This window comes from Fundulus heteroclitus, chromosome 18, assembly GCF_011125445.2.
Source record: "Fundulus heteroclitus isolate FHET01 chromosome 18, MU-UCD_Fhet_4.1, whole genome shotgun sequence".
Classification (NCBI taxonomy): domain Eukaryota; kingdom Metazoa; phylum Chordata; class Actinopteri; order Cyprinodontiformes; family Fundulidae; genus Fundulus; species Fundulus heteroclitus.
In genome coordinates, this window is record NC_046378.1 from 37,396,598 (window position 1) to 37,468,280 (window position 71,683).

General features: G+C 41.7%; 3 protein-coding genes across 7 annotated transcripts in view; 2 read left to right on the top strand and 1 right to left on the bottom strand.

Moving 5' to 3' along the window:
- Positions 1–767: 767 nt before the first annotated feature.
- Positions 768–42,024, bottom strand: eml2 (EMAP like 2). Of its 4 annotated transcripts, none has more exons than XM_036149665.1 (22): positions 41,754–42,024; positions 29,096–29,323; positions 28,060–28,177; positions 27,040–27,141; positions 18,006–18,034; positions 16,966–17,095; positions 16,616–16,765; positions 14,834–14,903; positions 13,219–13,329; positions 13,025–13,120; positions 12,783–12,917; positions 10,949–11,048; positions 10,712–10,866; positions 9,765–9,890; positions 9,445–9,576; positions 9,285–9,352; positions 6,877–6,965; positions 6,698–6,795; positions 6,505–6,592; positions 6,185–6,280; positions 4,439–4,569; positions 768–2,304 (listed from the first exon to the last, which is right to left on the bottom strand). In XM_036149665.1, exons 1-22 carry the CDS (start codon positions 41,824–41,826, stop codon positions 2,179–2,181), a joined length of 2,451 nt encoding a protein of 816 aa, XP_036005558.1. In that variant the 5' UTR covers positions 41,827–42,024; the 3' UTR covers positions 768–2,178. The 4 variants fall into 4 exon arrangements, with proteins under 4 accessions (XP_036005558.1, XP_036005560.1, XP_036005559.1 ...); XM_036149667.1 differs by lacking the exon at positions 41,754–42,024 and adding an exon at positions 34,757–34,970; XM_036149666.1 differs by lacking the exon at positions 41,754–42,024 and adding an exon at positions 34,737–34,970.
- A 3,236-nt stretch (positions 42,025–45,260) lies between these two features.
- rhbdd1 (rhomboid domain containing 1) lies at positions 45,261–52,753 on the top strand. Of its 2 annotated transcripts, XM_036149985.1 has the most exons (9): positions 45,261–45,358; positions 45,471–45,559; positions 47,629–47,789; positions 47,952–48,231; positions 48,643–48,775; positions 50,542–50,630; positions 51,397–51,462; positions 51,636–51,779; positions 51,870–52,753. In XM_036149985.1, the coding sequence occupies exons 3-9, from the start codon at positions 47,637–47,639 to the stop codon at positions 51,974–51,976; spliced, it is 972 nt and encodes a 323-aa protein (XP_036005878.1). In that variant the 5' UTR covers positions 45,261–45,358; positions 45,471–45,559; positions 47,629–47,636; the 3' UTR covers positions 51,977–52,753. The 2 variants fall into 2 exon arrangements, with proteins under 2 accessions (XP_036005878.1, XP_021177137.2); XM_021321462.2 differs by having other exon boundaries at positions 45,306–45,559.
- Positions 52,754–67,333: 14,580 nt separating this feature from the next.
- galnt17 (polypeptide N-acetylgalactosaminyltransferase 17) overlaps positions 67,334–71,683 on the top strand; it is a 42,650-nt gene continuing 38,300 nt past the window's right edge. The window contains exons 1-2 of the mRNA XM_012872500.3: positions 67,334–68,444; positions 70,209–70,392. Coding sequence (XP_012727954.1) covers positions 68,204–68,444; positions 70,209–70,392 — 425 coding nt within the window. The 5' untranslated portion in view covers positions 67,334–68,203. The remainder of the gene's footprint in view (positions 68,445–70,208; positions 70,393–71,683) is intronic.

The window sequence follows — 71,683 nt, forward strand, 5'->3', positions numbered from 1 at the left end:
ACAATTTAACTTCCAACATTCCTTCTCCTCCCAGAGGTGACCGGACAGATGAGCTGCTGTTCAGTTTTTTATTGATCTTTTTTTCTCCATTTCATGTCGGTTATTTTGCCAAACACGACGCTTTATACAAGCAGGCGATCCCAGTAAAATGCTGACAGGTGAATGCGCATTAATATATATATAAAAAAAAAAAAAAAAAAAAGACTCAAATCTCAGTAAGATAACTCAAAACATTTTCATGCTGTGTGAAAGCTAATAAACATTGCTAGATTTTATCATCACCTTAAGATTTATTTACCGTATTTTTCGGGCCATAAGGCGCACCATCAATTTTTGAGAAGATTTAAGGATTTTAAATATGGTATTTATTTATTTTTTCAAAATGAAACAAACAGGGCGTGCTCCGATGGTGTAGGGGCAGTGAGCACAGGCCAGGTACGGAGGCCCCGACGCCGCTGACCCGGGTTCGAGTCCGGCCTGAGGTCCTTTACCGTATGTTTTCCCCTCTCCTGTCCGCTTACTTTGACAAAATGAGCCACTGCTGCCACAAAAACCCAGAGAAGAAAGGAAGAAACAAGCTGCTGGATCTTTAAATCACTCGTGGTCGTCAGTTTCCTCGCACAGACCCAACTTTGAAACACATCCAGACATTTTCAGTAGGGTTAAGGTTGGGGCTTTAGGGCAAGTGGAAAAAAAAAAATGTCACAACTAAAAGATTAAAACAGTTTCTTTCAAAGTATTAAAACAGTGATGGAATCAAATTAGGATGAATATTTTTTCCCCCATTTTATTAATTTTTCATTTTACAGTGTAAAAGAAAATTCTACACAGCATTTGGATAAGAAAAAAAAATGTATTAAAAGAAAAAAAAAGAAAGAAGGCAAAGCACAGCAGTCTACATTAAATTTCTGTCCACAGCTAGAAGTGCCACAATTATATTAACATCCATTATTGTTAGCGCTATATATTAAAATAACACGGCCACTCCAATCTACTGTGGAATATAGAAGTTTACAGACATTAAGAGCATCTACAGCAGGAGGCAGCCTCAGTCATGCTCATTCTCTTACACTACAGCGCCACCTAGTGCCTTCTCAGCACAGTTACAGCAGTACAATCAAAAACAGCAGCGTGGGGAGCAGGGGCAGACATGAACACAGACACTTTGTACCGCTCGCCATCTCCAGAAGCTACACGTGAACACTTAGGAACAAACTGCGACTCAACGGACCTTGGGAATCACGCTGAAAGGAAAAGTGGAAGAGAAATAGGGGACATCTTCGCTATGCCCAGAGGGGAACTCCAGCTGTTTTTTTTTGGGGTCAGGCACCATCTCTGGGTCGGCCGGTTCCTCCAAACACGCACCAGCCTCTCCAGCTTTGGAAATTGAAACTTTGATAAAGTTACATTCTACGTTGCTAAATCCCTGCAGGAGTATGTTTCAAGTTTAAAGGTGAAATTGTAGTTTGTAGTTTAAAGGAGAGACCCGTGCATGCTCAGAACAACATGCTGCATTTGGACATAGAACCCTAGCAGCAGCGTGTTTTGACCCGGTCATTCATTCATATAAGCTCCTCTTCTACAAAGCAAGCTGAAGATCTGTAGATATTTAGGAGAATGGGAGTCTTATGAGGTTTTTGCATCGCACTTTATTCAGTACGATGCACAAACCTCATAGGACGCTGACTTCATTCGTCACTGAATAAACAGGAACCAGCGTCATAATATCTAACCCAAGAGTGAGTGCAACCCAAATCTGAACTGTGCAACGTGCATTCAGACCTGCTTTGTAATAAAGGAGCCAAATTCAGCCCAAAAAGTGTGTCTTATATAAAAAACAGGAGGAGTTCCTGTTAAAGGGGGTTGAAATGAACACAGCTCAGGAAGTACCAGCGCTAAGAGTCACAGCTTCGTCATGTGCAGCCAGCCGGGAACCAACTAATGTTACATTTCTTCATCACAACAACTCGTTTTCTCTTCCATCACCTTTCTCTATTTATTACTCGAGATCATCGCGTTCTGCGGGTCGGTCCAGATGTTTCTCAGATTCCAGTAGGCACGGAGGGGTGCTGCCACCTGCTGGCAGGGAAGGGTAATCTGATAAAGAGGTGAGCAAGGGGACGGACATGGGGTGGAGAGAGGGGGTGTAACGGGAGATGTGATGAGGAAGAGCGGCGCCTAGGCAACGACCCACTGCAGGATGCTGGTGTCTTTCCCGCCGGTGGAGATCAGGTGACTATCGTCGTGCAGGAAGGCAACGTTGGTCACGTGACTGCTGTGGCCGCCGTATTCGTGACTCTGAGCCTGTTTGGGGGAGAAAAAAAATTCATAATTGAATCTTTTATTCTTTATAATCCAAAAATGGATGCATTTCTGCCATCAACGTTTCGCTAGAGTTTTCTTAATGTTTCAGTACCAAAACAGCAAAAATGGGCCTTCTGAAGAGATGTCAGAGTTTTCTCCAGCTTTGTGGAGCATAGAGTAACGCAGCAGTGCAGCTCCACGCTGCCTGTCAGCTGGCTAAAGTAAGACGGATTTATCTTGTTTTACAATATTTCTCGGGGTGAGAAACATGAACAGACATGCTTTGGAAACTAAAGCAGCAGCACTCATCCCTCCTATTAAAGGCCCACTGTTATTTTAAAACTACGGCAAACTGTTTATGAGCAGCTGACTGCTGGCTGCAGCTGAGCAGACAGCCTGACTAATTACCAAGATAGCCATTTTTTATTATCCATTTTATAGTAGTTATAGTATTTTTTATTTTTTTTTTAGTTGGCTAGTCATTTTCAAGTTGATTTTTCAGGAATTCTTTTAGCTTGCTTTTTGAAAGTGTTCAAAATAGGGTTGTCAGTAAATTTCAAACTTGATATCGATCCCCTGGAAAATATTCAACACCATTTTCAATATCACGGGGATAAAAAAAAAGGGCAAATAATTAAAGGCATAAAAATTTTTTAGTAACATGAAAAACTCAAATTTTATTTATATAGCTACAATTCACGACATCTTAAGGCTCTTTACATGGAACATGTTTTAAATAAGTGTGCAAAAAAATGCTAAATAAATTACCCTAATATAGCATAGCTAGTAGCATGCTAGCCACAGCTAATCACACATTATTGATGCAGACCACCGATCACGCAAACATCAGTTATACAGTATTAAATTATAAATTATAAAACATAACTTTAATTTATTAACCTGTTGAACTCATCATGAAGGTTAGAGTCCCTGAGATGTTGAACCAAGTTCGTTGTGCTGCTTGGCTTTGTTTCCACCACTTTAAATTACTATTTGCCCACAGGCTTGTCGAGATCTTTGGGTTGTCCTTCTTCATTTGCAAATATATTTAGTATCGATACGCTGCCAAATTAGTGTTGTATCGAGATACAGCATTTGATTATCGATACTTTTCAGAGTATCGATACCTAGTTCGAAAATCATTGAAGCTCTAGTTACCAGAGTTTTGTTTTCCTTTATTTTACTGGAACAAAAGTGTTAAATTGACTTTCTTCTTACTAAACTAATATTCATAAGTATGCTTCGATTAGTGAAATGTTAAAAAATACTTTTGGTGATTTTTTTTTTAACACAATAAACATGTTTTTGTTTATTGTCCAAAACAGATGAGTGTTTATAGCAAACTATACAGCTTTAAAACATTTTCTGACTCGGGTCAAAAAAGCTAGTGGGAATCATTTTGCTATTAGGCTTTTTGGTTCAACGTACCGTATTTTTCTAACCATAAGGCGCATCAAATATTCTTCACAAGTGTGTAATATCATTCCTCCACGTCCACAGCTCTCTGTCCGTCTCTGTCAGGAGGACAGAGTAGCTGGACTACACTGCCCTGTTTCTAACATAAGGTCAAAATAAACTTTTATATTGAATTAACATACTAGGCTTATTGTTGCTAGTGCATACTCCAGGCTGCCTTACATAGATGCACTTCTAGTTTAGACATTACAGTCAGGCAGTCTTGTAGACAGCTCAGGGGTCCTATCAGGTAGTGACACAGTGTACCGTAATGCTCCTAATATCCATTGAGCGGAGCAGCTTCGTTACTAATTTGCACATTTTAAACAGATTTTTGAGCACATTGTACCATTGTAATTATATATAAAAGGCACGCCATCAATTTTTTTATGTTTATAGTCCAAAAATCTTCGGATGTTTATAGTCCGAAAATTACGGTAAGCTTATACAATAAACTAAAAGCACAAGTTGTGAACTTTAAAGGTCAGGGTTTAATCTAGCACTCCAACATTTTGGAGGCATTTTATTTTAAGCCATCACTGTGTTTATTCCCTACTAATTCACTTTAAAAAGGCATTTATGGTAAAAGTTTTAATCGTTTTTAAAAAATACTGAAGCCGAAACGTCAGACGTTGTGCAGAATAACCCTGCAGGCGGGAAGACAGCGAATGTGACTGACCCTTGGTTGGGAGCAGGGGAAGGAGAACAAGTGCACTTTGCCAAAGTCATCAGCAGAGGCCAGCAGGGATCCATCATGTGACCTGCACACGGCGTTGATGTCTGTGCCGTCTGCTCCATCTGGCCAAATTCCTGGGAGACAAAGAGAACCAGGATGACAGCGGGAGAGTCAGTGGGATGCAAATATTGATATTCACATCACGTTCCCTTTTCAGCCGGGAGGAACTCTGTGGGCGTTCGTCAGAAAAGACACATTCCATCTTTGAAACAGTTCCAGCTAAAGGCTGGACATGCATCTGGTTTTTGTTGCCGTGTAGTGCTACTGCTCAGGGACATTTCACACAGTAGCTCCACAATCTAGTCTGGGCACTAGCAGCACTACATGTGATCTCTTTCCATAAAAAGGGACTGGCAACGACACACACAGCAAAAATCATGTTTTTTCTATCAATCAATCATTTTTGAATAGTCCTTTCCAGAAAAACAATAATGAACAAAGTACTCAATGAAATCAATATACAACGACAAAAACCACACAGGGAGACAATAGAAAACATAACAGGAAGTTACAAACAAGGTACATACAACCAGAAGTATATGCCGAATGCAAACAAGGCAAATTTTCCGCATTGATCACCTGTCATTGGTTGCTTAAAATTTCACCTCCCTCTCTGGCAAACGATTGGTGCTGAGAACGCGTTGAAAACACTCTAGTTCACTTCACCTTGTCAAATAGGAGGAGCATCTATCCTCCCGTCTGTTCAACTCACAGTGGTGGACACGGATTTTACCAAGCGAGTAACGGTGTTGTATGTAACGTAGAAAGCTGAACAAAATGGTGTCGGTGACCCTGGGTCCACCAGATGCTCCAGAGTCACTCACGGTTCGGCGAGTTCCACCATCTGTAGCTGCGTCTGGATGATGGCTGATGTAGGCTACTCCCTTCTGTCCTGTAAGAGGACCTGTTGCCTCACGCCAGGGGACGGATTAAGCAATGTTTATTTGACTCTCTTTACTATAATTACAATTATCCCACCGATTTCTTTTTCAGCTTTTGCAACCCAGGCGTTGAAAATACAAAACTGGTGTGCATAGAGAGCAGTAAGAGACATTCAGACCAGCCAGATGTATTACTGCCATAAACGATGTGAATGCATGACACCTAAAATGTGGTGTCCAACCAATGAAGCAGACCTTTGTGATTGTGATATCACAAACACAGATCTCTAATAATAATAATAATAATAATAATAATAATAATAATAATACTGGAAATGTATGTTGGAAATTGTAAAAAAAAAAAAAAAAAGGGGGATGCATGGCAAGACTCTAACCTACAAAGCTGTTATGCATGAATGTTAAAATATTATTTTTCACCAGTGAAGCCTTTCAAGAATACAAGCAGTCTGGAGAAACCAGAACTGCCACAAAGTACTGATTGAATCTTTTGGGTCATGAGGTTTTCTTCAGAACAGTCATGGCAGAATTTCTTCTCAGTTATTTTGGTATATTTTAGATAGCTAAAATCTTTGTCTTTAAATAAATGTGTTGTCCGTCATGGCCATGATTTTTTTCCTTTGCATAAAATAATAATAATAATTAAAAAAAAAAACATCCTCCAATAACAGAGTAGATTCCGTCTTTTTTGCCAGATAGGCAACCTGTGAGTTCAAAGCCGTCATATTTTTGATCAGCAGGGTGATAAACTTCTAGTTAATGTAATAAAGTTAATTTTTTAAGCACCTACCAAAGGTATTGAAGCTCAGAGTGCAGGTAGAAGTGGCCCACTCCAGGTTGCGCATGGTGTCCATGTTGGTCATGTGTTTACCGCTGGATGCCTCCCCTGTAAATGAGGAAAAAAGAAACTTAATTTCTAATAAATCAGCGCAGCTGATGAGAAATCGATTTAATCGATTAATTCAAATTGACAATTTTTTAAGACGGAATTTTTTGAAAAATCTGGATTTTATTTAGCCAATGAACTCATTGGCTTTAATGTAACAATGTTGCTGATTTAGGATGAAACGGTTGTACTGAGAGTCAGACAGAAAAACAGGAGAGACGTACAGAAGAGGATCTCGTAGTCTCCCGAGTTGGTGACCAGATACTGGCTGTCTTTAGACCAGTCCAGATGAGTGACGAAGCTGGAGTGACCCTGAAGAATGACAAGCCCAAATAAGTCGTTAGTATAAAAGAAAAACATTTTCAGCAGCTAGAAAAAAATAGCAATTGTTGAAGAAGAGATCCCAGATAGCCTTACGGTGCATTTGCCCACGCGGCTGTACTTCTTGCCATTCTCGCTCACAGCATAGATGTAGACAAAGTTGTCATGGGAAGCAACAGCCAGGAAGTTACCATCTACAAACACAGACAGTTCAATGTGCGGCCTGTAGGGGAGCCAGTGAGTCATGGGCAGCGTGTGCACATCTGGGCATTTACCTGGAGAGTACTTGACGTTTGAAATGATCTCATTGCCATCTGTGTGCATAGAAACTAGATCCCGAGTGTCGGTGTCCAGCACCAACCACCTGAAACGAGACGATGTCTTTTATTTGTAAAGCTCATGGAGACAGAATCCTCCACACTTACTCACTCCTCCAGGTACGTTTGTAAAAACAATAAAATTAATACTTCTTTTATTGTTTTAGCATAATCAATCTTTTAAACAAAGTGAACCCTAAGTTCTCATCAAAATCACACCTAAATCAATTATTAATAACCCTAAAATTTATAATAGACATTACTTTTAGTAATCCATAACTTCCAGTTTCCCCGAGTCTAAATATGACACTAGGGCTGGACGATAATTCAACAACGATATCAATAGACATGTGGTTCAATAGATAAAAGGGGTCAATAAAAAGTTAGATAAAACAGTTTTTCTTCCTTTTGCATTCTAACCTATCATGTAGGTTAATAATAGTCACTGCATCCTCCCAACCAATCATAAACCCAGACAAGAGAGCACCTGCTTTTCTTTTTTTAAGACTTACAGTTTTGGTAAAAAGTTGGCTGAATAAAGGGTTGTGTGTGAATTCAGCGTTCTTTAAAGACATAAAATGACCAGGGCTGCACTTAAAATATATGTTTGGAATTTTTTGATAATCATCAATATCGATCGACATTATTCTTATTTTATCAATTTGCTTTTTTGTCTATATCGTCCAGCCCTATATGATGCTATAGCCACTTTCTTTTAGCCACTGTTCAAAATTGGAAAGATAAGAGAACATGCCATTTGAGTAAGGCTGCTGTGCTTTACTCTTCTTAAAAAAAGGAAACTGATGACAACGAAGAGCTACAATCCTAAACTTACTAAATCTACATCAGGAGAAATGGCTTAAAAATTTAAAAACCCCTGAACTGTGACAAAGAATGGACAGATGAACGCTCGTCCTTATTTCCCCTGTTTCACAGTGAAGACGATTGTGAGTGAAGAGGAAAAAAACCGTCATCACAGCTCACTGTTTGAGAACTGGGAGGCATCTGGGGGCCAACAAGTCTCCAAAAACAACCATTAGCTGCATCTACAGTCCAACCGGTTGTTTGGGAGGCATAGCAGAAAAAAAAACTCTCTAAGCTCTACTGGGAGTTAGTTGGGACAGTTTGTTTTGGTTGGATAAAACTGAATTTTCAGCAACAAAACCTCCAAGTGTCTGCGACACAAAACCAAACATGAATACATGGAAAAAGCGTCACATGAAGCCTTAAGCACAGCGTAAGGCCTGTGAGGCCGTGGCCCTGCTTCCACTTTCCAAAGTCCATGTGAACTTTGTCAGAGTGCAGAAAACCATCTGAACGACAGGAAGCTCCCACACAAACAAATCCGACAGCCTCTGGCCACAAATAACTGGACAATATTCCAATTCATAAAGCCAGATTATTAAATGAATCCCCAGACACAAAGCTAACGTCATTCAGAAGTGGAGCCCCCTGCTGTCTGACGTCGGTGTAAAGCTGCTGGGTCTAAGGCTACGTTCACACTGCAGCCTGAAGTGACCCAATTCTGATTTTTCTGCCCATATGCGACCTGGATCTGATCTTTTCATGACAGTCTGAACAACACAGATCGGATTTTTTCAAATGCGACTCAGGGCGCTTGGATATGTGGTCCTGAGTCCGATACGTATCTGATCTTTTCCAATGCGACCTGTGTCTATACGGCCATGTCGCATTCATCCGACCTGTACGTCACTGATACTCGACAAACGTCACTAATGGTGGACCTGGCTATGCCAAAGAGGTTGGCTAAAAAAATAAAAATAAAAAAATAAAGAGGTTGACTATTGTGTGGTAACAAGCACCTGTTGCAAGTCCATACAGCCCCACGGCAACGCGTTTACTCGCTGCTATGGCCGCCGAAGATGTGCGTTTTTACGTGAGAGCGCTAAAGAGATCCGTTCAGACGCACATAAAGGTCGCCTTTGTCATTCTAAAATTATGAATGAAGTCTAGATCAGTAAAGCCGCTCACGTCACTAAAATTTGGCTCTCTTCCTTTTCGATCTTCTTAAAAAGATTGCGTCGGTAATGTGCTGCTCCGGTTGGAGAATAATGTAAAGAATGCAAGATATGCTGCAGCATTACAATCCATGTTTACTTCCACAAACAATGAGCACGCTTTGCTATGTATGATGTCATCGCGTCCTCTACTGCGCATGCGGGACACGCGGGGCGTATGAATGCAGTTCACACAGGAGATCACATACAAGTCGCATATAGTTGGAAATGTGAACGGACACGCAAAAAAAAAAAAATCTGATTTCACAAAAAAAAAAAAAAAAAAAATCGGAATTGAGCATCAAGGCCTGCAGCGTGAACGTATAGCCAAACAGGCGATGGACCAACCTTCCAGTCATGGTGCCCACAGCCAGAACGGCCCCGCTGGGATGGAAACCGGCAGACCTTCCCTGATCCTGAAGACAATCAGCAATTTGCTTTTTTAGATTTAGTTTGATTTTTTTTCCTTTTGTTGACGTTCATGTCGTTATTCTTTTGTTCCCGTCACCTCGATGGTCTTGCTCCAGAGGGGCTGGTGAGTGTTGGTGTCCCAGAGGTGGACCTGCTTGTCCTGAGAGCAGGTGACGAACTGCTCCATGGAGGGATGGACGTCCAGACCCCACAGCTCATCCGTGTGACCCTGTACACACACACACACACACACACACACACACACACACACACACACACACACACACACACACACACACACACACACACACACACACACACACACACACACACACACACACACGTCAGCTTTAACACACCCAGGACTGGAACATCGGGAGGACAGCGGTAAACAAATACGCTTCCCTGTGCTTCTACCTGCACTATAGGGGTCAAGGTATCAGGGAAGGCTCCTCTGATGATGGCGTTCTTGGTGGTTCCAATGAAGAGTTCCCCTGGTTTACCTTCAGCCAGAGCCCGGACCGGGCCCAGAGGTTCCCCAACCTGGACGGAGAGAGAGAGAGAGAGAGAGAGAGAGAGCAGGGAGCTTGAAACGATGCTTCAATTAAAGTCATCCTGTCAGTTTATAGGGAACGTAGGATCAGCAAACAGGCTTTAATCACTGGACCTGCAGAGAGAAGGATGAGAGGGATGGAGGGACAGAAAGAAGAGATGGATGTAGCTAGGACAGAGGGAAGGTAGCTAGGACAGAGGGAAGGTAGCTAGGACAGAGGGACGAACGGATGGATGGTCAAACACCAGGAGGCAAGGACACAAGAATATGACAAAATGCACAGACAGACGAAAAAAAAGGAACAAAAAGGACACCAAGAATCAAGAAAGGAGAGAAATAGGGAAATATGAGAGCAAGAAAGGAAGATAACAAGAAACCAGAGATAACATTTAGACAATGGGATATGGAACAAAGCCTGGAAATACAAATATTTGTCTACATTCATACCTTTGACCATTTCATGATTCAATTCAATCCTGATTTTTTCAGCCACAATTCGATTAAAACTAGATTTTTTTGGGCACTGCCGACCTTTCTGATGAGTTAATTATTTTTACTTTAGAACTTACCTTTAAATTAGCTTTTTATTGATATTTGAATTATTAGTTTATGTGTTACACACCCAAATTTCCCCATGACGGGACAATAAAGGTTTTTCTATTCTATTATTTTTTCCAGACTGTAGTATATAAACCATCATTAAGTGAATTATTTAGTAAACAAACAAGAAACCAGACAAAAAAAATATATTTTCTTTTCTTCTCGTTATGTTGCTGTTAACGAGAACACTGCAGGGCAGCGACCCTCCTACCTCCATCTCGGCCTGTTTCCTGTAGTTGTGGTCCCACAGCACCACCTTGCGGTCCTTCCCTCCTCCAGACACCATGGTGCCATCCTTCAGGACACAAACGGAGAAAATGCCACCTTCGTGGGCACCCGAGACCACCTGGCTGATGCGGTGACCGCCTGGCAGAACACAGAGGAGACCAGACATGTTGGAGGTGCCGACATTTATGGAGCGGCATCGAGCGCCTGGGTCAGACGCTACCTTTGGCCCAGATGTAGATGTTCCCACTGGAGTCTCCTGTGATGGCATCTCCGTTTTCAGCAAAAGCCACACACAGCACGTACTTTGGTTTCTCATGTTTCTACAGAAACGCATTCAAAAGGTTCACAAGTTTCAGATTTTTTAGATGCATCCTTTTCACAGTTTTCTGCTGAAAATGTTAATCCTAAATGCAGAACGAAGCACATAAACCACATGCTGGTGAAGATTCTCAGTCATCCAGGTCATGGTCATTCCAAAAAAAGTAAAAAACAAAGCAACTGGACTTGTTTTCTGTAGTTGAAGACGTTTCGCTTCCTCTCCAGGAAACTTTCTCAATTCAAAAAGTCTGGAGTAATGATGAGTACCAAGCTTGGTATTCATCATTACTCCAGACTTTTTGAATGGAGAAAGTTTCCTGGAGAGGAAGCGAAACGTCTTCAACTACAGAAAACAAGTCCAGTTGCTTTGTTTTTTACTTTTTTTGGAATCACATAAACCATAAACCGAGACACAGCAGAAGTCTTTTACGCCGATACTTTATTTTAACTACCGTTATAAAATGGCACCATCCCTATAATTTTACCAAAAACACATACTAATTACAGACAAACCCTGTTTCAAAGACAATGGCATTCAAACTTCACCACCGGTTTTCCTTCTTTCCATTTTAAAAATAATTTTACTTTAAACCTGAATAATGTTGGGATTAACTGCAAGTATGGACTTAAAGTAATCTCTTATTTTTTACAAAATGCTTTTTCAGAGTTAAATTATGAATGTTTCTATCCCAGCCAGAGTCCAAAAAGATTGAAGGCAAAGAGGCCTTTCAACCTCAAATACTTGGATATTAATAACAAAACTACCAGCAGACCAATGCAGAAAGTTTTGGCCCGCTGGGACAAGGGTTGGTTCTCTCCGGCCAAAAAAAAAAAAAGATTGTTATTTTGATTAGAGTGAGCATAAGTCATTTTCAACATGCTATTAGTCAATTTAATCTTTTGGGAGATATCTAATTTCCTATCAGAACAAATTTCTAGGCTGAATGTGATATTTTAAATCCGAATCTGTTAGGGGTATGAATAATTTTGAGCTCCACTGTAGTTCCCTTGATTTCAAACAACTTCTGAATACAGTTTGGAATGAGATCGTTGTCTGCTTTGCATTTTATCATTGAAGCATTTACAACGCTCTGCAAAAGTATTCCTTTAAAATCAAGATTAAAACACATTTGTTTAGGATTGACTTTGACTGTTCTAGTTAAACTGTTTTACCGAAACATCATTAGTTTAAGTTTGTAGTCCAACTGTTTTTTTAAAACCATTATTATTTGCTTATAGTTTCCATTTTGCCATGTTTTATTGTGTTTTTGTCCTCCTACATTTTTTCAGTTTTTTTTTTGTACTTGCTTTTATTTTCCTATCTTTTAATCGTTTAAAGCACTTTGCACTGTTCTTGTACTGAAATGTGCTATACAAATAAACCTACCTTGCTTTAAATTTTATGTTGTTGATCAGTTTTTAGAGCTTTCACTCTCCCATATTTCTGGTGTCTTATACAAAATGTTATTATTTTTTTGTTTAATTTTGCTATAATTCCTGTAATTTATTTACATAATTCCTTTAAACTCTTCGTTCTCTTTTCTACTCCACTCAGAAGCTGTTCCAAACTGTCACCAGAGCCACATCATCTTAAATCACCAGCAAACAAAGTACATTTTAGACTCTTTTAGATGTTACACATTTTGTTTTAAAGGTTTTGAACCCATCAGAGGAAAGCTCGAGGCTCAAAGCTTTTCTTTTCCTTTTTAAATCTGGGATCTTTGAAGTGATTCTACCTCAAACAGTCCTTGTCTCTTGCTGAGCGTGTTGCCCTCCATGGTCCAGAAGTTGATGTGGGATTTTCCACAGGTGACGATCAGGTTCGTGTCCATGGGATGAAACACAGCAGCCAGCACAGAATCATTGGAGCACTGCAGCAGCAACATTTATTTAGCATTATTCTGGCCCATTTGAGTCTTTATTACAGTCAAACATCAAGATAAAATGATGAAATATTGGACAAAATGAGCAGGTTTACCTTAACTTCAGCCAGCTGTTTCTCTTTCTGCCAGTTCCAGACTGACAGGATGTGATCGTTGGCGTCATCCACGGCACACAGGAAGGAACCACCGTTCTGAAGGCAGAAAGCAGAAGTTAAGTCTTCGACAGAAATAAATAAAATAACAGTTATACCTCATTTCCAGCTGCTGCAGGGGACCAGATGCAGCTCACCGACTTGGAGAAGGAGACGCAGGTGACCGCTCTGTCGAACACCCCCATCCCGATCACGTGGAGCGTGTTGAGGCTCACCGAGTCCCAGACGCGAACGTGAGGAGCGAGCAGCTGAACAGGCAGGAGACGGAGAGGAGAACCCGTGAATAAAAGAGCAACGTGTGTGGAGCAGCAGAATTAAAGGACACACGCAGAAACAAAAAAGGTTCTGCACCAAAGTAAAACGCTTCTGAACCAAAGAAGAACGCTTCTGAACCAACGAAAAACGCTTCTGAACCAAAGGAAAACGCTTCTGCACCAAAGGAAAACGCTTCTGAACCAAAGGAAAGCGCTTCTGCACCAAAGAAAAATGCTTCTGCACCAAAGAAAAACGCTTCTGAACCAAAGAAAAACGCTTCTGCACCAAAGAAAAACGCTTCTGCACCAAAGAAAAACGCTTCTGCACCAAAGGAAAACGCTTCTGAACCAAAGAAAAACACTTCTGCACCAAAGAAAAACGCTTCTGCACCAAAGAAAAACGCTTCTGCACCAAAGAAAAACGCTTCTGCACCAAAGAAAAACGCTTCTGCACCAAAGGAAAACGCTTCTGAACCAAAGAAAAACACTTCTGCACCAAAGAAAAACGCTTCTGCACCAAAGAAAAACGCTTCTGAACCAAAGGAAAACGCTTCTGCACCAAAGAAAAACGCTTCTGCACCAAAGAAAAACGCTTCTGCACCAAAGAAAAACACAAAACAAAGTAATAAGAAAGAGAAATAACTCAATTAGTTGTTCAGAACTGCAGAGAAAACCTATAGGATCAAATGGAAAAGCTCATCTCTCCATTTTTAGCTCTTCCTCAGCGTTACATCAAGTCTGCATTGACCTGCATTGACCTGATTGGGTGGAGGGAAGTCAAACCGTTCTCGGATTGCTTTTTTTAAAATTTGATAGGAAGTGCAAAAACACAGAAATCACTTCCATCCAACTGATCTTTATAAATACATTTTAAACTTTATACAATATTGCTTTATAGTGTCATGTGACCAAAATCCCAACAAGGGACAAGGAGAAAAATAAGTAAATTAGGCTGCAAATGTTCAAGTATTATGTTTCTGTTGAAACTCAATGGTCGTGTCTGTAGAAATAAACAAAATGAAGACAAATGTGCCACTGATCTTATAAGTTCCACCCAAATACAAAAATAAAACGGTCATCATTTAATTTGTCTCCTCGTAAAATATAAGTTGAGATTTTCTTTGCGTCAACAAATGCATCCTGAGCATAACAGGTTTGCTTTGTGAGCCGTTGTGTCGGGATGAATACCGACGGCGCTCTCTCAGGGGAGTCCAAACGATCATCTAAAATAAAATACTGATAATATTAAAGGAGAAGCGCTCCAAACACTGGCTTTATAAATGAACGCTGGTCCAGGATTCCTGGTGTTCTCTGCTCACAGCACTTAACAGATTTGTTGCCAAGATCTTCGAAAGTCTTGCCAAGACGTGGAAAAAAAAGGAAGAAATAAAAAAAGGATAAACAGAAGTAAATTGTTACTCATACAGCTTCTAATATCTCTATTCTGGTTAATAAAAAACACCCAGAGGAGAAGCTTAAAGTGGGAGAGTCACTGCACCTTTCCATCCTTGGAGTTTCCAGCCACCTGACCCGTTGCGATGGTCACCATGTCAGGATGAACACTCAGGCTGAGAAGATCAAATGTGAACAAACGTCATTCATGTGCTCCACAAAAACACTGCCAGTGCTAATTCAAACATCTAAAGCGATGTAAATTGACAAATGTTAAAAAAAAGGCATCACTTTATGAACATGGACTCATCGGCCGCCACCTTTAGATGACTTTCTCTGCAACTATTTTCATTATGGGGATTTTTATGTTGGTGAAATAAGAATAACGGCGATTCCTTTGTTGGCAGGAAACGGAGGGATTCAAACGGACAGCGTGGGGGAGGAAACGGAGATCGTTTCCTCCCCAGAGTTTTATAACCCATAAACTCTGCACGACATTCGCATATTTGCACATTTTGCATCATTGCATCTCCATCTAGCATTACAAATGCTGCCGAACTCTTTTTAAATGCATTCTTGCACAAATGCCCTTTGCAAAATCAAATTCTGTACATACAAATGTTTTTTTTTAAAATACTCACCTGTGCACTGTGACTTCTCCTGCATTGTTTAAATTTCAATTGCTTTACTTTTAAATTCAGTGCTGCACCTTATACTGTATTTTAAATCTACTGTAAATTACAAGCTGTATTCTTGCACAAATGCAAGAATAATTTAATTTTAACTGCAATTTGCAAGCTATATGCAACAAAATTTCGTTCTGTACGCACTCTGTGCATACAAAATGACAAATAAAGTTGTCTAAGTCTAAGTCTAAGTCTAAGTCTTCGTTTTCCCAGCATGCCCCAGGAGGGGTTCGGTGTTTACATGAATCTGGCTCCACGCAGAGAGCTCAATCAGAAAGCCAGCTGGTGCCAGCTAATTAGATCATAGTTTTAATTAAACACAGACACTTCCACAAACCCCTTTACTGAAACTGAAGACTAAGCAACGGAGTCAGGAAGGAAACTTTTGTGTGTGCGTTAATACGGTAAACCGCCCAGAGGGGATCATTTCTAAGTCTGCGCATTTTCAGGAGAATCCGCATGAAAACATCAGGAAGCAGACGTCTGCTTTGAATACAGCCTTACACTACCCGACAACTTACAGCGCTCGTTTACTCAGCTACTGGTCAGAACTTTTTTTTTTTTAAATATATAAAAAAAAAAATATTTCTCTAAATATCTTTAAAGGAAATGGCAATAAAAGTAAGTCTGAGAACAATTACAGGAGCGATAAAACCCCAAAAAGTTCATTCCCAAAACACGCAAAACATAAAGATCTGAAAAAGGTGAATCTGTTCCAGAAAATGTGTGAATTTAAAATCGGAAGTTCTGCAAACAAAAAACAAGCCGAGTTAAGTTTGATGATGAAGCAGAAGATCCCAGAGCTCCGACTGGAAGCTTTCAGTCTGATCCAGGCTGGCATCAACAGGAAATCTGGGGAAATGAAGCAGCGGCGGCTTTTCATGAAGGCTCTTAACGGTAACGGCAGGCCATTAACGAGTTTTTAAATGGGATTTATAATTTAACAGGAAGTCTGCATAAAAAGGGGAAATTAGTTAATTAGATCCGTCATTGTGGTTCTGACAAAGTCTCTGAAGTTCTTTAAACCACCCAAGTTTTTCTTTTTTTTAGAAAACTAATTCAGCTGCTTGATTTTCCTGCATGCCCCCCCACCCCACCACCCACACTGAAGAAACGGAGTCAGAAACCAGGTGTTGGGCTTCACTCCATGGCTGGAGGATTCTGGGACAGTCGGAGAAGAAGGTGAAGTCTCGTCTCCTCACCATTTGACGTCGTCGTTGTGGCCCAGGTAATGTCTCTGCTGCTGCTCCTCTGTGTTGTACAGCACCACCACCGAGGCGTTGAAGTACACGATCTCCCCGGTGGGCAGCAGGTAGAGGTTGGAGCGGCAGTCGCGGCCGCGGTAGCCGTACCTGGCCCAGGGTTCAGTTAGGGAAGACGGCTGAAGCTGGTGAGGAGCGGCCAGAGCGAGAACTTTACAGCCTTGATGTTTAATAAAAAGCTGTAGAACATGTTGATAGAAAAAAAAGAAAATGATTTCTCATCCATTCATTTGGCCCTGAATGAATAAAGAAGTTCTCTCTCTCCATCTCTGCCTCCCATCAAAGGATACACCCATTGCAGCTTCAGCTTTTTGTCCGGGAGCGCCACCTTCTGGTCCAGGCTGTAGCTCTCCCGCTGCTGGTCTGGGGCGTGCATGGTGACGGGACGACCTCGGAGGAACATCCTCACGTATCCGTCCTCTGGAGCAGAAAACAGAGAATAAAATCACAGAGCGGATCAGTGGTTCTGATGAGCGAAACGCAGGGACATGCAGGTCGAGCCTAAAAAAAAAAAGCCGCGTGGCGTTCAGGAAAATGAGAGAAACTTTAATCTGTTGCTACATTTAGAAAGTTTTCAATTGAATCTAAAAAGCCTGACAGTATTTCACATCAGCTAAGTGAAACAAGCAGCTAAATTCTGAACAGATAAACTAAATCTTAGTTTTACCGCTTAAGTAACAGCATAACGTTGATGTTACAAGCAGGATTAGAAAGAAGCAAACCTCGGCAAGTCGTCTGCAGTGTTTAAAACTGCTGACATTAGATTTTCTGTCAGCATCTGTAATCTTTTAAAGACAATTTGTGTTGCCGTGCTTGGCAGCTTATGCAGATTCATTGCCATCCCCATGCTTTTTCTAATTTTGTCCTGTGACAACCACAGATGTCATCATATTTCTAAAAAAGGGATCTTGAGCAATAAACCAAAATAAATTAGTGCATGATACTGAAAAAGGAACAATAAGGAGACAGTCCACATATTTGCCATGATTTTTTTTTTCAGATATGGATTGAAGAAAGCTGTTTGGAGCTCTGGATATCATTTTATACCCTAACTCTGCTTACACCGTCACCACATCTGTGTTTCTTTGTTATTGTTCTGACAAATTTTGATGCAAACTGGTGGTGCTGGATTTTCTTTAGGGGTCTTACATTAAATGGAGTGGAATACAAATTATTTCTATTGGTAAAAAATAAATAAACAAAGTCCTTTTCTTTCCACTTTCCATTTATCTAACACCTTCTGTTGGTCTATCATATAAAAAAAAAGATTCAAGTTTGAAGTTGTGATGTGAAAAAAAAGTTAATTATTTTAAAAAAGAGGTTGTTTTACCTGCATTGTAGGTGCATTCTTTGGATTTGCTGAAAAAAAGACAGAAAAAAAAGATCAATCATCTGTGTATCGTTTACTGATCAGCAGCATTAGATGGTTTTCCATTCTGAAAGGAAAAAACAGCAGACATGAAGCCAGAGAGACCATCAACCATCCGTAGAGTAAATGCAGCAAGCAGTGCCCATATTTCCCCACCCTTTGACTTTGTGTCCCTCCATAACCCTCCTCCTACCTCCGGGCTTCGACTCTCATCACTTAATTTGACTAGACAGCAAATGGAAACATCCGAGTCAGCAGAAACACAGCGTGGACCACAGCTTTTATCTGCACAGGATTAGCTGCAGAACTCATGAAGTAACAACAAGCCGTTCATTAAATAAAAAAAGTTTCATCCCTCTAACATGGTGGAAAGCGTTGTGGACATTGATTCCATCTGGAAACCCGTCTCATTTGATGATAAAAACCAGGCGACAGATTACTCCGGGCCTTTAAAGCATAAAATAGCAGCGCTGCTCCTCCTCCACCTGCCTGCTAAGCACTGCCACTCAGCTGCGTGAAAGGTAGCTACTAAAATTTCCCTCTTTTGCAAAAACAGTCAGTCTTTTGTGACGTAAAATATTTCCAAAGACTCTGTTAAAACTAAATATAGTCACAACAACGCTAATTTAACACTAGCAGGTAACGAGCTTTAAGTAGCAGGTTTTCTGGCCACCTGTCCAGGTAGACTAACCAGGTAATATCATTACTTTAAGACAATTGCTGCAACCAGAAGCAAAGGTTTTCCTGCACATGAAGTACTTACAATAAATAGGTGTTTTTATTTTGTGCAGTTGTCTGTGCATCCAAAAATAAGACAACTGTGATAATAAACATACCTGTTAACGTTAGATTGTTTTTGCACAACCAGGAACAATTGTAGGCTTTCGGTATCATGTCAACGTAATTAGATGATGTTATTTACTTTTGTTAAAGGTTCTTGTATCACACTCATACCAGCCCATATGCTTTTTGGATTATAATCTCTAATCTTATACTAATGTAACTACGGTTCTATTCTGTTCATCATCCTCTGCTCTTTGCATGCAGCTGATTCAAACATTTGCACACTCATGGTTTATTTTTTTTGTATATAAAGGACGCATGTTTGTTTATTGCTGGTATGCCCTCAGATTTCCTCTCAGGTCTTTTCTCTATACTTTTTTTTTTCTTTTGCATTGTTACTCTTCCTATTTATTGGTATTCAGAGTTTAGAACAGAATTTCATTGCGCTGGAAACATGTTTCTGTCAAGTGTGAAACTTGAATAAACTGCGTTGAAGACGCAAAACAAACAGTCTGTTAATATTGAAACTGACAGACATGATGAAACGGATCAGGGAGCAACAACAGAGACGAGGACTGAGTCCATGTTTCAGATTTAAGGGCAAGAACTTCCATTACTACATGTGTTTTATTTTCTTTGATGAACAGGAAAAGACTAACAAGTTTTGCACAGCTTTGTGGCTGTTAAAAAAAAAGAGACAAAGTACAGAGATCCTATTGTAGCCATGAATACAGAGGATTACACGCAGTGAGGGCCCAAATGTTCAGGGAAAGCCAGACAGTCCAACAGATTCAATGTGATGCAGGATGACAGCGAAGTTCTGCACGCTTCTGCAAGAAAATACAGTAATTCGGCCTCTGCTGAAGCTCGTAATCCCACCTCTGCTGCCCCTGAGTCAGCTGTCATTCAGCCAATCAGAACTGCAGTTTGAGCACTTCGGTGGTTGCTGACCAGCAAAGCCCAACCTGTCAGGGTGCCATCAGCCAATCAGCTGACATGCTGGACGTCGCTGCAGCGACAGAAAATGTGATGACGCACAGACCATCATCATCATCATCATCATCATCATCATCATCCAGATAAGTTCTGGTAAGATGCGTGCAGATCAAACAGGACGGGTAAAAGGCAAAAAGACGACTGATGAGTCAGAGAAGGAGATCTGAGCCTGTAGGTGTTTCAGGAGGACAAAGCGTCTTCAGAAGATTAAAGGCCAGGCTGCTCACACAACAGACGTCTGATCTGTCCCTGGTCAGGCGGGGGCCAGCAGGCCCGGTGTCGGCTCTTTTAACTAACCACATAAAGGCCCGTTTGTTTTCTGCACTCTGCATGTGGGTCTGCCAGGCAGACGAGGCGCGGCGCGGCTGCAGCCAATCAAAGCGCAGCGCTGACCTGGGATCAGTAATTAGAGCAGGGTTTTGCTGGGTAACTGCCGACCAAAACGGGGTAAATGCCTCCACATCTAAAACCTTTTCATAGTGGGCGACAGTCTCCTGGTTTCCAGGGGGAGGAATGCACAAACAGAACGTTCATTACCATGCAGAACATTTTCTGCCCGGCTGCCTGCGCTCTGAAAACGCAGAGACGGGACGGACGAGCAGCAAAGAGCCATCATGCCAGAATCTGGTAAATACCCCGCTTATGATCTCTTTGAATTACGCGTTTCTGAGGAATATTTACCCCAGACAAACAGCAGAGCTCGAGCACAAACAAAGGGTCTATTGACAAAAGGTTCACACACAGACACCAACAATAAGGGAAGGAATCACCCTTTGATGCAATCTGCTGTACTCTGAAACAACATTTCTCCGGTAGCTGTTTGTTTTTTTTCCACCACGGGATAAATATTAGGTAGTTTCATCGTTTAATCAATGGGATGTTAAATAGCTTTAAAACTTTAAAACTCCAGCTCATTTAAAACAAGGGCTTGTCAGAATTTCCTTTCAGACGTTGGTAACGTTGATGTTTACTCTACCTAGAATGACATCCGAGACGATGAAAGGTTCTTTTCACCAGCAGGAACTGACTCAGAAATACCTGTAATACTTAAGTCGAATCGTTGTTTATTGAACCCGTAGCCTAAATATTTAGAAAAATGGCTGTACATTTGTTTTCAGCATACTGAGCTGTGCTAAGTTAAAATCAGAGACATTTCGATCGAGTTCAGAGTGATACGAATCTGAATCAATTGTGACCAACCGTTTATGGATGCTCTAAAAAGAAAAAAAAAAAAAAAAATCAACCTGAATGCTACATATTGACACTCCAAATAACATAAGTAGCCACCAACATTAAAATAATTTGACTAAACATGTGCAGCCTGCATGGTGGGACAGTTGATAGCACTGCTGCCTTACAACAACAAAGTTCTGCATTCAGATCCTGGCCTGGTGTCTTTAAACATTGATGTTCTCTGTAAATGTGAGCGCTCTCTCTGGGTACTCAGTTTAAAAACATGGCTATTAGGTTAACTGTGAGCCTGTGTTTGTTTGTTTTGTCCAGCGTCTCTCTGTGTCGCCCTGTAATGGATTGGCTACGGGTCCAGTCGGTACCTCACCTCTGGCCCAATGACTGCTAGAGATGACCCTACATAGATAGATATAGAAAATGGATGGATGGATGGACAATGTGAGTTCTCAATAACTTAGAATCTCAACAGCACAGAAAAAAAACTGCATTCATGTTCATCTACAAGCTAAAAAGTGACCATAAGTGTTTAAATGACTAAATTACTAAAATATGTAACACAAGGTAAATATAAAAACACTAAATAGCGGGTGACCTACTGTTTCTTCTATTTTACAATAGTTTCATACAGCGGATATGTCTGTACTTTTTACACCAGTTCAATATTGACACTGGGAAAAGAGGCGTACATATATTTTGGGCTCTAGAGTAGAGAGGTTATCATTTCCCTTTTGGTTTTCAAGTACAGATAACGCTTTTGAGGATTTACAGCAGGGGGCTTCAATTCCAGGCCTCGAGGTCCAGTGTACCAAAACTCACGTTAATCAAATGTAAAACATTTATGAAAATAAAATAACTTATTAGTTATGACAAAAACACATAGCGGACAGCAGTCAGCAACTCCAAAACTGAATAATAATAATAAAAAACTTTATGAAGACCAAGATTTGCTAGCCAAGATCTGCACAGCCCTTTGTGCCGTTTGGTTTAATCAAGTATTTAAATAGATTGCCATACCACCTGTTGTATTCCTGCTATAAAACTGTCAGGTGATTTCAGTGTTCAGCCCCGCAGCAAGAAGCAATAAAGTGGTGGCACCAGGAGCAGAAAAACCAGTTCACAGTGTCGTCGTCCCAAAATTTGTGCCAAAATTTAGAATCCAAAAGGAGAACTGATCCATTTCAACTCAAGCTTGTTTCAGCTGTTTGGAGCTCAGTGCTCGGCTCAAATTAAAAAGAGGTGCTCTTTGTTGATAACCATTCACAAATGAGACCTGATCCCAGCTCAGTAAGAATAATTCATGAGATCTTATGTGACTTTGGCTTTTCCTGGGCGCTCTGTTTTTACATGCAACAACAATATTAGTAGTTCTAGCTCCAAATTAGCAGACAAACATTTTCCCTACACTCCACTTCATAGGATGATCTTTTCCTCATGAGCTTACTCAAACTAAAAGACTTAAAAAAAATAAATTAAAAAAAAGCCTCAAGTAGCTGGGAGAAGGCCCTGCAGTAAAACCAGCGAGGAGGAAATGGCCGTTCCTCTCTCACTAATGGTTTGTGGCCTCCTTTAACCGTGGGATGAGTGGGAGCGGTCAAGTACGCATCCATCTGCTGATCCATTAGGACTTAAGTGCTGCGGCAGAAGACGGAAGTTTATAAACCCTTTTCTGCAATATTTCACTCAGATAGTCCAAATCATACAGAATTAGAATACAGTTTCATTCCCTCTGAAGAGAAATCAGATCATTTAGACAACGTTGATCTTTACAAAGTGCCTCTGGTGCTTTAAAACAAACACCTTTGTGGGGGAACTCTTGGAGTTAAAGTATTCATAACTGTATTTAGTAATAAATGAAGCCAAAAATGTGCCTTTAATCGATTGCTGGTGTTGCAGAAGGCTCCCGTTTAATCAGCACGGTCGCCGCATGTCAAGCAGGAAGTCTAATCAATGTTATGAGTTTGACACGAGCAGCTTCACTAATTATAAGCGCCTGCCGGCCTGTGGGGACCGAGCTGCAGCCAAACTCCCTCTGCAGCATTTTGACTTCCCGTTGATCTGCAAAGTTAATTATTGATGGCAGTTGATGCAAACACATCCACAGCAGGTGATGGCCGCGGCAGGTGGTAACAGGTGGCAACATTGGCGTTGTCTTCAGAACAAAGAAGAAGCTGCGTCCCTTCTGCAGGTTGGACATAATAACCTGCTGACTGACAGATCCGCTGAGCTTTCCGTGCCCTGACTCCTGTCACGTCCACCTTCCTCATCTGCTTGTTCTTCTAATAACGGCAGACATCCAGCAGGTCTGTTTGCTTACAGCAGCATAAAAGCCCCACCAGCTAATGAAACACAGCAGACTGATGCATTGCACAATGCTTTTTTAAGCTAGGAGATAACCAAACTAGTCTCTCTCTTAGGAGGCAAAAAAAAAAAACATCCTAATTGACACAGATCAACAATTCTACACTGCAAAACGGAAACTAAAAGTAGGTAAAAATTTCTTGAAATAAGTATATTTTTCCTTGATTTGAGCAGGTATGTAAGACTATTTGCCAATGGAATAAGATTTATGCACTTAAAATAAGAACAATTCATCTCCATCATCTTATTTCAAGTGCAGGGTATCTAATTATCTTATTTTAGGGGTAAAATATACTCATCCCACTGGCAAATAGTCTTATTTACATGCTCAAATCAAGGAAAAGTATACTAATATTAAGAACATTTTACTTACTTTTAGTTTTTTTTTTTTTGCAGTGTAACAAGAAAGTTGTAAATTGGCCGCCCAGGTTGACATAATCTGGCCAGAGCCCAGCAACACATCAGCCTCTTGCTTGGTTTGTATTATGTCACTATGCTGCTGCTGCTGCCCCTCCCCACAGCTCTGTAGAGGGAGAAACTAACCACATCCATTCGCTCGCGTGACAACAGTTTCACAAAACGAAAAGCTAAAAAAAAAAAAAACTTCCTCTGACTGTCCTGAGCTCCAAAGCTAAACGTTTCCAGGGCGATTAAAGCACTAATGTGTTCCAGCAGCCATTCTGTCACTCAGCAATCCCTCCACATTTAGTCAAAAACCCTGTGAAGGCACACCAGGGTGGAGCAGAAACAGCAATAGGTGCTCTCTGCCTGCAGATCCCAGCAGATCTCTGAGGAGTGGAGGTTGGTTTGTGGAGCAGGTATTTACCTGGTGGATCGCTTCATGTCTGCAGCCTTTTCCGTTAGAGCCAACACTTCACAGCAGTCAGAGCAGTCCTGTTCAACGGCCACACCACAACACAGACTTCCTCCTTTGCTCTGCAAACTTTTAGCTCAGCCTAAAGCCTCCTGGCAGCCAATCAGAGGGCAGCTTCTAACCCAGAGCCAGCCCTTCTACCCAGTAACCACACCTCGTTACCAAGAAGGGCCGGAAATTTGACCCGTGGGCAGAAACTGGCAGGAGGAGACTGGGTGACAAGGAAAAGAGCTGCTGAAAATGTACAGGAGGCACCAGAAGTTATACTTCATCCATCCATCTATTTTCTACTTGTTCTACATAAAGAGCAAAACATTAGTTTTGATTCAATTGTTGTTTGAGAAAATAGATTAAACTTTTCAGATCTGTTTAGTTCTTTTGATTCCTGCAGGTATTAAACATATAATCAAATAGCTTTGTAATCACCTGCCCTATCAAATAAGCTCTATTGAACAAGTAATCTCTCTCTCTCTCTCTCTCTCTCTCTCCCTCTCTCCTCTTCGCTCTCTCTCGCGCTCTCGATAGCTAGATATATATATATATTATATATATATATATATAGATATATATATATATATATATATATATATATATATATATATATAGCCAAAAAAAAAAATTGTCATCATATTTATTTTTTACCTGCTACACCAAATGTGAGCATGCAATATTTTTATCAAACAAATTAGTTACATTTTCAGTATTAATGGGATGTTCAAATCATTGATCAGCCCCATCTGCATTTGACTAAAACTCGTTAGATATATGTGGTCCTACTGTGAAACTCAATTAACAACCCCACATTTTACAAAGAATAATACTTTGTGTGTCGTACCTAACATTTTCAAAAATAAGAAGATTTCATTGTCTGTAATCATTTTGCCATAATTAGAAAAATACCTCCATCTGCATCAACCACTTGTGGTGGGCCATATCATTCTTAAAGGGCAACTCACCCCCAAATCAACTATTGTTTTTGCCAAAAACACAGTTAACATGGTTGTCTTATTGTACTGTTTATATATCCTGGTCATTATTTTGACTAATTAGTGGATATTTGTTGAAATCCTGATTTTGTGTCTAAAATTGTCAGTGTGGCGCCAGCTAGGGTTAAACGGTGGTCTTGCATTGAATTTCGAACCCGTATTGTTATTGGTTAAATTTTTGTGGCAAAATTTGGAGAAACTAATGTCAGTAGCTCTGCAGCTGTGGCATAGGGCAAGTGATTTTACCATTTAATCAGTATAAAGATTAATTATTCGTTATTACCATTAAAGACATCGATAATGTAATTTTAACTAGCCGTAATGTCACTGTGACTAGTACGAATTTTGATTCAAGATAAGATACCTGCAACATAAGCAAAATTATGTTGCAGATATCAGTAATTACTGTCCAGTCTTGTGATTAAATGTTACTCCTCTTGCCATAAAGCTGTCTCACAGGCAGACCGCTGGAATATGCTTTTACACGGGGTTGAGTTACACTTTAAATTGTAGTCGAGGGGCCGCACAATATCAGTTCAGGGGCCACAAATGCAGTTTTAATCACAAATGAATCTGGACAAGGCTGCTGAATTTGCACAAATGTGCCAAAATTATCCATTTTAGGTTCACTGCCCTCAAATTTAGGTAATTTTGGTTTTATTTTCAACAACTCCTCCACAGAGGAGTTGTTGTTCTGAACAATGTCCGGTTCTGTGGCAGTAAAACAGACCCAAGTCATCCGCCACTGTTTGACAGTCTTTGTGCGGTATTTGTGCAGATATGCCGTGCTTCCTTGTGGTATTTTCAGATAAAACCTTCACAAACTTGGTGTCATGTTCAACCCTTCTAAACAAGCAATGCTTGTTCAGTGTTTTTCTAGTCGTCCTGTCATGAACTTTAACCTTTAAGAAGCTCACACGTTCTGTACAATCACATAATTATTGTCATTTTTCCTATTTCTCTCACATTGTCAGAGCTTGCTGAGATATCCACTTCTGGGAAGATGTGAAGCTTTTCTAAATATTTTCCACTAGTGAATAGTCTCTTAGTGTCAATAAATAGACTTAACTCCTCCCCTGTTGGTCAGCAGCAACATTTGTTTGTCATTACTGTGTTCCTTCTTCCCTAGCATTGTATTAACAACAACTATGTGCTCCCATTGACTGTACACAAAATGTTAGAAATGTTCTTTTTACGATGAAGATTTTAAGATTCGTGGGCAGGAGCAGATGGTCTTTTTAGCCATAAACTTTCATTTAAATTAAAATTACTTGTTGATAAAGAAATATGAAGATGTGGAACTTTATTGATCCCATGGGAACAAATGAATACTTTTTTATTAAAAGAATCCTTGGAATATCATGGATCATGGATCATGGACTTGCTGGGAGACAAACATTGGACAGGCTTCTGGTTTATTCAGCCGATGCCTAAAATGATCAATTTAGTTTTTCTCTCTCTTTAAATGTTCATTCCTGACTGACATGCAGTCATGGCTGCTAGCAGATAAACAGAAGAAATAACAGACTTTCATTAAATGAGCCTGAATGACCATCTGAGTCCTTTACAAGACTTAGAGGATAAAACAATTTATTGAGCTTCTTCAATTAAAAAAAATTACATTATGTTAGTAGTTTTCTTTTTATATATATATATATATATATATATATATATATATATATATATATATATATATAAAAATAAACCAAATAAGCTCCATTTTTTCCACCTGTCCAATATGCCATGGAACTGGTGGTTGAAGACGCAGAAATAAAGTTTTTACTCGATTCTCTCCAGCAGAAGTTACCTTTTTCCACCGGAGGAGCTGCTGGAGGAGGTGGTTCGGCTCCGGCTCTCTGCTGCCATCTCTCTGCGAATCAGGGTTAGTCTTTCTGTGGACATGCTCTTCCTGGAGGGGGAAAGAAGAAATAAAGAGATCTGAACATCCCGAACATTAATGTCATTGTGCAGTTTAGGGATGCTTCAAGGTGATGGCAAATCTGATGAAACTGGAAATAAATGTTACTGATCATATTTATCCCAAAACGTTAAGTTTTGATTTGAGACAAAAAAAACTCCAAAAAACAAATAGGTATCTGAAGTTAAATTATTAGAAAAATGAATAAACATTTAATGTACTTGAGCTGAATCAAAGTGACGATTAGAGTTTGATCACCTTTTAACAAAATGCAATTTGCTACATTGAATATAATTATAAAAACGTGTTTTGGCCTCTGTATATGTCATTCAAAAGGTCTAATATATTTACACACACATAATATTTAAATTTAAAAAGAAAACGTTGATATGTTAAAAATCATACTTGAACTCCCACAGATTTTATGTCAAAGTTTTAAACTTTTTCAGACAGTCTAAAGAAGTAGGGAAGGAAGGAACAAACAAACAAACAAACAAAGGATAGAAGGAAGGAAAGGTCAAGGAAGGAAGTGCAAAGGAAGGAGGGTAGGGAAGAAAGGAAAGGAGGAAAAGAAGGAAGGAAAGAAGAAACCAACAAATGAAGGAAAGAAGGAAGATCAAAGAAAGTCCTGTAAAAAGAGTGAAGGAGGAACTAAATGAAAGAACAAACAAAGGAAAGAAGGAAGGAAAGACCAAGGAAGGAAGGGCAAAGGAAGGAAAGAGCAAACAAGTTAAGGAAAAAAGGCCACAGGAAGGAAGGAAGGAAGGAAGGAAGGAAGGAAGGAAGGAAGGAAGGAAGGAAGGAAGGAAGGAAGGAAGGAAGGAAGGAAGGAAGGAAGGAAGGAAGGAAGGAAACCCAATACCTTATAAACCATCTAGCTTTGCCAGAGTTTTCACTTCCTCCTCCTACCTCTTAATAGACTGCAGCACCTCTTTCTTCGGCGATGACGGCGAGGAAAGGAGGCGCTTCTGCTGAACGTAGCCGTTACTCAGAGGTCTGGAGGGAAGAGCCTGCAGGAGCTGACGCACTGCAATTGTTGAAAACCTTATCAGTGCATCTTAAAGATACTGAAATACCTCAGAAAACAGATAATTTAGCTTCACAAGTGACAGATTATATAGAATGTATGCAGAAAAACTGAATGCATAAAATAAATCAAGCAACTAGGGTTGGATTTAATTGTTTTTTTTTTTTCTTTTTTAAAGGAGCAATAAGTGATTTTTCACCACTAGGTGGAGCTTGTCTGTTGACAAAAACAATGTGCATGAACAAGAGACTGGAGAACAACACAGATAGACGGTGTTTTCCATCATACCATATTCTATCTAAAGACACACATTTAGTTCTTCACAAAACTACTTTTAGTTCTTTCTATCAGAAATAATGAAATTTCACTCATTACTCATTTAAGGGGGGGGTTGAAAAATGAGCCAGAAGAAACAAAGTGGCAGCCATAACGACTGTGATTGAGTCTGTACATTGTTCATTTAAAATATTCTTAAGTATCGGAAACGCAGCGTCACCCTATAGAAAAAGACAGGCGCTAATCATGTTTAGTGTTGCTTCTACTTCTGAGATACAGTTAAGCCCAAAAATCTTCAGAACATGCCAAGAAAGGTAACCCCTGTAGGTAAGATATTGACTGCACATACAAACCCAAAAGAGCCCAAATTAAATAAAGGCCCCTAATTTAAACATTTTACTTAATTTTGCATTTTAAATAACCTTCTTTGTTACTAAATTCTTGTTTTTATTAAATTGTGTGCACAACGCACAGCAGTTGACATAGTTGATGATGTCATAGTAGTCCAGTTAGATTCTAGTAGTTATTGGGTTGTCTTCTCTTACAGTATTTTTAAACCTTTTGTTAACTTGCTGAAACTTTACCCGCAAGATCAAATCTAATTAATTAGGAACAAGGTTAGACACAAGCAAAGGTTTTTACCCTTGGTAGGAGGCGCTGAGGCGGCAGGAGCCAGCGGCCTCCTCCCAGCGTGAGCGCCCCCTGCAGGCGTCCCCTGGCTCTGCTCCTCACAGTAACCCAGCCGACGCAGAGCATCCGCCAGAGCCGCCTTCAGCAGCTGGATCTCATCCTCCTGCAGCTGCAGCCTCTGCTCCAGGTGGGAAACTCTGTCCTCCATGTCCATGTTGCTGCTGGCCGACACCGTGTCATCTGGACAGAGGGTCGGGTTGTTAGCTCAGAGAATAAACACCAGGAAATGTAAGGCCGGCCAAACCGACTCAGAAACATCTCGTATTAAGGTTTAATTTAAAGTGGCCGGGGGGGGTGGGGGGGGGGGGGGAGGAATCTTCAATCATAAGAGCAAAAACTAAGATATTTAGTTATTAAATGTTTTTGCTGAGTCATCCTTTCTGGCTGCAGCTTCATCAGTCAACTGTCAGCGGTTTCTACAGACGAACAGAACGCAGGCGAATCCCAGCCAGTTTGACGTATTAAGAGTCTGCAGCAGAGATAACGAAGCAAAGGTAAACCAACACCAGCGTAAACGGACAGGTTGGAGGAAGAGGAACTGGAAAACGATCTGAGTCAAAGCTGCGGATAGATAAAGCTTTGTTAGCTTCATTATAGCTTCGTAGATTTAGATTTCTAAAGTCAACCAGTTTTACTGTGAGAAGAATTTTGCAATCCAGACTATATACTCTTTGTACCTTTGTTACTGCAGGTTGATTAGGAAGGAAGAAGAGAAAAAGGCCCTCAGCACTACTTCCTCAGCAGGTACCATTAGGGCTTTTCTACATTCCTTCTTCATACCTGGAGTAGACATTCTCCCTGGTTACCTTTGTGATGGTGGACAAGGAAGACCTTAACCTGATGTCCCTCCCAAACACCCTTTCTGCTTGGAGATACCATCTAATCCTTGTTCTAGAGATGCCTCTCCTGGCTGCTGCAGGTCTCCAACGGTGAGCGTAGAAGGATGTTATCACCTCCCTTATCATCCTCCTCACTCTGCATGGAGGAAAATTTTACTATGCCTTTGTCCAGCTGAGTGGCCAGAGGCTATGAGATCCCAATCCAATTCAACTTTACTTGCAGAGTACTTAAAGCACCACACGCGACCAAAGTGCTCTACATATTAAGACACCATAATTAATTAACGAAGAAACTTAAAACAGGGGTAAGAGCGATCATACAAAGCGGGTAAAATGGCATAAAGTATAAAAATCTGCATCTCAAGTGGTGCCGAAGGACAGAAAAAAAGAGATGTGTTCTAAAAAGAGATTTAAGAACAGAGGAGGATGGAAGGATTTTAAAATGAATGCTAAAATTTACCAGCAGCCAGTGGGGAGCAGCTAAAACGGGCGTGATGTGCTCATATCTACTGGTGCGAGTTGAAAGACGCGCTGCCATGTTTTGTACCTCCAGAAGAACCAGTAATAAAGCATAAAGCAGGAATATATGCAGGAATCAAGGTGAGTTGGCCTTGGTCCCACGACTGGGAAACAGACATTCTGACACAAAAGGCTTGAGCTGCATTTCTTAAACTTAACCATAATTACAGAATTAAGGAAGGTTATGCTTAACGTTGACTATAACAGCCTAAAATTTGCCACTTTTACTGTAAAGCGAGTCCAACATAACCATCTGAACCACGGCAGGCAGCGCTGAAGCCCGTTCAGATTATCCAAGGCAAACTGACCCGTAGAGATTATTCATCTGACCCATATGGACAGATTACACCCTGGTACAAACCCAAAAACATGCTTTATATTACATACCGTATAACAGGAAGGCGGACACAACACTGTCCACACGACAGTACAGAGAATTCAGACTGCAAAAACTATCATAAATATAGATTTCTTTTATAATATTTCTGCATTTACTTCTCAGTTATCAAACATTACTATAAAATCTGTTTTATTTTATTTTCCAGTCGATAACTATTCTTTCTTTTTTTTGTTTTTTTGTTTCACACAAATTTGATCTGAGACTTTAACATTTGTTAACCTGAAACCCTTAATAGTTTTGTCTTAAAATACTCTCTTTTCTATCCTGAGACAAAATCTGTCTGGATTTAAATGCAACCCATTATAGCTTTAGCTGGTAATCCTGTTCAGAAACACTTTGTTGTACTGGGTGAAATGGTCCTTCCATCCTGAGAGTAGTAAATACATTACATATTCAGAAAAAGGAGGTTAAAAAATGTAGATCTCTGAGAGCTGCAGGCATGTAAAAACTGACCAATCCTGTCATCCGTCCAAATAGAGAGAACCAATCAGATTCATGTCCCGTCACACATGCCAATATTTCTGACGTGCCCACGTTACACCAGTGTCCGTGCTCGTTCCTTCATAGTCTCTGCGCATGCACACTTCTAGTGTTTATGTATCCGCTTAGCTTAGCGGTTAGCTTAGCGGTTAGCTTCAGTGTTAGGCGTTTTTTGTAGCTCCGCTGCTCTCACCGTAGACTTTGAGAGTCACAAGAAGCGAACTGCGTTCATGTTTATGAGAAGAAGAGGAAGGCCTCAGTAGAAAGAAATAAGACCTGAGTGGATTTGGGAGATTATTTCACGCGACCTCCTTGAGTAGCGGAAGAGCAGGTAAGACGGTTTTGTTCATGTGCAGTTATTTAAAAAGGGACTTGGCCGTTTTTTATTTACATTTCCAGAAAAATCGCCGACTCTACCATGTCCACATATTAACAAGCAGATGTACCATAAAGGTTTTTAAGGAAAACATCTGATGACATATGTTAAAACGTTTGAATAAATACCAACTATAATACATACAAAACCTACAAAATGCCTTTGATACAGTATACTGTAAAATTTAACCCAAAAATCTAAAAAAAAAAAAATTTGGCTTAAAGGAAACTTCATCATTGGTTTCATTCATATTTCCTATAAAAAATAAAGAGCAATGTAACCCTATAAGTTTATAGGTTTACAAAGCAAACCACAGGACTTCCAGAACAACGTCCTGTGGACAGATAAGACCGAGTTTGACGTAATGCACATGGATTATTAAGCAAACAACATATCAGCACAAGCAACTGCTAACTTCTCTGCAGCACAACGTTGGAGGTGTGATCTAGTCTTCTTTTTCAGCCAGAGGTGATAAACCCCTTCAGGTAATAGAGTCGACCATGGACATGAACAACCCAGGTGATGCAACGGTCTAGTCAAAGCCCAGAACTGAACCAGATTGAAACGCTGTGATGGGACCTCATGAGAAGTGTGGAGAAATAAACCCTTAATAAACTTAGCAACACCCACAACCCTGAAACCAATATGTTTCGGTTCAACCAGGTTAACTGAACTATGTATTACCTAAACAAGCATAGAAATGTTAAGAAAAATGTGTTGTAGGTTCATTTAAAACTAATACATGGGGTTGAGTTAATTACATTAGCCAGAGTGTTCCCACAGGAAGCCAATACTTAGCAGCCATCATGCATTACCTCAGACCTGCAAGTTGAGCCCGGGCAGCACTGTATAGGCAGCACTGTTACTCCTACTGTAATATATTTCACTGTCAAATGAAGCAGGAAAAGGCTGCAGGGAAATCAAACTTCTGATTTACATGCAATTATCCGGCTCGGGGGAGATTTGCATGGCAGAAGTGACCAACAGAATAATGTCGGATTATCTTCGCTTCTCATCACGCTTTCACTTCTTTCTTTAAAAAAAATCTTTTGGGTTAGAAACACAAAAGAAAACAACCAGAAAGTTAAAACTTCTAAACCTCAGAAATAAATGGAAAAGCAAAGGAACCAAATAAAGCAACAAATTGTTAGAATCTGACGTGGGAGAGGACAGACTGTAGGTGGGAGGAGATCATGAGCGAGAAACGTGATGGAAAAGAGCGAGCACAGAAACTGCATGTTTGTCTAAACTGCAGTAAAAATTAGACACGGCGAGTCAAACAAGGTGAGATAGGGATGTTGTTTTAGCGTCACGTGGCTTCAAAAACCAACTTATTACGTCTGATATGCGCTTCGCCAAGAACAGGAGATAAAAAATGACCCATCACGACGGTCTCTATTTTGATCAGTTCACTGGAAAATTACCAGGACAGTTTTAAACTGCACGAGGGTTAACTTTAAGACGCTTTAGCTGAACGCAAAACTGAGTATTTTACAGAAAAGATGGTGTCATAAGAAGGTTTATCTTCAGCACTGATACAATTTTAGCGCATTTCACATTAATCCTCTGGATGTGTGAAAAAGCTGTGATGACAACATGACAAGATTACAGGTTTAAAAGAAGCTTGATAAAAATGAACCTCAGCAGGAATCCAGCAGCACCAGCAGGCTGCTTCTGAAAACATCTCCTTCTGAATAATACAATTAAAGAACCTTTCAAATCCTCCTGTAAAGTCAAAAAAATATCAAAATATCATCACTGAGTGCAGGAAGCTGAAAAAGTATTCTCCCTTTTACACGTTTCGTCTGTTTTTTCAGCTTTTTCCCATCACGCTTACAGATTTCTGATCATTTAACAAATTTTTATAAGGAGGCAGAGATAGCCAGAATCCAAACAAGTGTTCGTAAACGGACTCGTAAACGGACGCCCTGGACTTTCTCCTCTAGTATTTTCTGCCAGAGAGCAGGATTCGTGGTTCCATGAATTACAGCCAGTCATCCAGATCCTGAAGGAAGGAAGCAGCCCAGACCATCACACTACCACCACCATGCTCGACTGAAGGCAGGACGTTATTTTCCAGAAACGCTGATAGTTTTACACCAGATGTGAGAAGATGCACATCACAGACGGTTTTCTTAAAAGTATTGGGGAACATAATCATTTGGGGGGGACTGAGATGAGCTTTTGTATATTTGTGAGTCAGTAGAGGTTTTCATCTTGGAACAGGACGCCATCCACAGCAGCATGAACTTCAACAAGAATTTGTAGTAAAAAGAAATCCACAAAGAGTTGTTGAATCCTCAGAAGGATGTTTTATTCTCTTCATGAATGAAATCATCATTTTAAAAACTTCACTTCCTATTAACTTAGGTTATATTTGACAGGTATTAAATTTTGTTCAAAAATAGGAAAAAGTTAAGCGCTTGAATCCTTTTGAAGATGGTCTAGTTTCCAAAGCACAGACAGACAGACCGGGTTCACCTTCGCATCCTCCATCTGGTTGAAAGAGCTGCAGCGGGGGCCACTTTTCATCTTTGTCCTTGAATTACCATGAAAACACACACAGTCACAGTCACAGTGGGCGCAAGTCAGAGGTATTGGGTTACTCTCCACATAAACCTGAGGTCAAGTCCGCCTGATATTCAGCAGCCAGCAGACTCACACACGCGCCAACTTCCCTTTATTTAAGATTTCTATTTAAATAACACAGCAGCGGTATTTAAAAGTCAGCTGACGTGAAGCTGATTCAGACACACGGCCGGTCTCAGGAAGCGCAGAACCAGGGGAGATGACAGACAAAAGAAAGGGATGAATGGAGAGAAGGGGGGGGGTGAGGAGAGAAGACAGGCAGAACGATACGGCTGATGAGGCGCAGAGGGATGGAGGCCACGGCAGGCCGGGCTAATCAGAAAATTGAAGGCTGGTGAAATATTCATGCTGCTGTGAGGTGAAGATGAAGGTGGAGCTCGTCCTGCCTACCTGCCATTTGTGCCACTCACAGATTCTGGTCACTCCTCCTGTCAATCAGTCGGTCCACAGAGCAAACAGGCGCTCAGTCCGCCCGGACACTTTCTCTAACTAGAATCTCTCCGGACTCCCTCCCCTCTCCATCTGGAAGCGGTGCTGGATCACACAACCCCTCACCACAAACACACTCCTCTCTGGCTCAGCCACTCCCTCCTCTAGCTCCACTTCCTCCCCTCTCCCTCTGACCACTCCCGCTTCCCCCCCGACACCCCCAGTTTTCCTCCTTCCCGCTCCTCTTCATCCTCTTTACATCCCTCCTCCTCCGTCCTCCTCCTCGTATCTCATTAACTAAAGGCAGGCAGAGCAGAGGCTGACGGGGCGGAGCTTGGCTCAGGGCCACCTTCACACACACACTGCATCAGCATCTGAACAGCCAGGCACCACCAGGAAGCGATGCTGCAGAGCCACGCTGCATGAATAATGACACCCTCGCAGAAAGGTTAGGCGCCCCATGCCACTTGCATGCCGCCCTTTCCTGTTCAAAACATCATACCAAGAGAGCCGATCAGCTGTCACAACACTCTCTACTAAAGAGCTCCAGTTTGTCACACGTCTGCCGGCATTATGGACTTTTTTCTTGTATCGCCAAATCTAAATACTGTCAGCAATGAGGCTGGTGTTTGTGGGCCTGTAGCCTGTAACTGATAACTCAACAGAAAGTGGGTTTCTGCAGCTTACGCCACGAAAAAGGCTCAAACCGAGCTTGTGTTACAGGGATAACACCCTAATGCTGCAGGAGATTAAGCAAATAAATACATATAAGTATTCTCTTTACGTTATGTCGGGCTTGTGATTGCACACCAACAGGCTGGGGTGAGTTACTGGTACCGACAGTACACAGTTCTACCAGGATAAAACAGCTCCTGTGGTTTAAAATCTGTTTACCAAGATGGCAGAATTAGCAGATGCTTAGTCACTATGGCTTTAAAGGGGCAATAAGTAAGACATTTACTGCAAAATCTGCCTAAATCATTCTCATTTGTCACCAAGGATGTTAGTAGCATTCCCTATAAACAATCATTCCTCTCCATCAACAATGTCTTAGTCATGTTTTTCTCCTTTTAAACCTAGACGTACGGTCCAGAACTACTTCAGTTCAGAGTGTAGCCCGTGTTTACTTCCTGGTTCCTGAGCCAATCATATAAGAGTTCCCAAAACAGAGCGCAGCATTTGGTATTTTATTTTGGTGAAAGAGCAGCAGCCTTCAAACATGGAAGCCAGTAAGTGAAGCGGACCAGAAATAGACCAGAATACATCGTAAACCCATCCGGTGGAAGTAAAAAAAAAAATCTGTGGGGTTTCACAGGATTGACAAATGGTTGTTCTCTGTGAAGGTGTTGTGTATGTGCTGTTCTGATTTGTAACACTAGGTGTCAGTGTTACTTATTGCTCCTTTAACTTCTATCATAAGAATAATTTATATCTGGGATTCCAGGCTTAGATCAGTTACAGAAAAGAGTATTCTTTGCCGTCTTAAACCAGAAAGTGCTTATTATACACACACATACACATATCCTCCTTTTAAATACTAAACAAGGACAAGGCCTTGACTTCCATTCATTTTCAACCCTTTCTATGGCCTAATCCTAAGCCTAAAACTAAAGTTTACCAGTTCATACCTAACCCTAACCTAAACCTGACACCTTAGTCCCAAACCAAACCCCTTGTCCAGAAAAAAAAGCGAGGACCAAAAGGAGATCCTCACTTTACATCAAAGTCCTTATTTTACTAGTATAATGGATAAGTACACACACAAACATGTAGCTGTAGAGTAGATATATATAGGACATATAGGAAAGCCTATCACATAGAAGGGTTGTATTTTTCCTTTGCTTAATTGAGAATTCTTCAGTGTCTGATGGATGAACTAAAAGCGGACTTCTTCATTCTCTGAATAAAACATAAAAGATGTTCTCAACAGGCTGATGTGTCATTTTGTCTCTTGTTTTTATCCTCTCAAATCACAGTCTACACGTCAGCTTTGTTCACTGGGAAAGTGGGCTGTAGCTGACGGCTCTGGTGACTGTAACCCTCCACACACTGCTTCAGTCATCAGTCACATCGATCTGAAGGAACAGCCTGTTCTCTGCAGGCTGCAGCTTTTCCTTTAAACTGGAAACGTGCTTCAGTTGTCATTATGCTCAGCAGTAATGTGTCTGTTTTCATGGCAATGCAGCTTTTTTAAATGATTGACATCAAGAGCTTTCACAAGACAAATCTTTTTTTTTCTGCGGAAGATAAGTTGGTTTGGATGTGCATCAATAATATTTCTGCTCTGCTTCCTCTAATTAAAGTCAGAAAAGTCACAGAAAATGTGAACACAGAGACGGAAACCATCAAAACCACCAGCAAAAACTCTTAAATCTGATTGGTATTTGTGAAATTGCTGGGCGTCAATTAAGGGCGGAGTTAAAAGTGTGTCAAAAAGCAGCCTGGAGGTCTAATGTTTGGAGCTAATTTGAGAATTGTTCCTATGATGCCATAAACGTCTTTAATATATAACCCAGGCTAGTTCAATAAAACTGTAAAACTCATCTACAGGGTAATAGGAATGTGTGTTGGCTGTAACCAGGAGCGGGAGGAGAGCAGCTGATCTGGGTGGAAGGTCTCTGGTTACAGAGGACAGATGGTTGGTAAAGGCAGAGGAAGGCGCAGAAATGAGGCACACAACACCGTTTCACCACCACGCATTTTCACGCCTCTCCACGCATTACACCATCCTGTTCAAGGCAACCAACAGTTTTGAATGCAACATACTTCCATATCCCGATTCAAGACCGAGACTCGTCTCAGGCTGGATTATTCAAAGACGTCGTTCTCATGATGTCTGTGGTGTCCAATTATATGCCTGCATAAAGACAGCCATCATGTTTTCTATGATGTGTCAAGTTTTTCATTCATAAGTAATACTATTTTTTTTAAATCATCCTCCTTCTTCTTCTGTTACATTTCACTCAGAAGTAAAATATGCTCATAGATCTCCCATGACCCTCTTCAATATACCTGGTCTTCACCAGGTTCTGAAATCTTTTAAATCTCAACAACACAGATTCCACACGTTCCTCAGGTGGAAGAGGAACAACTTGGTATCTTATGTTAAATCCAATTACATCAAATAGAAATGTGGGAGCGGATGGCCTTCAAGCTAAGTAGGAGGATTCTTTAATTAAATGGGGAAGTAGTGGGAACTGAGTTCTTAAAAGAATATGTGTAATATGGTCCACATGTGTTCTGGTTAGGCAGAGCTCTGAAGTAACAGGGGCTCCTATTAATAGGAGAACTGTTGCTATTAAATTTTCAGTGTTTAAAGAAGTTACCAAGAGGAAGAACATATTTCCTGAGAAAAAGGAAGATACCAAGAGCAGATCCTTGCGGAACACCAGAAGAGACTGGAAATAAGCTTACCGGTATCCTTTAACACAATGCCAAAGCAGGAGCAAATTAGCCTCGTGAGACCATCCAGATCTCGCGAGCTTTCAAGGTTTCACTCGCAGATCAGTCTGGCTACTTTCCGTTAAAGAAAATTTGGAGCCGTTCACCAAACGAACGTCCAATCAGCGTTGGCTTTGAGGCGGGTTGAGGTGTGACGCAACGAGAAGCGGGACAGTTCAGTCTAAAGAACATGGCGGCTTCAGCCGATGAAACTAGCGGTAGCGTGGCTATCGAGCAAGTTTTATCGGAATTACAGAGTATTTCTTTGCTGAGCTAACGAGCCTTTACCTGCAGCAGCAAGAGTAGCTTGGCTTGTGGTTGTGTTTTCATCGTCGCTCGTAACAGAGTTGACGAGTACGTCATATGCTTCGTTGATCTGATTGGTTTATTTGGCCCGTCTATCACCAACATAGGCCAATCAGCTAACCAGTATTTTCGCCCCTTCCCAAAATTACTTCAACGGAAGGTTTCCAGATGGATATGCGGAGCAAATCTATCTGGCGGAGTCAGGTTAGGAGCAAATGTCACCAAGCTATCAATCTGGGAAGGGTGATAGAGTGATTTACAAGCAATTTCCATCATTCTACTGTAAAAGAGATTATACACAAACATTTAAAACAGCCGACAACTATTTAACTGCCAGCTCTAAACACTAAATGTTAATGTTCATGATGGAAAAATTTTAATTGCTTGGAAGGGTTAAAGGAACAAATTCAATGCAATTTAGACTAACACGGTTTGACTCAAATTAAAATAAAACTGCTGGAACGATTATCTTTGGATGGATGAGACTAAAGTAAAGATGTTTATAGGACATTATAGGACTTCCTGATTTCAGGAAAAGGTTTCATTATGCTACTGCTGCTGAAAATTGCCATGGTGGTTTGGATCATCTGTTCTTCTTCTGTCACTATATTAATGTCTAACATGTCATAATCACAGAAGAGACAAAGCACTGAAAAGTGTTTTGTCTGTAATTTAGGCTTTATCTTTAGGTTTACAGCATTTTTCCCTGTTTTAACAATCCGACAAAATATTGTTAAAGGAAGATGAGTTTAAGTTGACCTCCTCCTGCAGGACCAGCTGTCATTCCGGTAAATTAGACGGATTATTCTCTCCTTGTACTGCGTCTCTTCCTCACTTTCAGCCCAGCTGAGTATTCTGACGATTTGTTTTAAATGACATGTAACCTTGAGCTGCAGAAGGATTTAAAAGCTCAATAAGAACCAAAGGGATCATGTTGGAACATCCCAGCTCTAGTCAGACTTTCGCCACCCCTCGCTGTCTCTCCACCTGCCGCCCAGTGGGGCCGTCTGTGGGCTTTAATACCCAGCAATATGTTCACCCACACACACACTTATCTCATACAGAGATTTAACTCTGGCTTAAAAAGTTCAAAGATTCAGCTTGTATTCAGCTCTAGTTTAATGTGGCTCAGGGGCATTCAGTCACAAAATAAATTCCTGCTTCCACAGAAAAGAGAAAGAGACACCTTTATGTGTGGCAGCATCTGTTATGAATACATGGCCTTTAACATTTTTGTCCATGCAAATCTGAAAAGTGTAGCCACCTTTCATCTAATACATCTAAATAAAAGGCCAGCGTAATAAAAAGGGCCAGCAGAAGACAGCTAGCAAATTAAAGGAGAGTCTAGTTTGTTGTATTTAACAAGGAAAGATTCATTAAAACGTAAATGGGTGTCCAATTTAAATTCAGTATAAACGCAGCTCTTGTGTGAAGGCCTCAAAAGTTTGATAGAGAACGAGCAATATCATAAAGATCAATAAACACAGCAGAGAGGTCAGAGAGAAAGACATGGAGAGATTTAAAGCAGAGTTGGCTTATAAAACAATATTTGAAGCTTTAAACGTCTCAGCGAGCTCTGTTCAGTCCCATATGGGGCGAGAAGAAAGCCATTTGTGACAGAAAACCACCAGAAGCTTTGTTTGCAATTTTCCACAAGTCATGTAGGGTAGATATGAACAAAACAGAAGTTTTTAGCTTATATATACAGACAAAATGCCTTTTTGTGAACTCCAAAACTGACAGTATTGCAACTTTTACTAATTTCTTCCCTGCTGGTTACTTTAGAGCATCAATAAATCTAATTGAAAATATGAGTAATGCAGTTGCTGTGTGCAGTTTAGTGATCAAAAAAAATAAAATCACAGTTGTTTCTGTAAATGGTGCCAGAGGATGAGCTGTTTTTGTCTACGCTCACATGCAGTCAAAGCCATACAGTCGTTCAAAAAGACAGCAGAAAAGCTGTAAATGCATTTTTTTCATCACTTTTATAAAGAATATCGGCATAACATTTTAAGTTTCGCCCGGCCTACGTGCAAATTTTGTAGAGACGTACCCAGGAAAACCTGCTGTACCGACTCAGAAGGGCTGGACACAAACAAATGTTTCACTTTTCAAAATTGTATTTGTTAAAATAGGAAAAAAAGGTTATTTTACTTGCTATTTCCAATAAATTGGGTCAGTCAATTACATAAGATCTCAGTAAGAAACACTGACGTGACGGTTTGAGGGTATGAATAGTTTGGCAAGGCCCTGTACTAAACAGTTGGTCCACAACTGCAAGCTTAATTTTACTGTCACAATCCTCCTTTGATGCTATCGATATGATAAACATCCAAATTCTAACAGCGGGGTATTTGCATGTAAGGCTACATGAAAATCAGTTTATCAGAAGTGCAGACAAGCGTGCCTAAGAGGAAAGGGAAGACAGAAACCGCAGGACGGGCAGGACTGCACACTAAACTCTGCTCTGCATGTAATGATTACGCCGCCATGACAATGATCACATTCACCATGACACACCTGTCAAAGTTAGAGGCAGCGATCGGGTTCTACACGGTGTTTATTTTTAACGGTGGATTATGATAGAGAACATCATTTAGAGTCTAGGCGAAATAAAAACAACACCTCCATAGCATTTCAGGGATGCACCTTCTTAAAACGTAGATTTTGACAAATCTTTCCGTATTCATTAATAATGACATGGTGGAACCTGTTGTATGTCGTTTTACATTTCAGGTTAAATGTATTTATTTATTTTCCTTTTTTTTTTTGTGAACGAATAATTTAGATATTAAATAGACAATTTATTTTATGTGTACCATGATGCTCACTGAGTGAAATCTGATCAGTCAGGTAGGCTGAAACAAACAGGGACCACAACAACAACAAAATATGGATGTAAAAATAATTACTTTCTATAGTAAAATAGTGTAAATTAGCTCCATTATTATAGGTTACAAAATAACAATATAATAAAATGAAAAATGACCCCTGTATCAATCTTTCAATTGATTATTCTAAAAATGTATTTGCACTACCTGGTGTACGTTTAATTAACTATTTTTACCATATAGACATTTTTTTTTTTTTTTTTTTTTTTTACAAGAAGCGGCAGATGTAAATCAAATAAGACCCATTAATTTAATTCTATGCCATGTTAATTCGCTTGCTGATGCGGGTAACCTGATGCCATCCCTGGCATCCTGCTGTCGGAGGTGAGGGCCAGCTCACCGTTGTTGCAGTACTGTAGCAGCAGGTTGCTGCTGTCACACAGGCTCCCACACGAAGCGATCCGCTCAGACATCCTTCCCCGCTCAGCGCCTCCTCCTTCCCGGCCCCAGCTCCCCCGGCTCTCGGCAGACTCCCCCGTCCTCCCTTCGTGGCTCTCCGTCTCGTCCTCACGCCTTCCCGCCTTCCTGTCTGCCCCTCATTCAGAGACGCACACAGTCGCACCTTTACCTGCCTCCGCTGCCCCTGCTTCTCCCGCTCCAGCTTCACGGCCAGCGTCAAGCCGATGTTTCACCGCAGGCCCGTTTCCTGCCCTGGCTTTCAAATTAAAAGCTTTTGGTCTCTCATCAAAGGAAAGGAAAAGGTGCCATTTTCTAGGAGCCACTCTCAGTGAGACGGCCCCTCAGCATGATGCTCCCCCCTCCATGCTTCTGGGTTGAGATTGAAACAATTCCTACATGTTGGACAGAGAGCGCAGGGTTTTTGTGCGTCCATTCCAGGTTTTGACGTGTCTTTGGGATCATAGTGCTACTGAAACACCCCACTGTGTCTGATCTTCATAGACGTATCTGCTTCTTTGAGATGACACTGAAGAACTTGGAGGTAATTCTTGCTCTTTATTATTCTGCCTACTTTGCAATGCTCAAGTACCAAAGTCAGAAAAACAGAAACTCAACAGGGGACGCTAATATGGAGGACCGATCCTGCCATAATTAAAAATACATACAGAAATAAATGAAGGACTTAATGATGTAAAATTTATTTCTGTATGTATTTTTAATTATGGCAGGATTGGTCCTCCATACCCTAAGGCGCCACGCCTGTCAAAACTGAACGAAAAAAGCGTGGGTGCAGTAGACATAAATTACAAAATAAAAAGTAATTCTCATAACATGTGTCTGGCTTTTGATTACTTTATCTTTCCTATCACAGCTTGGTTATTTCTTGGGTTACTGTTTGTGTGGGCTTCCTAATTATAAAGATTCACCAGTCTGTGTGCCAGACAGATGAGTTTCTATGCTCCTCTGTAAAGTTTAGGGTTTCCCTGTGACTTCCTGCTGGTCTCTAATTGGTTACTTAAAGTGTAACTCTCCACGATGTAGAGCATAACAAATACCCCTAGAGTGAGCAGTGCCATGAGACCCTAAAGGAATGAGCGGTACGGTTTAAGCAGGGCTGTGGTCAGGATGAGGGAAAGTGACATGTTGAACATGACGACTGACCAGGCCGACACCGGTGGTTTTGTCACGGATCAGTCAGTCTGAAGTGGAGAATTTATCACCCTCCTGTATATGGATCAAAAAATAATTACATCTCTGCTAGCATGATCTGACATTCAAAGCAGTAACAAACGCTAAACACTGTCGATAAATACTCCCAATGCTTGCGATTCCAACTCCTGAGTCTGACTCGCTGCGGGTGACTGAAATGTTTTTATACCAAAACGCAAGTCTATGATGATGAAAGCATGTATTTGAACCAATGGGAGAATTCTGCTGCAATGGCCACCATTCAGCCCCAGAGGGCAGCACTAAGACAGTTTAAGTCAAATGTGCTGGAATCCAGGTGCTTACAGAAACGATTCTGTACGGATAAACCTTAGTTAACTTTAGCTGTCACTAAATACATCTTGTGTTAAATAATGCTGCATATTTTTCAGGGATGATATCATAGGTTGTAGTTATTTACCTGTGATACTTTTTCTGTTGGTTCTGTTGTTGTTTCTATCTCTTTCTGCAGGCGTAGAAGCAGACTCCAAGGATGTTCTCTTTTTCCTCTGCTCTATTTTTGGCACCATTTCTCCTTTTTTAATGTTTTGCCTCAGCTTTTTCTCTCCCTTTATTTCTCTTTTACGTTTTTGTTTCTGTGTGTATTCAATCTGAAATAATCCCAAAAGAATATCCAATAAAGCTTTTTGCATATATATCAAGCGGAGCACCATAATAAAAGCAGTAATGCTCAACTTGTGAAAGCAGATCTTATTATACAGTATATCTGCAAAAAAAAAAAATTTAAAAAAATTTGGGCTGAGTTACACTTCAAATATTCTCTCTTCCCATGGCCAATCAGTGCCATGGGAAGCGTGGAATAATGCACATGTACTGTAGATGTCTGCCTCGTTTTCTTCCACTGCAAATAGCTGCGTTGCTTTTTTCTTATTCCTATTAATGTTATACAACTTCCATTTGTTTTGTTCATTTCATATTATATATTTCTACATTCACTCATATTATAAACGGTATGTTTAAGTCTATGTATAGCTCCCTATCACATAAACAAATCCTTCGTGCATGTAGTAATCTACTCGGTAATAAAGCTAATTCTGATGCAAAGGCTGGTGCTCCGCATTTTAGTATCTTGAATTAGCCTAGTCATAAAATACCTATGTATCAGGTGTTTTTTTACAGATACTTATATTTCTCATGTATTTAATTTTATTGTGAAATAATCTATTCAATGCTCTTTCTCTTGTGACGCCTTAGTTTTTTTAAATTTTGTCACAATAACTCAAACCTAACTTAATATGACTCACATGTCAACTGTTTCTGTAAAATTGTGGATTTGGTTTCAGCTGACATCATTTGACGAGAACAAACATAAAACAAAAAAACAAAAAAACTCCAAACATAATAATAACTCGTTTTAATTTGGAAGTCTGACCACTCCTCTTCCGGTTTCCCTGGTTAATTTCGGGAAATGCCTTCCGCCAAGTCGCTGTTCCTATAGCAACAGCTTCTCTTCTAGCTCCGCTGCGCGGTCTTGACGGCAGAAAACTTAAAAACTGTACTGTCTAAAATTACGTAACCCGCGATGGAGTGAGGCGTCAGCCTCTCACAAGCGACATGTGATCTTGTTGTTGCTGCTTCTCAATAATTCATGGAGGAGAAGAGGAACCCCCGACACGCACGGTTTTAATTAATATGTGGGGGCGTCAAGAGAAACGCGACTATTTTTGTTATTACGGGGTGTCTGTTATTTGCAGAAATTGTTTATTTGCTTGTAAAAGACTCAATATATATATCTCTTTTATATTTTTCATTCTTTACAGGATGTCATCGATTATGTCAAAAATTATTTCCAAGTGTTCAGAGTAGAGTGCGACATTCAATTGTGTAGTAGTAGTAGTTCCTTCACTTGGCCACTAGAGGTCAGAAAAATTCACGACGATAGACTTTCCTATTTATAGGGTTAAATTTGGGAATGAGGCTGTGACTTAATTAGATATGCTTGTATAAAATCTAAGGGTACAAATTATGTGTGTATATATATATATATATATATATATATATATATATATATATATATATATATATATATATATATATATATATATATATATATATATAAGCACACAAAAAGCACTTAAAGTTATGAATGAATTTAATGCATTACATACATAGAGTTTATAGCTGTTCCTTGGATTATGCTTTTACATTTTATTTATTTTCCTGGTCCTTAGAGACTGATATCTTGATGCGTAGGAAAAAAACAAATAAATTAAATTAAATTAAATTAAATTAAATAAAAAAAAACACCTAAACTTCCTAGTGCGGCTGCGCGGGAGACTTGTTATCATCACGTGACCGTACCTCCTGCAGCAGTTGCCAGTAAGTGCTGGAAGTGATGATGAAACCAGGAGAAATAACCTTTGCCGACGTGCGGCTCACAGTTTTATTAGTTAGTCTTGACTCTGTCGGTCTCTGTTAAATTCCTTCTCAGTGTTTTCCGGCCAGAAGCCGTTTTAAACCGCAGACTAGCTTCACTGCTAGCTTTAGCCGAAGCGCCTCGGAGGAAGAACTGAACTCACTGTAAGTACAGCGGACTTTTGTGCAAAGAACACTTTGGGAAACACTAAAAATATATATATTTACAATAGTTAGACCGAGTTAACGCATTTAAAGCTGCTCATTCACACATATTTGTCACAGGTCATCCAACCACATTGACTTGCCTGGTAATGTAAATGATATTATTTCAGCCAAAGAGACGCTTTACAGTAAACTTAGGTCTTTTGGTCACAAATATAGAGCAAACTGAGACGACAGGATAGGTGCTGAACTCATATAACAACACAAGGACCAATTTCCTACTGGTTTAAATGACTTTTTCACCGGTTTATTTATTGTAATATATCCAGAGGTGGCGTGTCAATAAGGGGCGCTAGCGCACCTCCCCCATCAAAATTGCAGGACAAATGTCGCCAGTAAACATAAATGACAAAATAAAAGTAATTATCGTGTCTTTTCTCTTATTAAATGTGTCTGACTTTTGAATTATCGGTATTCCCATTAAGGTTTGGGTTTATTTGGGGTTAGGGCTCCTATTCTTTATATTCCAGTGCTGAGGGATGTGTGTGTGTGTGTCATCTAACATTGTTAGGTCTTGTCCACATGTAGTCGGATATCTAGGAAAAGAAACACTTTTTGATGCGTTTTGGTCTTTCATCCACACAGAATCGTCGTTTTACATGACCAAAACTGGTTTCTAAAAACTCCGGTGAAGTGAAAATTTAAGAAAACTCTATTTTGGGTTTGCGCGTCAACATGGGAAAACTGGCTTTATGCTTCAAATGCACGCTGACGTCACACGTGAGATAATTGTGAAGGAGGAAACACACCAGAGGCGTTGTTGAGCGTAAGCGCAGCATCCTTGCGTCCCACGCTTAGGTTAGCTCTTCATTTTAATCAGTCCATACATGTACACTAGAAGCAGAATACTCACTTATTTACGCTACGAGATGCCTAAATTAGATTGAAGTTCTAATTTCAGACGCATATATGCTCCTGTTTGGCAGGGAATAAACAGAAAACAACACCCTGTGACAAAGTTCACTTCCGAAAAGTTCCCAAAAGTTGAGTCTCGGTTCAGCCACAAGGCGGTAGAAGTCCCCTTGTAGACGTTTACATGCCACAACTTTTTTTTAGCCCTACAGCAGTCAGCATTCATGCAGACATGGGCCACTCATTGTCATTGTGCGTTACTTTGCTGAGCAATTGGTTGAAAACTTTGCCTTTTCAGTCTTATTTCCCCCATGGTTGTTGAACAGAAGCAAAAACTTGCGTGCAAACATTGCCTCCTGCAAGTTTATGGTATTTGGAAAATGTCTGGATGACTCTAAACTCTCATCTTCATGCTGTTTGTTATTCTTGCTGAATTTATCCCCCTGTCGTGCAGCTTTTGCTGCGATCTTGCACAACAAGTCCTCTTCAGCCAACTCCTGGAAACATCTCACATGTTGGATGAGAATCTCCAGGAACCTGAGGAATATGCGCTTTTTTTTAAGTGTTTACACAAAGCAGCTCGTAAAGGCTGATAAAGCCGCTAATTGGCCCCATGTCAGTGAGTTTCTGTGACACAATAAGTGGGTTCAGTTCTGTCCTGTAGCATCATTGTTGGTGGAGCTGTTTATGAGTGACAGAAAGAGATCCACTGCAACCATGGGCAACCCATTTTCAATTAAATTCAATTTTATTTATATAGCGCCAATTCATGAAACATGTCATCTGAAGGCTCTTTACAAAGTCAAGTTCAATCATATTATACAGATTGGGTCAGATTATACAGAATGGTCAAAAATGTCCTATATAAGGAAACCAGTTGATTGCATCAAAGTCCCGACAAGCAGCATTCACTCCTGGGGAACCGTAGAGCCACAGGGAGAGTCGTCTGCATTGTTCATGGCTTTGCTGCAATCCCTCATACTGAGCAAGCATGAAGCGACAGTGGGAAGAAAAACTCCCCATTAACGGGAAGGAAAACCTCCTTTATCTTGTACCATTAAAACTGTTTTAAAGAAAGCTCCCTCTGATCTGTCTCATTCTAAGCAATAGATGAAGACAGAACGAATGAATCTTGCTGCGTTCCTCTCTCCCGGCAGGTTTCAGGATGCACCGCAGGCAGAGGACATCCCACCTGGGCTTGCTGTTGCTGGCCTCCCAGTTGTTCCAGGTGGGTGTGGACAACGTCCCCCCTGTGACTCTGGCAGTGCTGGGTGTCAACGTTTACCTCTTCCTCTTCCCAGCGGCCCCACTCCTAAAGGTAACTAATATTAAAGCAATATTATTCATATTCTTTGCACCTAAATGTGCGTTAATGTTCAGTCAACAAAAACAGTAATGCTGCTTTTTACTTATTTGCGGTTATATCGTGCTACCCTTTGTTTTACATCATTTTAACTGAATATTCTCCTTTTTATCCAAGACCTGTGTGAGCGTCCAGCAGGCGTACTGGTCCAGCGACTGGCGCCGGCTGCTGCTGTCCCCGTTCCACCATGTGGACGACTGGCATCTGTATTTCAACATGGCGTCCTTTCTGTGGAAGGGGATGAAGCTGGAGCGCCGGCTGGGCGGAGCCTGGTTCCTCTACCTGCTCTCGGTCTTTTCTCTGCTCACCGGCTTGGTGTATCTGCTGCTGGAGGCGCTGCTAACAGAACTGACCGACGACCCGTCCTACAGCATGGCCTGTGCCGTCGGCTTCTCGGGTACGAATGAAGAGACGATAAAACGGTCCTCTTACACTGCAAATACGGAACTTAAAATAAGTAAAATGTTCTTAAAATTAGTGTATTTGTCCTTGATTTGAGCAGGTAAATAAGATTATTTGCCAGTGGCATAAGATTTTTGCACTTAAAATAAGAACAACTCATCTCCATCACCTTATTTCAAGTGCAGGATATCTAATTATCTCATTTTAGGGGTCAAAATACTCATTCCATTGGCAGATAATCTTATTTACCTGCTCAAATCAAGGACAAATACACTAACTTTAAGAACATTTTACTTAGTTTTAGATCCGTTTTTGCAGTGTAACTCTGCTTTAACAGTAACTGTTCTGTGTCTAATGGTGCGTGCGGTAAATTACATCACGGCGTCATCATTTTTGTATTTTCCAGGCGTCTTGTTTGCGCTGAAGGTGCTCAACAACCATTACCACCCAGGAGGTGCGACGTACGTGATGGGGCTGCCCGTGTCTAACCGCTATGCTAGCTGGGTGGAGCTGGTGCTGATCCACATAACTTCACCCGGGTGAGTTAGAACCTGGACTCTGGAGTCATCGTCCAGATGTTGTCCAGAAACAGCTGTGTGGAGAGTCATGATGCGTGCCCCGTCCTGTCACAACGCTTCGCTTTCTAGCAAGATGAGAAGATGTGTAGCTTCATATCTGCTGTGTGGTGGGAGAAACATTTCTTCTTACAGAGTGTGGGGCAGGTAGAGATAATACGTCTGTGCTGGAGTGGGTAAAAAAAAAAAGACCAAAAGTTGCTGTTACAACCATTTTAAACCTTAGATGGACATGAGAGCCTCTTTATAATCATCCATAAAGCTTTTATTTGCTAGTCAGCATAAATAAAATAATATTTTTTCTTGTAGAACAAATTTCCTCAGTTGAGGTCATTATGTGATCTAACTCCTATTTTACCTCCTTTTTTCCCCTTAAAATTGTGTCCATTTAGTAGATTTTAATTCACAGACGTTTGCTTGTATATCATCACTTTACCACACAATGTATGTATCCCAGGTTGTTGTACAAAAGCACATCCTATTCAAAATGAATCCAAACAAGTTGTGACGAGGCTTTTCTTTTAGCTGCACTGTTGCATTTTAGCCACTAGGTGGAGGCGTTTCATTGGATTGTGGGTAATTTTCCATTTTCTGCCCTCCGTCCAGCTCAACAACAGAGCAGCAAATGCTTTGTGATCTTTTGAAAAGTGACAACTTACCGTGTTTCATAAACACCAAGAAGAAATCTGTTTTTAAATAATCACCATTTTATTTATATTGTTATATATATATATATATATATATATTGATATATGCTCAGGCTAATATTTTGATCAGAAAGTTTGGTATGTGTTCATCCTCTGTGAAGGTAGCTCTTTTTAAAGCTTTTTGCACTTCATTTTACACAGCCCATCTATGGCGAAGATATAAAAAAAGTAGCCTGCACAAACTTTATGTGGCATACAATGATGGCCTGAGGCTCCTACTTAAAGTGCCTAGATGGAGCAGTGCTAGCCACATGTTTGTACATACCGCTGTTCCCACATGTGCAGCTGCACTCAGGAATCTCATGTATAAATGTATGTGTAGATTATCTGTGTCATACAATAATATAATAGTAATTTTAGTGAACCCTGTTTTTAGTACAGTGAGATTTTTCTCAAGATTGTGGAAACATTGGCGTCATCATTTATTTGTGGCTCAGTGACTGTCATATTATTCCTTGTTTGTCTTTTTCTTTTTCTTTATCATTTGTTTTTTACTATGGACCTCTTTTGTGTCTGAAATAAAGATTGATTGATTGATTGATTGTTAGGTTTTCATATAAGGAAAAAAACAAAACCTTCCCAAAAAGCAGAGGGAAACATTTTCTATGGGTTGTTGAAATTTGTGGAGAATGAGTTAAACATTAAAAGAACAGTTTCCAATCTGATGAGGGACAAATCTATCTAAAAATAATCCTGGTAATTTCACTCTATTATGGAAATTTAATGAAAATGTTCCATTAAAAAAACTATGAATTTGCTGCATTTGTTATTGAATCTACATCTATAATCTCTTGTAGGATTGTAACGATGGGGAAAAACTTCACTGTAGATATTGTGTGTAAATTTATTTCTGTCCATTTACCTGGCATTGGCCACTGGTGGCAGAGGACTATTCATGTTGTTTCCTTCTGCATGTAGTAAAGCCCAAAACAATCAGAGAAAAACTTTTTTTATATAATCACAGGAATGGTTTCCTTTTAAAATGGTAGAAATAGTTTCATCGCTGCTGTCTGGCCTCTCCAGGACGTCCTTCGTTGGTCACCTGGCAGGAATCCTGGTGGGTCTGCTCTACACCTCTGGACCACTGAAGACCATCATGAAGAGATGTGCAGGTTGTTCTCGTCTTTAAACTCTTTGTGATCTGATACTCAAGAGAAGATGAAATATTCTAGAATTAGAGGTTTCAGTGGAACTCGTTTTGTTCATTCATTTCAGACGCATTCTTGTTTTTTAGGACGCTTGATTGACATTTTTTGTGTGTTCCGGTGGTGCAAAGTTCAGTCATTTCCTCCGCTTTAGTTTACTAAGCGGCATGACTGGATCTAGGGCTGGACGATAATTCAATAACAATATATATCGATCGATAGACGTATATCGATGATAAAAAAAAAGGTTCGATAAGAAGTTCAATAGAATAACAGATTTCCTTCCTTTGCATTCTAGCCATGTATATTCATTTTACATTAATTACATCCTCCCAACCAATCACAAACGCAGACCCAGGAATGCTCCGCCCCCTTCAAAGAGTCCAGAGAGCACTCTTTCCTTTTTCTTATTTAAAATCTTGCGGTTTTAGCAAAAAGTTGGTTGAGTGAAGGTTGGAGTTTGAATTCAGTGTTCGTTTTCATCTAAACACGGGTTGGTAAGCCACAGCATAAAATGGTCGGGGCTGCCCTTAAAATATATGTTTTGAATTTGTTGATAATTATCAATATCGATCAATATGATTTCTACTTTATTGATATGCTTTTTTTTCTACATCCTCCAGCCCTAACTGGATCATTTGATTGGACTGATCCATTCAGACAGTAAACGACCTCGTTAACAACGAAGGTTTTCTCTGCTGAATTATTCTGTTTCTGTGGGTTTCCCCCCCAGATTTGGTCACGTCGAACGGACACGGCGCACACCACCACGCCTACTACCGCTCTGCCGGCACTTCAGGTACCCGAACGTTCAGGGAAGGTTACTGTGGGCTTCTCCAAAAACATTCCAGGATCTCTCAATGAGCTGATGAAGCAGGATGAGAAATGAGTTGTTTCCTGTAAAATCAACACACCAAAGGAGAGTAAACGGCACACGGACCTTGACCGTTGTGTTTGCGTATGTGCAAGCAGGTTACGGTGGCAGTAATGGAGGATACTCTGGAAACTTTCACTACGCAGCACATCACAGCACAAACCAAGCAGCTTCTTATTCAGGCGGGCTGACGGAGGAGCAGCAGCTAGAGGAAGCCATTAGAAACAGTCTGAATGATCGAGGTAAGAAATCACAGACTCTGATACCTGTAACAGGAGTCAGCTGAAGGAAATGTTTCTGAGATTACTTCCTGTTTATTATGTTTTATCCAGGACAAACCCACGGGGGAGGCGATCCTCCTCCTTACGGCTTCAGCCTCCCTCAGGAGCCCAGTGCTGAGGAGATGAGGTGGAGGAGGCTGAGGAGGTTTGACAGCTGAACTTTCAGCCAGCAGCAGAGAAGAAGAAGAAGAAAAGGGCTTTTGGTGGCAGGATTTCCCTGAATAAAGCGATCTAACATCAGCTTTTCACCACGTGGAGAGCTCCACCACAGGGTTTTTTATTTTTTATGTTTACGTGCTTCTGACTTATTATTATTATTATTAACGAGCCAGCGACAGCCAGAGAGAAAACCGACCAATGAGCAGAGTTTGTATGTGGGACGTAATGGTTGTAAAACGGGTAAATCCTGATGTCGTAAATGCAATTTGCATCCATCTCTTGACATTTATTTTGATATCTGATGAATAATGACTTAAACTGAATTCTTCAATGATTGGTTTGGGCAGTGAATCTTTGCTTATGATGCTGCAAACCCTGTTCAGTGTTATATCAGTCTATGCTAATAACTAGCTGCTTATGTAGGAAATAAGCAAATAAAGAGTTTTCCTCGTCGTTGTTGATGGACAAAATGACAGTCGAGCTAACTCCACCTGTGTAATGTGCACAGGCTTTTGTCCTTATGATAAAACTCATTAACGAACATTCAGTTTTAAATGCAGCTGAGCGTTGGATGTGAAATCTTAAGCCTTGTTTTCCAAATGGATTATGCTTAGTTTTAAGAGCGACATTTATTTTTGTACATTTTTATACGACTTGTTAAAGAATGTCTTGCCACAGGTGAGGCCTTCTGTCTGGATGTACTGCCTCACTTTGTTGGTATCCTTGCCAAATATGTGCAAATGGCCTTAAAATAAATGTATCAACTTTTTCTGTTGCATAGCCTCACTGATTTAATTTCATTAAAAATGTAATCAGTGTTTAGCTGGAACGTCCGCTGTCAACGAGCTCATTCATGGTGCCACCGGACCCAAACACTTGCTGCTAAAGTCTCGGTATCATTTGGCAGTGGGTGTGAAGATTGTAGCTTTTCTTTTGAAGCAATCTACTGACTTATTAAAATCAGCACTTGTAAGCTTCTCTTGATTTGAATTAAGTTAAAATGTATTTATGTAGCACAATTCACAGCCCACGTCATCTCAAGGCTCTTTACAAAGTTCAATACAGACAGGTTGGTGAGAAAGTTTCCTCTCTAAGGAAACCCAGCAGGTTGCATCAAGTCTCTCCAAGCAGCATTCACTCCTCCTGAAAGAGCGTAGAGCCACAGTGGACAGTCGTCTGCATTGTTGATGGCTTTGCAGCAATCCCTCATACTGAGCATGCATGAAGCGACAGTGGAGAGGAAAACTCCCCTTTAACAGGGAGGAGAACCTCCAGCAGAACCAGAACCAGGCTCAGTGTGAACGCTCATCTGCCTCCACCCACTGGGGCTTAGAGAAGACAGAGCAGAGACACAGAAAGCTCAGAAGCTCACATTGACCCAGGAGTACTTTCTATGTTCGATGGTAATAGTGGATGATCTGCCTCTCCTGATGATGTCACAGCTAACAGAACGCCAGACCAGGTGTACCTTCTATCAAGAGAAAACATGACAGAACTAAAAATTACAAGTTGAAATAACTTTTAAGAATGGTGTATTCTCTTGTCTTTCCTGTTTTGAAGAGTGGCTTAAAAAATGAGTCTCTGCGGTGTGTCATATTCATACATCTGCATAACAGGAAGTCATGCATTATGAGTAACTCGTAGACTGATCAACTTTTAAAAAAATAGCTTGATTTACGTGTATTTAATATTAAAGATTGTTAAGGATACCAATAACTGTGGTCCTGTTGATTTTGTTAAAACAATAAATTCTTACTGCTGTGAAAGATTTTTTGAAGGCATTTCAACCAATCTTTACCAGCATTGCCTATCAGTGTAAAAAAGGTGCTCTGTATTAGATCATGAACAAAGCTCATCGGTGAACATTTTTAATAAATCCTTTCATGAGCGTACGCCGACTGGTCACGTAGCCGTTCTTCAGAACCGATGTGAAGTAAAGGTTCTCCTAGAAGGCTGGTATTTTACATGGCTGCAAAAAGTGCCTCTAAGCAAAGTTAGAAATGATTGTCGAAGAAGTAAAATTCCTGCTGCGATTCCCCTGAAGCCCTGAAGCGTTTCAAGAAGTAGGGCAGCTTAAATTAGAGACATGCGAGGAACCCTCCCATGCTACACATCCTGCATGGATCTGAGATCGTATCTCCCAACGTGGATTCTGAGCAGCAGAAAGTGTTCAAAGGTCGGCTGCTGAGTTCAGTTTCAACGCATGTTTCAACAGCTCTTTGATATTTTGCACAGTTTGACTTTGCATATCTCCAAGGGGAGTGTTGGAGCTCAGGGGACACAGATGCCGATCTAAAAGGGCGAGCAAGTACAGAAAAATAAGTGTTGGCTGAAGGATGAATGCGTTCATTCTGTTGCACCATTACTCTAAAATTATGATGGTGAGGGAGTAACACTTGCAGAAGCAGACGCCGGCAGTGAAAATAAGCTCATGATGCGGGTCAGAGGGATCTGTGATGATGTCTGTGTTTCATGTTAGGTGACGTTTGCACCGGATGTCTTTGATGGTGGAGGCGGCGGTCCTGGAGGGGTTAGCGGAACATGAAAAGGAAAGCTTGGGCTGACAGAGACGACCCGTGCTGCATCCTAGATGCTGATGAATCAGCTCTGCTGCTCATCAACACGTTGAGGCCGCTTCTCGTGTCTGCGCGTTTCTCTTTTCACCTCCTTTGCAAACAGAAGCAACTGATGTGTTCTGCTAAGGACCCCGCCTGCTCCAACTGACCAACTAGTTAGACCCATAGACATCATGTACGTAGACGCCTCGCTGGGCGGGTTCTGCGTCAGAGCGTCCGCCATGTTGAATGTGGCAAATTTGCAGCTAGATTCAGTCACTTAAAGAGTATCAGAGGGACTTTAATCTCAGAATACACTTTTATTTTTGTATCCCTTTGGCTTCATTCTCCTGACTTTATTCTCTTACATATATATATATATATATATATATATATATATATATATATATATATATAGATAGATAGATAGATAGATAGATAGATAGATAGATAGATAGATAGATAGATAGATGTAAACATAAATATAAAGTGTATATATTTATATTTATGTATGTATATATATATAGCCCCTCCCTGGGCTGCCACCTTACCGTGGTGGAGGGGTTTGAGTGTCCCAATGATCCTAGGAGCTATGCTGTCAGGGGCTTTAAGCCCCTAGCAGGGTCACCCAAGGCAGACAGGTCCTAGGTGAGGGACCAGACAAAGCGCAGCCCAAAACTCCCCTTATGATGAGTACGATTGTTGGACCTCGTGTTCCCTCGCCCGGACGCGGGTCACCGGGGCCCCACTCTGGAGCCAGGCCTGGAGGTGGGGCACGTTGGCGAGCGTCTGGTGGCCGGGCTTTTGCCCATGGAGCCCGGCCGGGCTCAGCCCGAAGAGGCGACATGGGTCCCCCTTCCGATGGGCTCACCACCTGTCGGAGGGGCCAAAGGGGTTGGGTGCAATGTGTAACGGGTAGCAGTGGAGGGCGGGGACCTTGGCGTTCCGATCCTCGGCTGCAGAAGCTGGCTCTTGGGACGTGGAATGTCACCTCTCTGGTGGGGAAGGAGCCTGAGCTTGTGCGCGAGGTTGAGAGGTTCCGACTAGAGATAGTCGGACTCACCTCGACGCACCGCTCTGGCTCCGGAACCAGTCTCCTTGAGAGGGGCTGGACATTCTTCCACTCTGGAGTTGCCCATGGTGAGAGGCGCCGAGCTGGGGTTGGCATACTTGTTGCCCCCCATCTCGGTGCCTGCACGTTGGGGTTTTCCCCGGTGAACGAGAGGGTGGCCTCCCTCCGCATCCGTGTGGGGGGACGGGTTCTGACTGTTGTTTGCGCTTATGCGCCAAACGGCAGTTCAGATTACCCACCCTTTTTGGAGTCCTTGGAAGGGGTACTGGAGAGTGCCCCTCCTGGGGACTCCCTCGTTTTGCTGGGGGACTTCAACGCTCACGTGGGCAATGACAGTGGGACCTGGAGGGGCGTGGTTGGGAGGAATGGCCCACCTGATCTGAACTCGAGTGGTGTTTTGTTGTTGGACTTCTGTGCTCGTCATGGATTGTCCATCACAAACACCATGTTCAAGCATAAGGGTGTCCATATGTGCTCTTGGCACCAGGACACCCTAGGTCGCAGTTCAATGATCGACTTTGTTGTCGTTTCATCTGACCTGCGGCCGCATGTCTTGGACACTCGGGTGAAGAGAGGGGTGGAGCTCTCCACCGACCACTACCTGGTGGTGAGTTGGCTCCGATGGCGGGGGAGGAAGCCGGTCCGACCGGGCAGGCCCAAACGTACTGTGAGGGTTTGCTGGGAACGTCTGGCGGAGTCCCCTGTGAGGCGGAGCTTTAACTCCCACCTCCGGGAGAACTTTAAACACGTCCCGAGGGAGGCGGGGGACATTGAGTCTGAATGGACCATGTTCCACGCCTCTATTGCTGAGGCGGCTAGTCGGAGCTGTGGCCGCAAGGTTGTCGGTGCATGTCGTGGCGGCAACCCTCGAACCCGCTGGTGGACACCAGCGGTGAGGGAAGCCGTCAAGCTGAAGAAGGAGTCCTACCGGGCTTTTTTGGCCTGTGGGACTCCGGAAGCAGCTGATGTGTACCGGCAGTCGAAGCGGCAGGCGGCTCGGCTGGTCGCCGAGGCAAAAACTCGGGCGTGGGAAGAGTTCGGAGAGGCCATGGAGAAAGACTTCCGTACGGCTTCGAAGCGATTCTGGTCCACCATCCGGCGTCTCAGGAGGGGGAAGCAGTGCAGTACCAACACTGTTTACAGTGGGGGTGGTGTGCTGCTGACCTCGACTCGGGACGTCGTGCGTCGGTGGGCGGAATACTTCGAAGACCTCCTTAATCCCACCAACACGTCTTCCATTGAGGAAGCAGAGCCTGAGGACTCTGGGTCGGGTTCTCCCATCTCTGGTGCTGAGGTTGCCGAGGTTGTTAAAAAGCTCCTCGGTGGCAAGGCTCCGGGGGTGGATGAGATTCGCCCTGAGTACCTTAAGGCTCTGGATGTTGTGGGGCTGTGTTGGTTAACGCGGCTCTGCAACATTGCGTGGACATCGGGGGCAGTTCCCCTGGATTGGCAGACTGGGGTGGTGGTCCCCCTATTTAAAAAGGGGGACCGGAGGGTGTGTTCCAACTACAGAGGAATCACACTCTTAAGCCTCCCTGGTAAGGTCTATTCAGGGGTTCTGGAAAGGAGGGTCCGTCGGATAGTCGAATCTCGGATTCAGGAAGAGCAGTGTGGTTTTCGTCCTGGCCGTGGAACACTGGACCAGCTCTACACCCTCAGCAGGATTCTTGAGGGGGCATGGGAGTTTGCCCAACCGGTCTACATGTGCTTTGTGGATCTGGAGAAGGCATTCGACCGTGTCCCCCGGGGGATCCTGTGGGGGGTACTCCGGGAGTATGGAGTACCGGACCCTTTAATAAGGGCTGTCAGGTCTCTGTACGACCGGTGTCAGAGTCTGGTCCGCATCGCCGGCAGTAAGTCGGACTCGTTTCCGGTGAGAGTTGGACTCCGCCAAGGCTGCCCTTTGTCACCGATTCTGTTCATAACTTTTATGGACAGAATTTCTAGGCGCAGCCAAGGTGTTGAGGGGATCCGCTTTGGTGGCCTTAGGATTGCGTCTCTGCTATTCGCGGATGACGTGGTCCTATTGGCTTCATCAGGGCGTGATCTACAGCTCTCACTGGAGCGGTTCGCAGCCGAGTGCGAAGCGGCCGGGATGAAAATCAGTGCCTCCAAATCCGAGACCATGGTCTTGAACCGGAAAAGGGTAGAGTGCCTTCTCCGGGTTGGGGAGGATGTCCTGCCCCTAGTGGAGGAGTTCAAGTATCTTGGGGTCTTGTTCACGAATGAGGGGAAGATGGAGCGGGAGATCGACAGGCGGATTGGTGCAGCGTCTGCTGTGAAGCGGGCGCTGTACCGATCCGTTGTGGTGAAGAGAGAGCTGAGCCAAAAGGCGAAGCTCTCGATTTACCGGTCGATCTACGTTCCTACCCTCATCTATGGTCACGAGCTTTGGGTCGTGACCGAAAGAACGAGATCCCGGATACAAGCGGCCGAAATGAGTTTTCTCCGTAGTGTGTCTGGGCTCTCCCTTAGAGATAGGGTGAGGAGCTCAGTCATCCGGGGAGGACTCAGAGTAGAGCCGCTGATCCTCCACGTCGAGAGGAGCCAGTTGAGGTGGCTCGGGCATCTGGTCAGGATGCCTCCTGGACGCCTCCCTGGAGAGGTGTTCCGGGCACGTCCCACCGGGAGGAGACCCAGGGGAAGACCCAGGACACGCTGGAGGGACTATGTCTCCCGGCTGGCCTGGGAACGCCTTGGGATTCCTCCTGAGGAGCTGGCCCAAGTGGCTGGAGAGAGGGACGTCTGGGCCTCCCTACTGAAGCTGCTACCCCCGCGACCCGACCCCGGATAAGCGGAAGACAACGGACGGACGGACGGACGGACGGACGGATATATATATAGATCTATATCTATCTATCTATCTATCTATCTATCTATCTATCTATCTATCTATCTATCTATCTATCTATCTATATATATATATATATATATATATACATATATATAAGTATAATACACTTTATATGTATATATATATATATATATATATATATATATATATATATATATATATATATATATATATATATATATATTACACCTGTTTATCTATAATGTTTATTTAGAATCTATATATGCACATCGATCAAAACATCGATCAAAGCCAATATGGTTGGCAATCTCTATCAACTAATCTCTCTATTTTTTTTTTCAAGTATGTGTAAGCTCCATCTATATCTTTCTATCTGTATACTTAAAACATATACACAGGGAACATAGACGTTCACTACTTTCTGCCACATATAATATGGTGGTGACGTTGACGTGCAAATCAGCGCCCAATGAAGCGTCTAGCATAAATGTCTGGGTTACAGTTCTGTGTGCGGTAACCAGTGCCTGGCAAGAGCATTAGTATCCACATTTTTTCACATTACATGCCGTTGATGCCGTTCCAATGGAATAGTGGGAATGAGGTTGTTTGTCTGTGGGAAGCAAACAGTGTCATGTTTCATGTTGTTTACAACTCAGTCCCAATTCTTCCTCATGCCTTGATGGCACAACATGCCTTAATGTGTGACGTGGAAATGTATAAAAGGCTCTGGAGCTGCAGGTCAAATCTAGATTGATACACTCCTTAAATATGACCCGTGTTGTCTTCTCCACACCTCATGGTTGAGTTCAGTTCCCCGCTTAAAAATCTAAAGAAATCGAGCAGAGCAGCTACTGCTGGTGCATCCACCATTTATCGTGACTTTTAGGTGTTTAACTCAACATGATTGAATTTTTCATCAGCGGTTACCGTTCAACAAGTTTTAGGACGCACCATTTCAGCCTGAAATTTAAAGCGAATGTTGATTTAGCATGCCGTCCTCCTGGGGTATTTCAAAGCCATCGCTAACCCAAAAACCACGGCGGGTCTTTTTCTCTGACTGGATCTGAGGTGGAAGTACGAGGCAGTGACTGATCCAAATGAATCTGCAGCTTTCTAGCTCTTGCACATGCTGCACAACCTCTCTAATCCCTTTAGAGAAGAGAGAAAAAAAAAGTCACCCACTCCAGTCAATCCTGCGTGAAGGTCAATTAGCTTTTGCCTTCACCAGCTCGGATCGCTGCGGCCTCCCAGAGGACAAGCAAATGTGCCGTTGAATAAATGAAACAAGCTTGTGGTTTTAAAGCCGACCGTGAAATCTTGCTTAGCAACTCATGCAGTCTCATGATGAATGGTTTGAAGTACAAACCAAGAGCTAATTTTGAACTTTTAGGCTACAGCACATGCCGTGGTGGATCACGAAGAAGTTCAGGATTATCGGAGCCCTTCCACAAGCTCTCCCAGTCTGTCACTACCACAGTCACGCTCTTCAATTCTGCCCAACGCAGAAAACCAATAAACCCTAAACTCCTGCACACTCTATCTGAAGTCAAAGGACACAGACGGTGGTCGGGTCAAAGACTCCTGATTCCTCTGAAAGGCTTTGGTCTGTCAAAAAAATAAAAGACAGCAGATTTTGATTCACCTTTTAGCTCTGCTCATCAGAAAGATGAAAACCTCCTCGCCCGTTGGGATGTTTGCACGGTTTGTGGGTGAGTTTTTAGTTTGTTTTATTGCTGTAATGGCAGCACCACAAACAGACTAAAATTCATGAATCAAAGCAGAATCAGCAAATTTCAACACAACTGGAATTACTGAAGGAAGATGTCACTGCCATTGTGAATACGTTCCGGCCAGGGGCAAAATCCTGGTTACGATGCCAAAGGTCGAGGCGTACCGGGGAAAGACAAAGGTAAGGTTCATTTACACCAAGTATGAAAAAGAAACAAAACATCAACATTTATTTTCAGTCTGATAGTTGGATGATTTAAGTGCTTCAACCCTTTCGTAACATCTAAATTTCTCCAGTTCAGTCTACTTTCACTGTCTGGTTCTCTACACCAGACCTTTAAAAGTTGCTGAAACTTGAAAGCAGATCTACTGCAGGTTGCCGACTGTACGTTTGAAACAATAGTTGCTTATTTTATGCTAAAACAATGTACGAAACTATAGGCAGAATTTATTAATAAGTAAGTTGTGAGATCAGTACTAGTGTGTGCATATGTGCATATATATATATATATATATATATATATATATATATATATATATATATATATATATATATATATTATGGAGGCTGTATCCTCTTTCGTTGCAGTACTTCTGCACAACCCTTACCTGGAATAATGCCCATGTAAATACCAGCCGCACTGTTCTTCCTCTGCAAATAGCTGTGTTATTTGCAGAGGAAATAATACAGCTTCTCTTATTCTTATACATCTTGCATGTGTTTTTTTATTTCATAATATCTATTTCTACTTTAATTTATGTCAACTGTATGTTTGTCTGTGTGCAGCACTTTACCACCAGAGCAAACTCCCCGTACGTGTAAAATCCTACTTGGCAATAAAGATGATTCTGATTCTATTAAATACAACTAATAGAGCTAACAGCGCTTCGGATATTGTTAGAGCCTGTAACACCATTCTGTTCATTCATTCTGAGTCTTAAAGGGCATTTTTACTAGGATTAAATGCTATTTATTGGACCGATTCTAGTTTGTTTACCTAAAACAACACAGAAGGAAGTGGTTTTAAAAGTTAATTCTAATGCAGGAATACGGCAGCTCTGGACCCAGGATTCAACTAACTTTCTGGGGTGTTCCAGGTGAGAGGAGCTTGAAGAGCAACCAGGAAACTTTGCAGAAGAGGGACTGAACTCAGAGTAAAACTGGAGAGGGAAAAAGAGAGCTGGTTTAAACTTCTCTCACCAGACAGCGTGGCCAAAGAAACGGTTCAAGTTGAGTTCGCCGTCTGACAGGTTCACAGGTCCGGCAGGCAGAAGTCAGGCGAGGGTCAGGACTGTTAAATCAGAATCCATACGGATAAGCAGGCAAAGGCAGGGGATCAGGGGGCAGAAACAGTGTCATGATCTCTGTGACTTGACTTGAAAAGGGCTGAATTTTATCTACATAAAGCGTCGTTTGATCTGGCTCCTGTACTATTTCTTCTTCTTCTGTCAGATTATGGCAGATTGCAAAAGTATAACATTTAGCCTACTTCACGAGAGTGTGTAACATCGTGTTTCTAGTTCTTTGTGTCATATTCCATTCATTAATCCTGTATCCTTTAGAAACTTGAAAAGTACCCTCCTGGTTTCTTTAATCCCCATCGCATCTCTTTCTGAGCCGAGTAATCCGGCTAAATCCCATGTGCGCCCTACTTCCCTAACTTTATTGTGTAACCTTCCCCTTTCTTGAGTATATAATGCACCGTGTAGTAAAATATGTTCTTTACCTGCCACGGTTCTCATGTTTGTCAGTATTCTTTTTCTCTTTTATTTTTTAAATAAAGCGTTTAGCCATGTATGATCTGCCCTTGTTCCTGTTATATTTGTTCCTTCTCCTCGGTTTCTATCTTTATATCTCTTTATTACTACATGTCTTTGTAGTTCTTTATATCTGCTGCCTTTCTGATCTTTATCCCACCATTTCTTCTGTTTCCTTTCTCCCAAGTGGAACTCTAAGCTATATTTCTTTATCTAATGCCCAGTTTGCTAAATTAGCAGCATAGTCATTGCTTTTCACCCCTTCTGGGCTGGCATCCAACAAAAATGTGTGTCAGTCCCACCTCTGTGCAATTTTAAAAGACTGTGGTAGAGTCCAATGTCCTCTCGGTGAGATTTTGCAGATGGTGTGCCTTCCATCTGAAGGGGAATCTCATCACCACCCCGTCTGGTCTGGCCTCTTCAGCTCACTGCAGCCCAGTAGGCCATCAATAGTCACTGCTTCTGCTGTGCAGACTGAAAGCTGATCCGTTAGTCTTTTAGAGATTGATATGTTGAGCTCAGGGGTGTGTATACCAATTTCTATGCAACCCCGTTTGTTCTTTGAACCACGTGTGAATACATAAGATAGTTACAGTAGTTGTTGTTTTCTTGATTCCAGCTTGATCCCTGTGCCAATCTCTCTCCATTTTCAAGATGTTCTGCTTTGGCACCTGTACCGCGGCTAGAAGGAGCTTTCATCCCGGATTCCCCAGCTGGAGGTAATTAGACAGTCACAGGGGAGCATGGGGAAGGGATTGAGGAGTCACGGGTGAGGGGTGCAGCGAGTTAAGGAAAACCAATCACAGAAACAGTCCTGAAACAGGAATCATCAAAGGAGTTCCACAGGGTTAAATGCTTGGTCCGGTTCCTTTTTACACTCAGTGACGCCGTATAAACTGGGGGTGCTGGGATGCAATGTCCCCAGGCCGTGTTGTTGCAAATCAAGCCCACATCATCACCCCTCCACCTCCATGCTCAGCCCTTTGGTTTGGGGTGTTTGGGCTGTTTTGATCTGTTCAGTTTTCTGTGTAAATTACAGCGTTTCAGAGGTCAGGTAGTTTTACCAGATGAAGCTGAAATGGTGCCGCTGTGTTCTAAGCAGAGAGAAGAGCTGTTATTCTGATAACTGCTTTAAATGTGAAAATGTTTGTCTCTTTGTAACTATACTGAAATGAACTTTAATATTAGACACACTATAACTGGGATTTATGCATTTTCTCCCAGAGTCGTTTTTCTTTACTTACTGAGAAGTTATGCCCGAAGCAACACGATGGACTTCAGATAGTTTGGAAATTTTCTTAAACCAACTGCTTCTCTATTGTCACTGCTGATATCTCAAACAATTAAAAGTCACCTGTTGTTCATCATTTAACACGTTTTTTCCTTTACCCTTTAGATTAATAAAGGATCATTTTTCAAACTGCAAAACTTCCACAGTGCCTGTGAGTCACACGCTTGTGTTGCATGTCTGTACCGTGCGTCTATACATGTATGCATTTGATCGTGTTAAAGTTGTTTTATCGGAGAAGATAAAGCTCCTCTAACCACTGACTGACACACACAAAAATTGAACTGATTGGATCCTAGAAAGAGCGGCAGGCTTAAGGTTCTTTTCCAGGGGTGGGATTCAGTTCAGCTAGCTTTTTTTCAAGCTTGAACTGGCCACCTCTTGACCTCGCCCTCTAGCACAACTTGAGAGGTTGAGGCTATTCCTTTCAGCCGCCCAACAAAAATCAAGTCAGATCTACTCTTACACGTCTTGCTTTACCCGGCTGTCTTCTGTGCTGCTGTCACACAATCTTTCCCTCCTCCATTTCTTTCTTTTGTTCTCTCCTGCATCTCAGCTTGTCTCTGACTATAGGAATTTTTTTTCTCCCTTTGAATTTTGATTCCTCCCCAGCATCTCTGCTCTCCTCCTACTTTTTTTTTCTTAAACTCTCGGTTTCCTCCATTTCTCTCCACATTTCTTCCTCCTGATGCGTGTTTGACAGATGCTGCCTTTTCTCCACTGACTTTTTTTTTTTCCTCAATGCATCTGACAGACCAAAGCAAAGGTTTTGATCACGCTCTGCTTCTTTTTTTCCCCCTGCACTGCCTCTTTCTTGCGCAAATATGCCGTCACCGTGCGCCGGGGCTGCCTGCAGATCACAGCTGGTGAGCCTCTCTGTGAGCTGCAGAGCTGTGAAGCACCTTGGTTCTTACCAGCAATCTGGGTGACCCATTTCTGCACACACTAGTGCTCTGCAATGAAGCGCGGTAAAACGTTTTATCACATTCAAGCCACAGAATACGCCTGTGCATGTTCTCAGTCACCTGAAAACATGGCAGTTGAGCAGCTGCGAGCCTCCAGAATTGACAAAGACTCCTGGATAGGTGTTGAACGTAGATCTCTCTCTGGTACAGACGTGTCCGTCTTGTTGTTGCACCTGATAATGCATCACTTGTGTTTATTCTCGCTCTACAGTTTAAGACTAGACCTCCAAAGACATGTAACACAGACTAAGATTAGGTCAATCGACTTTTCCTCTCTCTCTCTCTGTTTGACTTTAGAAGTAAAACTCTTGTCATAGATGGAAACTTCTTCCAGACACCTAACTAAAAGCAAGCACAACAGGAACTCGGTGTAGTTTATAATTAGAAGTTCAAAGGAAATAAAACTAGTGAAAAAAACAAAACAAGGGAGACACATAGTCTTCTCTCACACATACAGTTCTTCCTGTATTGTTTTGTGCGACACTTTATTTAGCCTCAGAAAGCTTCTTTTAGGCCCCACCGGTCTACTTTCCTCTGAAATAAATGCTGGAAAGCTACTGATCAGAATGATTGTCCTACCATCACAAACATAAATATTTAGAGTTTGAATAATGTTTCTGCACTTTAACTGGAACTGTTCTTTGGTTTGCAGAGATGCTACCTGGATTTAGCAAGAAGCATTTAAGGTGGAGGATCTGGGATGCTTTGGGCCTGTTTCTTTTCAAATAATAAAAACCTGTAGGGTGAGCTGAAGAGAGGAGAGTAGGACTCTGGATAATCTAGAAAGAATGTTTGAAGATGAACGGTTACGGAAGGTAAACCAGTTAAATGAATAAATAAATCATGGTTTCATGGTATACTTTAAACACGACTGTCTGCCATGTTTAAAGTATATGGAAAGAGCAGCAGCGCTACAATGAACGGCTAACCCTGAAGCTAACAGCTAAGCTAACCGGATACATAAATACTAGAAGTTTGCAGCCAGCAAGCGGAAACTCAGAAGGAACGAGCACGCACATTGGCGTTACATGAGCGCGTCAGAATGATTGACATGTGGGACAACCAATAGATAAGGTGATAAACCCAGAACGTGAGGGACAGAGGGGAATAAGAGCAGGAACAAAATTCTGACCAATCACTGCCATTCAGACCAAATGGCAGGATTGGTTAGAGTTTTTGCAGATACATTTTTAACCTTTTTCTGAATACATAATGTATTTACTACTGTCAGGATGGAATGACGATTTTTCCCGGTGTAACAAAAAGTAATTTCTTTTTCTTTTTTATTCATGTTTAATGTGCTGCTGGGGTTTTAACTGTTCTTGAACATATATGCTTAGAGATTTTTTTTCCCTGTTTATGTTCTCTAGTTGCTGTTATTTTAGTTCATTTTTGAATTAGGTTATTTGTTCATTTTATGGAAATTTGTTTTCACTATTTCTTGTTAGGGCACATCCACATGGAGATGATATTATGTGTATGTGCAAAAGTCTTTAGGCTGTGCACCGTCAGGGATCTGGCATTTTGGGAGAGCATAAGTTATAATCTTTGAAACCAGGTGGATACATTTTAAAATATTTTTTTGTGAGTACAAGTGAGCCTTGTCTTTTCCTAACATGACGCTGTAGCTTTGTAACCCACGTGCGCTTCATTGTCACAAATAAACATTATTACACGACGGTGTGTCCTCTTCAACGATCACGTTGAACATGCATACATGCATACCCAGTGCCATGTACTGACCATTCCACTGGCCACCCCACCAGCCAGTGTAAATTATAGTAGCATCAGTTTAGCATTTCATCCCATTATTCACAGCCAGCAAAGCAGCCGCTCTTCTTGACCTTCTATCGTGCTTTTATTTGTATCTGCCAGTATCTTCTTTCCCCTAGTAATTGTTTTATTTTTCAATAAATTAATAAATGTGCGCCTTATTCCTAATATCATAACACAATGAAACAGAATTGTTGTTCAACTCAAAACGTTAACTGTACCGTTATTGGTCTATGCACATTAGATCATTAGTAACATTAAAAATCAAACAATAAACGAAAAGATATCGGTAGGCGTTTACTTAAGTCTTTAAGATAGTTTTCTACAGGCAGCTTTACTACAATAGAATAAAATCCTGAAATGATGGCTTTTAGTTTCAGTGTGCCACCCCAAGAGTTTAAGTGGCTCCATCTGGCCCCCTATGAAACATTTCTGGAGGCACCACTGGCCACCAATGGGCCCTGCATTCCCACTGCAGCGTGGTGCTGCGTACATATTTTCTTAATTGTTAATGAAAATGTACCATGTTTGTCTTCATGTGGACTGCTCCGTAGATTTCTTCCATGTGTTTTCCCTCAGTTCCTCTTCATTTTGCTCCTATCCCTCATTTTATCTGTCTTCATTGGCCTCAGGTGTTCCTCATCTCCTCCGGATTACCTTCACCTCCCCTCCCTCTGTATCTAAACTCCCTGGTTTTCATTTCTCATTGCGGTTTTGACTGCTTATTTTTCTGCCATGTCCCTCATCTCTCTGTGTGCAAAGTCTCCATGCCTGTTCCTCGTGTTCGAACTGATAAAGGAAAGAAAGCATTCAGAGTGTTGGCTCCTATAACGTGGAATCAGCTCCAGTCTGAGCTCAAGATGTCGGAAACTATTTAATTGGACTTATTTCGAGCGGTTCTTATAGACAAGCAAGGTCCTATGAAACAGTGTCACTGCTTTTAAATTGTTTTTATTGTTTTATATTTGTGCATATGTATTAATTGGTTTTATTTTTGTAACCAGGTTGTAGTGTTTTTGCAGATTTCTGCCCAGGTCCCCCTTGAAAATGAGATCCAGATCTCAACGGGGTTTACCTGGATAAATAAAGGAAATAAAAAAAATAAATTAAAAAAATGCCCATTCCAGTTTCTGAACGTCCTTGTGTGTTGGAACTTTTGTAAGTTTTGTTTTTATTATTAAACATTTTGCCTCTAGCCCGCTCTGCGCTTTGGATCCTTTTTAAACCTCATCAAGATGATTAGATTGTGACAAATGAAAGGTAAAAAATAAAAAATAGCAATTTGAACTCGCTTCAATCTCCCAGCCAGCTGTAGTTGAACAACGAAGGCTATTTTCTCACCCAGTGTGTATGAGAGCGAGCAGACACCCCTCCCATCATCCCACCACCCACCACCCCTGACCTGATGCGAAGTGAAACGTCCCCGGATCGAGTCCAGCGTCCGCATATGAAGCGCGATAGGAGGAGAGAAGGAGGAAGTAAGAGCCCCAATAAACAAGAAGAGGGTGAGGAATAACAGGAAGACGTTGGTCTGTGAGGGGGGAAATAAAGAAAGAAATAAGGAGGCTTTATTTTTTTAACACCGGTTTTCGGAGCGAATCTCTGAGAGGATGCTGATGCTGCTGCCGCATCTCTCCGAGCGCAGATAGCTGCTCCATCCGCGCAGTCTTCTCATCGCGTCTGGTTGTGATTAACCTTCTGGAAGAGGAGGAGGAGGAGGAGGAGGACGGCGTGAGAGCAGAAAGCCGCGGCATCGGGAGGAGGAAATGTTGGCTGGTCCTTCAGGAGGATCCCCCTGAAGCATCACCCGGCAGGATCTCTGCGCTCAGGCTGCCTCGGTCGCGCCACTGCCGACTTCTCTGAGACGCAGCGGAAGGAAAACCCAGAAGAATATTTTCCTTTCTCCTAAATTATTTAGGGGGTATCTGTTCTCTGAGCGCTGCATATGCCGCTGCCTTTGTCTCACGTCTTCAGCGGATGGTTTTAGACACAGAGAGGTGGCGGATGGCAGCCGATGGCCAGGCGCCCCACGTTTCTCCAGGAGAGGGATGCAGCCTGGAATAACCCCGGCGTCCGACGCTCTGGTGATCGGCGCACCGGCTCTGATAGCGCAAGCCTTCCTGCGGGATCTCCCGCTTTCCGTCCAATTTTGGGTCTGCTGATGTTCTCCCTGCACCTTCCAGAACAGCGCAAGCGCTGAGACACCTGACCCCCCCCCCCCCCCCCCCTCCTCCTACACACGAATCAGCACCGGGAGCCCGAACTCTTTTTCATGGCTTTTGTCTTCAGGAGATGGAGGGTCCTACTGCTGCTCAACGTGCTGGCGGTCGCGGGGTTCATGACCTTCTGGGCCAAGTGCAACAGCCGCAGCGTCCAGGCGGCCGGTCCGGAGGCTCCGGCCGACGGCAAGCGGCCCCGGGCCAACGGGACGGCGCAGGGGCCCAGCGTGAGCCACGAGGTGCTGCTGAAGAGGCTCAGCTCGCTGGAGGATGTGGTGTACAGGCAGCTGAACGGTACAGTAACATCCACACTCATGTCCACTCCAGACTTTTTTTCTGGCTCCATTAGAGAACATTCTTGTTTCCCTCAAAGTTGGACATGAGGAAGCATTCGGCTTGCAGGTGTATTCAGCTGCCTTGAGTCGACAACCTTACGCTTAAATTTCGGTTCCAAGTCTTTCGGAGATTGTCTCCACCAGATTGGCACGGCTGGATACTGAAATTATTGCCCATTCTCTGTTACATCACCACAGCATGGTGCTGCCACCACCATGTTTCACCATGTTCACGGTGAAATGCAGTTTCAGGGTTTTATTTCCCTACAGATAGTGGCTAAAATGCTTGATTTTGATCTTATCTTCTTCCATGTGTTCTGTCCCATACATGGCATGTGGCAAACCGCTAAGAGGACATCTAAAGGTTTTCTGTTCAACATACATATAGGCCAGATTTATTTGAAAATAATTGTGTATCTCTCTCTGAATTAATAAAAGGGACAGAAGCTGTGTCTGCTCCACTGACGCTTCTTTGCAGATACACGGGGCACTAACTGTGATGTGAGAACTGGATGAAATGACAAAATAGTTCATTTTCACACCGTATGGAGAGAAAAACTCTGTACTCTGACTGCTACAATCTCTCATACATTTCTAATTACTTTTAATGATGACTAACACATGAACCTGACAGATCAAATAGACACTAAAACCTTATTAGCATGTGAGCAACATAAACATACATTTTCATGCTTTATTGGCCAAATTAACTTAAAGCGTTCAGAAAAGATGTGGCAGCGTTGTGCATCACCTGCACTTATCTACATATCTGCCATCTACTAATATGTAAACTACAATAAAAGGTTTCTCATTTTAAATGATCCTTTCCAAAGCTTAGGTTGTACCTAAGAGAAAACTTTGCATTTATATTTCAAAGAGCGAGACACTGATATAACTTTAATCATTTCATGATACCCTGAATGTTCATTATCAGCTCCCTTCAGAGTCGCCCTTTAAGCAGTTGCTAACTTTCATCTTTGTTATATTGAAGTCTCAATATGGTAAAGAAATGAATCTAATTTCTTACTGTAAAGAATGCAATTAAGGATTCATGTGTGAACTCCCCCTCCAGATGCATTATTGATAGATTTAAAACAGAGAAAATAATATTTTATTTATTAGGACTATACCACAAGGTTATCCTCATTTCCCACCATTAATGTTACAAAACGTTTTTTTTTTTTAAAAAGCCAAGGGATGTGAAGACTTTAATAAGGCACTTTAAATGTCAAGAGTTTAAATAAATGAGAAGGATTGAAGTAGCTATTTTGCTGCAAGGACCTCCAGAACATCAGCTAATCCCTGAAGAGTCCATGTCTTCCTTCCAGTAACGGGGTTTGAGGTCAGGGTCGACTGCAGAGAATAAAGGTTCAGTTGCATCAAAATGAAGGAGACTTGTCAGAGAATCTGAGTCTTAAACATTCCTTTTGATGATATTATCACCCGTAGATACAGCTATAACCCAAAGAATCTTATGTTATATTTGATGTTTGACTTTAAAATCTTGTGCACTCCTTCATTGGAACTATGATTTGCTTTGTAATTAGATCAAACCCTAATTAAACTTCATATTCTGCTTAAAATTTCAGCTAAAAAAGGTTCCCCTGATCATATATGTGTTATATTTAAGGTGTCGGTCCTATGCTGCCCTTACTGAGAGGAGACCGACCCGGTCAGCCTCCAGGCTCCTGACATGCAATCTTGTCTTGTTCACGTCAAACAGGTCTGTCCAAATCCCTGGGCCTGATTGAAGGCTTCGGGGGCCGTGGTAAAGGCGGCCTCCCTGCTACGCTTTCGCCGCTGGAGGAGAATGACGCCAAATACCTGAAGGAGAAGTACGGCTACAATGCCTACCTCAGTGACCGGATCTCTCTGGACCGCACCATCCCGGATCACCGGCCTAGCAAGTGAGTTTGTGTCAGCCACGTAAAAAACAAAAAGAAAAGGGTTTGGACCATTTAACTGCACAGAGCGCATTTTTAGATCATGCTTTTAATGGTAGATAACCTTTTTAGACAACATGGATGTATGAAAGTCATTTTTGCTTTCAACTGTCCTATAAAAACACGTTTTAATAATTCAGAAACAACATCTAGTCAAAAAAAAGTCACTGCTGCTCTGAATGGAGGTCTCACTGAAATCTGATTTATTTGGAATGTTCTAAATTAAACTTCTTAAAATGCTTTTATTCCTTCAAATGGATAACTTTGGCTGCTGAGTTCATTCTGTTTCAGCAAAAGGGAAGGAAGTACTGCTCTTACTTTCATTACAATGCTGCAGTAAAGAAAGCATTTACACTGCTGCTTACAGGACGAACTCCCTAGCTCCTGCGCCACCGTCGCCCCTAATCGACTGTGGGTTCGAGAAGACAGAACATGCAGACAAAAGAGCACAGAAGCACTGATTCAGGAGTACTTTCTATGTGAAAGAAAAGTACAAACGTAACAGCAAGTGGCTCATCAAGTGGTTTTTTTCTAGGAGAGATACACAGCTGAGAAGATAAGCTCCCAGACGGTTTTAAAGTCTAGAAAACCAAAGAGCACATACGGTTAATCACCATAAAGGCTCAGCCAATAGCCATGTCTAGGAGAGAAAAAGGGTGTAATGCACCAAAGGCAGGGCCTGATAATTCAGCGGAGACACAAAGAGCAGTTTTAAAGATTTATTTAAGCGACAGGTGTGGGGAGACTGGAAACTTTCTGGAACGCGCTCAGGAACCACTGAAAGAGAGAGGACAGATTAGTGGCTGTATGATACACAGTCGTATCACAGTGGTATAGAAGCCATCAGGTTGTGACACAGAATCCAAGCAGCGGGTCCAGGAGGCGTGCAGAGGATGATCTTTGAGGCCGTGTTTTAGAGAGCAGTGTAAAGGCTCCCACATACTCTGCACAGTCTGTGAGCTATGTGGACATTTTACCCTTCATAGGCGAGCGTACTGTTGTCTACACTTCTTGTGGAAAATTCCTACAATTCCCAGACATTTTACCAGCGGGACGAAGCGGCAGAACGGATGGTAAAATGTGCGATTATCTATCTGAGCACCTAGAGCCGTTTCTTTTCCAGCAGGCTCCCACCTGTCAGTGAGAACAGGGAGGGACTGTGATGCTGCGCGTCCTGCTCAGTGTATCAAGCTCAGGAACAGGAACAGGCGGAGAGACTAGGTCAGAGGTACTTGCAAAGGTTCAGTGTCCAGAA

Bases quoted from the DNA above. Each gene is read 5' to 3' on its own strand.
- rhbdd1 (XM_036149985.1), top strand. From the start codon at position 47,637: ATGCACCGCAGGCAGAGGACATCCCACCTGGGCTTGCTGTTGCTGGCC. The intron at 50,631-51,396 runs GTTGTTCTCGTC...TTTCCCCCCCAG, and splicing joins CATCATGAAGAGATGTGCAG to ATTTGGTCACGTCGAACGGA. The intron at 51,780-51,869 runs GTAAGAAATCAC...TGTTTTATCCAG, and splicing joins AAACAGTCTGAATGATCGAG to GACAAACCCACGGGGGAGGC.
- eml2 (XM_036149665.1), bottom strand. From the start codon at position 41,826: ATGTCTGAGCGGATCGCTTCGTGTGGGAGCCTGTGTGACAGCAGCAAC. The intron at 4,570-6,184 runs GTAGGTGCTTAA...TTTGTCTCCCAG, and splicing joins TCTGAGCTTCAATACCTTTG to GAATTTGGCCAGATGGAGCA. The intron at 2,305-4,438 runs GTCAGTCACATT...TCCCCCAAACAG, and splicing joins TCCCCTGCTCCCAACCAAGG to GCTCAGAGTCACGAATACGG.